The sequence below is a fragment of the Mesocricetus auratus genome, unplaced genomic scaffold, assembly GCF_017639785.1.
Source record: "Mesocricetus auratus isolate SY011 unplaced genomic scaffold, BCM_Maur_2.0 Super-Scaffold_6731, whole genome shotgun sequence".
In the NCBI taxonomy this organism is placed as follows: Eukaryota; Metazoa; Chordata; class Mammalia; order Rodentia; family Cricetidae; genus Mesocricetus; species Mesocricetus auratus.
Genome location: NW_024429185.1, coordinates 3,862,787 through 3,934,875, shown reverse-complemented (window position 1 = coordinate 3,934,875; position 72,089 = coordinate 3,862,787). Strand labels below are relative to the sequence as shown.

General features: G+C 39.9%; 1 protein-coding gene across 1 annotated transcript; it reads right to left on the bottom strand.

Moving 5' to 3' along the window:
* Window positions 1-33,502: 33,502 nt before the first annotated feature.
* On the bottom strand, window positions 33,503-49,797 carry LOC101825119 (zinc finger protein 239-like). Its single transcript, XM_040742280.1, has 5 exons — window positions 49,785-49,797; window positions 48,183-48,340; window positions 36,564-36,690; window positions 36,305-36,365; window positions 33,503-35,005 (listed from the first exon to the last, which is right to left on the bottom strand). The coding sequence occupies exons 1-5, from the start codon at window positions 49,795-49,797 to the stop codon at window positions 34,252-34,254; spliced, it is 1,113 nt and encodes a 370-aa protein (XP_040598214.1). The 3' UTR covers window positions 33,503-34,251.
* Window positions 49,798-72,089: the final 22,292 nt, after the last annotated feature.

The window sequence follows — 72,089 nt, the reverse complement described above, 5'->3', positions numbered from 1 at the left end:
ATGTAAATCAAAGGCTGAGAGAATATATCTAAATTATCAAAAACTAAAAGGAAATGGGATATATAACAACAGACATGGAGGAAATCCAGAGAATTTTAAGTACATATTTTAAAAACCTACACTAGACAAAATTTGAAAATCTAAGAAAAGTAATTAATTTTCTCAATAGATACTATATACCAAAGTTGAGTCAAGATCAGGCAGACAATTACAATATAAGCTCACAGGAAATAGAAGCAGTCAAATAAAGTCTCCACTCATGCCCCCCAAAAAACCAACTTTACTGCAGAGTTCTACCAGGATTTCAAAGAAGACCTATTACCAATACTTTGCAAATCATTCCACAAAATATAAACAGAAGGAACATTGCCAGTTCATCTCAGTTACTCTAATATTCAAGCCCCGTAAACACTTGACAAACATTACAATTACAGAACAATTTCCCTTATGAACATAGATGCAAAAATGCTTGCAAGCTGAATATAAGAAAACTTCAAAAATAACATAGATTACGATCAAGTAGGCTTCATCCCAGTGACACAGGTATGGTTCAATACATAAAAATAAATTGTAACCCACCATATAACTGACCTGAAAAATAGCATATAACAATTGAATTGCATTTTAAAAAGGCTTCTGAAAATAGTCAACACACAATTCATTATAAAAGTCCTAGAAAGAGTAGGGCTACAAGGAATATAACTAAATATAATGAAGGCCACATAATGAAAGCTATAACCAAGATCAAATTAAATGGAGAGAAACACATAGCAATTCTAGTAAAAATCAATAATGAAATGAAGTTGTCTACTCTCTCTGTGCGTATTCAATACAGTATTTAGGGCAGAGGACAGAGGTGAGCTCTGGATCCCCATCTTAGACCCGAATTCCTTCCACTCACCCTTTCTCGGATCCGCTGGCCTGGGGAATGCAGCCAGGTGAACTCACCACCGGATTGATGACTAAACGACCAGGATCCTGCAGAGAGTGCTGGTCCACTTCTGCCCACACTCAGGGCAAAGGAAAGACGTGAGCTCTGGGTCCCCATCTTAGACCCAATTCCTCCCACTCACCCTCTTTTGGATCCCCTAGCATGAGGACCACAGCCAGGTAGACGTGCCCCCAACATATGACCAAACAACTAGAAGCCTACACAGAGAGCAGGTCCACTCCTGCCTGCACTCAGAACAGAGGACAGAGGACAGAGAGCAGAGAGTAGAGAGCAGAGGTGAGAAGTATTGGATATGCTTACACCCACTGACAGGGAGCCCTGGTTGCCTACCCACCAGGTGAGGAAGAGGCTCTTTCTACACATACTGGAAGAAGTGATGAGAAAGAGGCAATATAAGAACACACTCAGCAGCAGAAAAACAAATATGACACCACCAGAGTCTAGAGATTCTACACCAGCAAGACCTGAACACCCAATATAGATGAAGCAGAAGGGAATGACCTTAAAAACACATTCATGAAAATGATAGAGGCCATCAAAGAGGATATGAGAAAATCCCTTAAAGAAATGGAAGAAACAACAAACCAAAAAGTTCAACAAATGCAAGAAAGGGAGGAAACCATGAGGCAAAAATTACAAGTAAACATTCAAAGAGTGCAGGGGTTGAGAGATAACATGGAGACAATAAAAAAAACGCAGTCTGAAGGAAAATGCTGGAAATAGAAAAACTGGGGAAATGGTCAGGTACTACAGATGCAAGCACATCCAACAGAATACAGGAGATGGAAGAGAGAATCTCAGGTGTTGCAGATACACTAGGAGAAATAGATTCATCAATCAAAGAAAACCTTAAGTCCAACAAATCCCTAACACAAAATTTCCAAGAAATATGAACACCGAGAAAAGACCAAACCTAAGAATAATAGGTATAGAAGAAGGTGAAGAAACACAACTCAAAAGTGCATAAAACATATTCAACAAAATAATAGAAGAAAACTTTCCCAACCTAAAGAAGGACATGCCAATGAATGTACAAGAAGCTTACAGAACACCATATAAAGTAGACCACAAAAGAAAGTCCTCTTGCAACATAATAATCAAGACCTCAAGCATACAGAATAAAGAAAGAATACTTAGAGCAGTTAAGGAAAACAGTCAAATAACATAGAAAGGCAAACCTATCAGAATCACACCTGACTTCTCCATGGAAACTCTGAAAGCCAGAAGGTACAGGATAGATATTCTATCAACACTAAGAGACAAGGATGCCAGCCCAGACTACTACTCAAGGCGATTCCACTAAAATCAGGAACAAGAAAAAGCTGTCCCATCTCCTCGCACCTCTTCAATATTATACTCAAAGTTCTAGCTAGAGCAATAAGACAACAAGAGGAGATCAACGGGATACAAATTGGAAAGGTAGAGGTAAAAATTTCACTATTTGCAGATGATATGATAGTTTACAAAGTGACCTAAAGAACTCTACCAGGGAAATCTTACAGCTGATTAACACCTTCAGCAAAGTGGCAGGATACAAGATCAATTCAAGAAAATCAGTAGCCCGAATATATACAGACGATAATAGGGCTGAAAAAGAAATCAGAGAAACATCACCCTTTACAATTGCTACACACAAGATAAAATACCTTGGGGTAACGCTAACCAAACAAGTGAAAGCCTGTATCACAAGAACTTTGAGTCTTTAAAGAAATAAATTAAAGAAGACACCAGAAAATGGAAAGATCTCCCATAATCTTGGATATACAGGATCAATGTAGTAAAAATGGCAATCCTGCCAAAAGCAATCTACAGACTCAATTCAATCCCTATCAAAATTCCAGCACAATTCTTCACAGACCTTGAAAGAACAATTGTCAATTTTATATGGAAAAACAAAAGACCCAGGATATCCAAAAAAACCTTACTCAACAAAGCAATATCTGGAGGCATCACCATCCCTGACTTCAAGCTCTATTATAGAGCTATAGTCCTAAAAACAGCTTGGTATTGGCACAAAAATAGACAGGTAGACCAATGGAATCGAATTGAACAATCTGGGATTAATACACAAACCTATGAACAGCTGATTTTTGACAAAGAATCTAAAATTATACAATGGAAAAAAGATAGCATCTTCAACAAATGGTGCTGGTATAACTGGATATTGGCATGTAGAAGACTGCAGATTGGTCCATGTCTATTGCCATGCACAAAACTTAAATCCAAATGGATCAAAGACCTCAACATAAATCCAGCCACACTGAACCTCTTACAAGAGAAAGTGGGAGGTACCCTTGAAAGAATTGGTACAGGAGACAGCTTCCTGAACATTGTTGGGGAAGTCCTGTGTATATGTCAATAAATTACTGCTGGCCAATAGGAATCTAGATAGGTGGGGCTAGGAGTCCAGGAGGATTCTGAGAAGGAGAAAGACAAGAGAGTCAACATGTGACGCCATGGGGGTAGGACGCCGGGAACTATTCTCCGGTAAGAAACATACTTAGATTAACAATTATGGGGTAATTACTTAAGGCAGAGCTAGCCAGTAAGAGACAAACAAGGCCAACAGCTTCATAATTAATATAGCCTCCTGTATGTTTATCTGAGACTGATGCGGATCTGGAACCAGGCTGGCGGGAAAGCGGCTCTGGAACCAGGCTGGCGGAAAGGCCTCTCTCAAAGAAAAAGCTTCTCTTAACAGAACATAACACCAGTAGCACAAACACTGAGATTGACAATTGATAAATGGGACCTCCTGAAACTGAGAAGCTTCTGTAAGGCAAAGGACACAGTCAGCAAGACCAAAAGGTGCCCCATAGAATGGGAAAAGATATTCAATCATCCCACATCTGACAGAGGGATGATTTCCAAAATTTACAAAGAGGTCAAGAAGCAAGTCTCCAAAGCACCAAAGGATCCAATTAAAGAGTGGGCTACAGAACTAAAAAGAGAATTCTCAATAGAGGAGACTAAAATGACTGAGAGACACTTAAGAAAGTGCTCAACATCTCTAGCAGTCAGGGAAATGCAAATCAAAACAACTCTGAGATACCATCTCACTCCTGTCAGAATGGCTAAAATCAAAAACACCAATGACAGTTTTTGCTGGAGAGGATGTGGAGAAAGAGGAACACTCCTCCACTGCTGGTGGGAGTGACAACTCGTATACCCACTATGGAAATCAGTATGGAGATTCCTCAGGAAAATGGGAATCAGTCTACCACAAGACCCAGAAATTCCACTGTTAGGCATATGCCCAAAAGATGCAAATTCATACAACAAGGACTTCTGCTCCACTGTGTTCATAGCAGCATTATTTGTAATAGCCAGAACCTGGAAGCAACCTAGATGCCCCTCAACTGAAGAGTGGACAGAGAAAATGTGGTACATTTATAAAACATAATAATATTCAACAGAAAAAACAATGGAAATTTATAATTTTCAGGCAAATGGATGGCACTAGAAGAAACCATAACCCAGTCACAAAAAAATGATATGTATTAACTAATATATGAATTTTATACATGAATCAGGGGAGTGCCAGTCTACAATACCACTGCCAGAGAGGAAGAAAACAGGAAGGACCCTTAGAGAGATATACATGATACCCCAGAAAAGATGGAATGAGGCAAGTTCTCCTGAGCATACTTGGAGCACAGGGTGGGGGATGGGAAAGGGAGCCAGGAAAAAGAGAGGGAGACAAGAGGAAGGAGGAGGAGGACATGGGGGAGCAGGAAAGCTGAGTTGGGGGAAGAAGAGAGGAGAGCAGGATGAGAGATACCATAATAGAGGGAGCCATTTTAGCTTTGTGAGGAGATCTAGCACTAGTGAGAACTCCAGAGATATACAAGAATGACACCAATTGGCAAATTAAGCAGTAGTAGGGAGACTACTTTAAATACCCCTCCCTAATAATGATTTTGATGACTGTCTTACATACCATCCTAGGACCTCCATCCAGTGACAGGTGGAAGCAGAGGCAGACACCAAAAGCTAAACACTAATGTGAACTCGGGGAACCCAGGGACAGAGAGGGAGGAGTGATAAGCAAAGGGGTTAAGATGGGGCTGGTGAATCACAGAGAAACAGCTGATCTGAATAAGGGGGAGATCTTGGACCCCAGACTGATGGCTGAGAGGCCAGCATGGGACTGATCCAGAACCCCTGAATGTGAGTGTCAGTGAGGAGACTCAGGCAATCTATGGAGTTTTGGGGTAGTAGATCAGTATTTATGCCTGGCACACAAATGGACTTTGGGGACCCATCCCAAAATAAGGAATGCTTTCTCAATCTGGACAATTTGCGGAGGGCCTGGGCCCTCCCCGAAATGAAATGACAGACTCTAGAGATCCTCCATGGAGGGCCTTACCCTCCATATGGAATAGAGTGGGGATTGGGTGGGGTACTGAGGGGCCTGGCAGGAGGGTGGGGCGAGGAGGGGAGGGAGAGAGAGCAGGGACTGACATGGGAAGCAAGCTTGTTTCTAATTTAATTATGTAAAAAAGGGGGGGGAAATAAATCAATATAGTACTTGAGGTCTTAGGAGGAGCATAAGACAACTGAATGACATTAAAGGAATAAAATTGGAAAGGAAGGAGTCAAATATTATTTAAATATTTTTAAAAACCAGCAAGAAACTCCTACAGCTGATAAACACTTTCAGAAGAGTGTCTGGATAAAGACGAATGAAAATAAGTAGATAGATTAGATAGATAGATAGAAAGACAGACAGCCTCCTATATACAAATGACAAATGGAGAGAAAGGAATCAGGGAAACAACTTATTTCAAAATTACTTCAAATAAAATAAAATATCTGATAAAAACCTAACCAAGCAAGGGAAAGACAGAGGGAATCATAGGATCAAATACAGATCAGGCACCAGAGCGACCTCGAGTGATCTAAAGGGATAACATCAATTGGCAAGCTAAGCAATAGTGGAGAAACCACCTCGAATGCCCATTCCTGATAATGAACTTGATGTCCATAACCATCCGGGAGCCTTCATCCTGTGACTGATGGAAGCAGAGGCAAACACACAATTAATCACTGAACTGAACCCAAGGAACCCAGTGACAGAGAGAGAGTAGTGATGAGCAAATTGGCAAAGAATGGGCTGGCAAAACCAGCAGAGACAGCTGATCTGAACAGGGCAGAGCTCTTGGACCCCAGACCGACAGTGGGGAGGCCAGCATGGGACTGATCTGGACCCCCCCCCAAATGTGAGTGTCAGTGAGAAGGCCTGGGCAACCTATGGGGCCCTGAGCTGTGGATCAGTGTCTATCCCTGGTATACAAACAGTCTTCGTGTGCCTATAGCACAAAGAGGGATGCTCTCTCAGCCTGGACTCTTAGGGGAGTGCCTGGACCCTACCCAGAGTAAAATGACAGACTCTAGATATCCCCTATGTGGAAGGATTTGGCAATAGGGTGGGAGGGTGGGGGGGGAAGGGGAGTGCGGGAGGAGGGGAGGGAGAGGGAACTGGAATTGACATGTAAAGCAAGCTATTTAAATTTTTTTAAAAATTTTTTAAAATGATAAAATAAAAAAAGAACAAAAAAACTTCAAAACTTTAAAGAAAGTAATTGAATCACATATCAGAAAATGAAAAGACACCCCATATTTATGGATTAGTAGAATTAATGTAATAAAAATGGCCTCTGTACCAAAAGCAATTTATAACTTCAAAAAATCCCCATTAAAATTCCAACACAATTTTCACATCTTAAAATGACAATTCAGAACTTCATATGAAAATAACAGAGTAAGAAAACAATCTTGAACTTGAAAATATGCTGGGTGTTCCAGCGTTCCTAAATGAGGAAAGAAAGTCTTCTGAAACTGCAAAGATGCTCCATGTTGTAACCCTGTGTTCCGTGCTAACAATATTGCATTAGAACTGTCGCTCTAGCATGTGAGCAGAAGCTACAGAGATTGCTACCTTCGACAATACTTCATAAAATTCACATAGGCAAAAACAGAATGCTGTGGTTCTGTCAAATTTATTCTTAAGCATTTACAAACTAGACTTCCTGCTGCAAAAGTGCATTGAGCATATTCAGTACCTGCAGAAATGAATGTGTCCAAGTAAAATAGAAATAACATATATCTAACAGATGCCTGCACTCTTTCTCCTTCTGAGATTGCTGTTTCAGATGCTGGGGAGATTGCATAGCATGAAACAATAGGGTAAATTTCACAGAAATGTATGTGGTCTCTATAGTATGAAATCTGTTCTTATACATGAAGAGAAGTAGCAGTGGCATCTCAAAAGAAATTGTAGGAATATCACAAGTGATTAAAGGGACATCATCATCTGTTGCATATGTGAGGATAGGAAATTTGTTGTGACCTCTCATAACAGATCTTATAAAACTGGCTCAGATTATGTTTTAATGTACATTACATAAGCCTATGCAATTACATCCTATACTAAGTAAGGATGGGAATATTGGAATAAGTTGAGAGCATTTACCCTTGAAAAGCAATTGGTGAGAAGACCTGTGAAAAATCTGCCCTTCCTTAATTTAAAAAACTAAAAAACTAATCAATAGTGAGAAAATGCATTAAGAACTGCTCTATGCATTGAGAAAGAATTTGGAGAAAGGGCTACAACAGGTATTGATGAATTCATGATCAGTTCCTGGATTCCCAGTACAGAGAAATGACCAAATGAAAGTACTCACATTTTGATAGTCTGATAATCACCCGTTGCTTTGAGTTGTCTGTACCAAATATAAATATAAAAAGGGAGCAGAGCTGTAATCACGACATCTCCATCTTGGAATGTATTTCTTTTTCAAAGCACAATTAATAGGATCATAACAGTGCAAAATCTGAGGAAATAGCAAGATGGGACAGATAAAAACCAACAGGAATATCATTAATAAGTTTTTAAATACCTAAGATTGTGAAGGAGGAGTTTTGGGCTTCAGCTTTGGAAAGATTTGTAAACCTGGTATGTTTTTATGAATATGTGAGCATATTTTATCTTGACTGGGAAGCCCATTTGAACTCCCCTTACAAAGTGTCTCTTCCTAGATTGTTTAAATCTCTAGAGAAGTGTGAACACTTTCTATCCTGGGGCTCAGCATCTGCGGACCTTGGTCTACAGAGAGACACAATTTGAAAAATATGATAGAGGATTGTCATTCTCATTCCCAGGTGTCATGCTATATTCAAGACCACATAGAATAAGGCTGAAGAAAACATCTCTCCTAATTAAGGCAATTCCTCTAAAACCAATCCAAAGACACTATGGCCTGAAAATATTTCAAGATGATTCTATATGAAGATGCCTGTTAGATAGTAAATGAAATAAAGAAATCAGGCCCTTGAATATTATCATTCAGCCAAAGTTATTACTGTATCCCATCTACTCGAGCCATTAAGTTAGTCATAAAGTGGAGCAGATACACTCAGTGTGCAGTGGAGGCAGGAAACTTTTGTTACAACAATTTCAAATCTGAGTACCAAACTCATACAAAATTATCAACAAGCAAGCATGTTTTGGTCTTGTCTGGGGAGTACATTCTGATTAGAAATGTACAAGTCAACTCCTATGTTTGTTTCCTGAAATTCGGCTTTTTGATTATGATTTCAATGTGGATTTTGCCTTCATTAATACAAGGATCAATATTTGTCATGATTGGTTTCTACAACCACATTAAATTGGCTCACTTTGTGTGATTTTCTTCTTTTCTTATATTGAAAAGAGATTTTTTTCATAAAATATATCGATTACAGATCACCTCAACTATCCTCAGATTTGTCTCACCTCTCTAAATCAACACCCTCCTTTTTCTCATATTAAAAAACACATATATCTTGGAAGTAATGATAAAACAAAACAAAATACAATAAGGTTTAACAAAAATGAACTAATCTGAATTGAACAAAACAAATAACAGAAAAAGTTTTTTTAAAACAACCCATATGGATACAGACGCAGTAGTTCTCACATTTAGGAATCCCATAAAAATTATACATACATACATACATACGTGAAAATAAACAAAATTGTCTATTAGTATCTACATTACCTCATTCTCAATTATTTTTTTCTAGCTTCATCAATTTAGCTTCAGATTTCATGATTATTTTAAACAGGTAAATAATAGTCAATTGGGCAAATGTAGTATTTGGTGGACAAGTAGGCTATTTCCATATATTTGGCTATTGCTAATAAAGAAATCAGGAAAGCAGACTAGGATTTTGCCCTTTTGTGACAGATACCGCATCTGGTGTACCATGTACTCTGTTTTTTCCAGTTTCAATCTTTTTTTAAAAATTTATATTTAAATTAGAAACATGCTTATTTCACATATCAGTCCTAAATCCTTCAACCTCCCCTACTTGCCAGCCCCCACCAGTCCCTCTTAGCCCTGTCCCAATTCCCACTCTGTTCCCCAGAGAGGGTGAGGTCTTCCATGGGGAATCTCCAGAGTCTGTCCTTTCATTCAGGGCAGGGCCGAGGCCCTCCCACAACTGGCCAGATTGAGAAAGCATCCCTCATTTTTTGTGTTTTTTTATACTTTCCTTTTTTATCACTTTAATTTCAAATAGCTTGCTTCACATGTCAATCCCAGTTCTCTCTCCCTCCCCTCCTCCCGTACCCCCCCCACCATCCGTTCCAGCCTCCCACCCTATTCCTAGAGTCTGTCATTTCACTCAGGGCAGGGTCCAGGCACTCCCCTAAGAGTCCAGGCTGAGAGAGCATCTCTCTTTGTGTTGTGGGCACACGAAGTCGAAGTCTGTTTGTATGCCAGGGATAAACACTGATCTACTGCCCAGGGCCCCATAGGTTGCCACACTTAAACACTGAACTGAACCCATGGAACCCAGTGACAGAGAGAGAGGAGCGATGAGCAAATTGGCAAAGAATGGGCTGGCAAAACCAGCAGAGACAGCTGATCTGAACAGGGGAGAGCTCTTGGACCCCAGACCGACAGCCGGGAGGCCAGCATGGGACTGATCCAGACCCCCCCGAATGTGAGTGTCACTGAGGAGGAAAGCATCCCTCCTTGTGGGATGGGCACGCAAAGTCCATTTGTGTGCCAGGGATAAATACCTCCATAGATTTCCTAGGCCTCCTCATTAACACCAACATTCAGGGGTTCTGGAATTGTTCTTTCAAAGTCTGTGAAGAATTGTGCTGGGATTTTAATGGCGATTGCATTGAATCTGTAGATTGGTTTTGGCAAGATTTCAATTTTTACTATGTTTATCTTACCTAGCCAAGAGCATGGGAGATCTTTCCATTTTCTTGTGTCTTTAACTTCTTTCTTTAAAGATTCAAAGTTCTTGCGATACAGGTCTTTCACTTGTTTGGTTAGCATTACCTCAAGGTATTTTATGTTGTTTGTGGCAACTGTAAAGTGTGATATTTCTCTGATTTCTTTCTCAGCCCTTTTATCATCTGTATATAGTAGGGCTACTGATTTCCTTGAGTTCATCTTATATCCTGACACTTTGCTGAAGGTACTTATCAGCTGGAAGAGTTTCCAGTTAGAGTTTCTCGGTTCACTTATGTAAACTATTTTATCATTACAAATAGTTAAACTTTGACCTTTCCTTTCCAATTTGTATCCCCTTGATATCCTTTTGTTGTCTTATTGCTCTGGCTAGAACTTCAAGTACAATATTGAAGAGATACGGAGAGAGTAAACAGCCTTGTGTTGTTCCTGATTTCAGAGGAATTACTTTGTTTTCTCTCCATTTACTTTGATGTTGACTGTTGGTTTGCGGTATATAACTTTTATTATGTTTAGTTATTTTCCTGCTATCCCAGATCTCTCCAAGATCTTTATCATGAAGAGGTGTTGGATTTTGTCAAAGGCTTTTTCAGCATCCAGTGAGATGATCATGTGATTTTTGTTTCTGAACTTGCATATATGGTGGATTACATTGATGGATTTTTGTATGTTGAACCATCCATGCATTCCTGGGATGAAACCTACTACTTGATCATGGTGGATTATTTTTCTGATGTGTTCTTGGATCTGATTTGCCAGTATTTTATTGAGTATTTTTGGGTCAATGTTCATGAATGATATTGGTCTGAAATTCTCTTTCTTAGTTGTGCCTTTGGTGGCTTGGGTATCAAGGTTATTGAAGCCTTGTAAAAAGAGTTTGGTGAAGACCCTTCTGCTACTATTGCATTGAATACTTTGAGGAGAATTGGTATAAGCTGATCTTTGAATTTTTGGTAGAATTCTGCACTGAGGCCATCTAAACCTGGGCTTTTTCTTGTTGGGAGACTTTTGATGACTGTATTTTCTTAGGGGTTATACATCTACTTAAATTCCTTATCTGTTCTTGATTTAATTTTGGCAGGTGATATCTATCCAGAAAAGTGTCCATTTCCTCTAAATTTTTGAATTTTGTGGAGTATAGATTTTCAAAGTATGACCTGATGAATCTCTGGAATTCCTCGGAGTCTGTTTTTGTCCCCCTTTGCATTTTTTTTAATGAGACAGGGTTTCTCTGTATTGTTTTGGAAGCTGTCAGTCCAACCCGGCCTCGAACTCACAGAGATCCGCCTGCCTCTGCCTCCCGAGTGCTGGGATTAAAGGCGTGCAGCACCACCGCCCGGCCCCCTTTGCATTTCTTATTTTGATAATTTGCATGTTAATTCTGCTGTTTGGTAAGTTTGGAATCAGGACTGTCTATCTTGTTGATTTACTCAAACATACTCTTCTTTACATTGGTTCTTTATATTGATTTCCTAGTTTCTGCTTTAATGAGTTCAACCCTCAATTTGATTATTTCCTGGTGTCTACTCCTCCAGGTTAAGTTTGCTTCTTTTTGTTCTAAAGATTTTATTTGTGTTGATAATTCTCTAGTGTGACTATTCTCCAGTTTCATCATGTGGGCACATAGTACTATGAACTTTTCTCTTAGCACTGCTTTCAAGTGTCCCACAATTTTGGGTATGTTCTGTCTTTATTCTCTTTGAATTCTAGGAAGTCTTTAATTTCTGTTTTTATTTCTTCTTTGACCTAGGAATGGTGCAATTGTGCATTATTTAATTTTCATGAGTTTGTAGGGTTTCTGCAATTGTTCTTTTTGAATTCTAACTTTAAAGCATGGAGGTATGATATGATACATAGAGTTATTGCAATTTTTTGTACCTGTTGAGGTTTGTTACTTTGCCAAGTATATGGTCAATTTTTAAGAAGGTTCCAAATGGCGCCAAGAAGAAGGTATATTCATTTGTGTTTGGATGGAATGTTCTATAGATGACTATTAAACCCAATTGGGTCATAACTTCTAATAATTCCTTTGTTTCTTTGTTAAGTTTCTGTCTGGTAGTCCTGTCTAGTGGTGAGAGTGGGGTGTGGATGCCTCCCACTATGTGTGCCATTTGAGTTTAGTAATGTTTCTTTTATGAAAGTGGATCCCTTTGTGTTTGGTGCATAGATGTTCAGAATTGAGACTTCATCTTGCTGGATTTCTCCTGTGCTGAGTATGGAATGACCTACTTCATCTCTTTTGATTTATTTCAGTTTAAAGTCTAGTTTGTTAGCTATTAGGATTGCTATACCTCCTTGTTTCTTGGGTCCTTTTGGTTGGAAAATCTTTTCCCAACCCTTAACTCTGAGGTAACATTTGTCTTTGAAGCTGAGGTGTGTTTCTTGTATGCCACAGAGGGATGGATTCTTTCTTCGAATCCATTCTGTTAGCCTGTGCCTTTTTATGGGTGAGTTAAGACCATTAATATTGAGGGATATTAATGATCATTGATTGCTCATTCTTGTTTGTATTGGAATGGTTGGTGATGGTGGAACTGTAGATGGATTTCCACCCCTTGTGCTTTTGGCTTTTGGTAAAGTGGGATTATTGCTTGCCTATATATTTCTGGTTGAAGTTAACTTCCTTGGACTGGAGTTTTCCTTCCAGAATTTTCTTAGTGCTGGGTTAATGGATATGTATTGTTTGAACCTGGTTTTGTTTGAATCTATACTGATTGAAAGCTTTGCTGGGTATAGTAGTCTTGGCTGGAATCCATGGTCTCTTTGTGTTGATAGAATATCCAGGACAGAATCCCTCTCTACCAACAGCCAAAAGAACAAAGGGGTGAAATTCCACCCATAATTCCACCAACAACAACCATCGCAAATCGAAGAAGGATGAGCAATCAATGGTCATTAATATCCCTCAAAATTAACGGCCTTAACTCACCCATAAAAAGACACAGACTAGCAGAATGGATTCGAAGACAGAACCCTTCCTTCTGCTGCATACAAGAAACACACCTCACCCTCAAAGACAGACATTACTTGAGAGTTAAAGGTTGAGAAAAAATTTTTCAATCAAATGGATCCAAGAAACAAGCAGGGGTAGCAATCCTAATATCTAACAAACTAGACTTTAAAATAAAATCAATCAAAAGAGATGAAGGAGGTCATTACATACTCATCACAGGTGAAACCCACCAAGATGAAGTGTCTATCCTGAACATCTATGCCCCAATACAAAGGCATCCACATTCGTTAAAGAAACATTATTAGAACTTAAATCTCATCTAAAGCCCCACACAGTTATAGTGGGAGATTTCAACACACCACTCTCACCACTAGACAAGAATACCAGACAGAAACTCAACAAAGAAGCAAAGGGTCTAATAGAAGTAATGACCCAACTGGGATTAACAGATATCTATAGAACATTTCATCCACATAAAAAAGAATATACCTTCTTCTCACCACCACATGGAACCTTCTCAAAAATCGACCACATACTTGTCAACATATCAAACCTCAGCAGCTACAAAAAAATTGGAATAACTCCATGCATCTTATCAAACCACCATGCCTTAAAATTAGAATTCAACAACAACACAAATTGCAGAAAACCTACAAACTCATGGAAATTGAATAATGCTCAACTGCACCATCCCTGGGTCAAAGAGGAAATAAAAAAGAAATTAAAGACTTCCTCGAATTCAATGAGAATGAAGACACAACATACCCAAACCTATGGGACACTTTGAAAGCAGTGCTACGGGGGAAGTTCATAGCACTAAGTGCTCACATGAAGACACAGGAAAACAGTTATACCAGAGAATTAACATCACAGCTAAAAGCTCTAGAACACAAAGAAGCAAACTCCCCAGGAGGAGTAGACGCCAGGAAATAATCAAATTGAGGGCTGAAATCAACAAAGTAGAAACCAGGAAAACAATACAAGGAATCAATGCAACGAAGAGTTGGTTCTTTGAGAAAATCAACAAGATAGACAAACCTTTGTCCAAACTTACCAAACAGCAGAGAGTGAACACGCAAATTAACAAAATCAGAAATGAAAAGGGGGACATAACAACAGACTCTGAGGAAATCCAGAGAATCATTAGGTCATACTTTGAAAACCTGTACTCCACAAAATTCGAAAATTTAAAGGAAATGGATGACTTCCTGGACAGCTATCATTTGCCAAAACTAAATCAAGAACAGATAAGCAATTTAAATAGACCTATAACCCCTATGGAAATAGAAGCTGTCATCAAAAGTCTCCCAACCAAAAAAAGTCCAGGTCCAGATGGCCTCAGTGCAGAATTCTACCACAAATTCAAAGAACAGCTTATACCAATTCTTCTCAAAGTGTTCCACACAATAGAAGCAGAAGGGTCTTTGCCAAACTCTTTCTATGAGGCTTCAATAACCTTGATCCCCAAGCCACACAAAGATACAACCAAGAAAGAGAACTTCAGACCAATATCCCTCATGAACATTGATGCAAAAATACTCAATAAAATACTGGCAAATCGGATCCAAGAACACATCAAAACAATCATTCACCACGATCAAGTAGGTTTCATCCCAGGGATGCAGGGATGGTTCAACATACGAAAATCCATCAACGTAATCCACCATATAAACAAGCTGAAAAACAAAAATCACATGATCATCTCACTAGATGCTGAAAAAGCCTTTGACAAAATCCAACACCCCTTCATGATAAAGGTCTTGGAGAGATCTGGGATAACAGGGACATACTTAAACATAATAAAAGCCATATACAGTAAACCAACAGCCAACATCAAACTAAATGGACAGAAACTCAACGCAATTCCTCTAAAATCAGGAACAAAACAAGGCTGTCCACTCTCTCCATACCTTTTCAACATGGTACTTGAAGTTCTAGCTATTGCCATACGACAACAAAGGGGGATCAAGGGGATACAAATTGGGAAGGAAGAAGTCAAACTTTCACTGTTTGCAGACGATATGATAGTTTCCATCAATGACCCAAAGAACTCTACCAGGGAACTCTTACAGCTGATTAACACCTTCAGCAAAGTGGCAGGTTACAAGATCAACTCAAGAAAGTCAGTATCCCTACTATATACAGATGATAAAAGGGCTGAAAGAGAAATCAGAGAAACATCACCCTTTACAATTGCCACAAACAACATAAAATACCTTGGGGTAATGCTAACCAAACAAGTGAAAGACCTGCATCGTAAGAACTTTGAATCTTTAAAGAAAGAAATTAAAGAAGCCCTCAGAAAATGGAAAGATCTCCCATGCTCTTGGATAGGTAGGATCAATGTAGTAAAAATGGCAATCCTGCCAAAAGCAATCTACAGATTCAATGCAATCCCCATTAAAATCCCAGCACAATTCTTCACAGACCTTGAAAGAACAATAATCAATTTTGTATGGAAAAACAAAAGACCCAGGATAGCCAAAACAACCCTGTTCAACAAGGCAACGTCCGGAGGCATCACTATCCCTGACCTCAAGCTCTATTATAGAGCTATAGTCCTGAAAACAGCTTGGTATTGGCACAAAAATAGACAGGCAGACCAATGGAATCGAATTGAAAATCCGGGTATTAACCCACACACGTACGAACATCTGATCTTTGACAAAGAAGCTAAAAATATACAATGGAATAAAGAAAGCATCTTCAACAAATGGTGCTGGCATAATTGGAGACTGGCATGTAGAAGAATGCGGATCGATCCATGTTTATCGCCATGCACAAAACTTAAGTCCAAATGGATCAAAGACCTCAACATAAATCCAGCCACACTGAACCTCTTAGAAGAGAAAGTGGGTGGTACCCTTGAACGAATTGGTACAGGAGACAGCTTCCTGAACATAACACCAGTAGCACAGACAGTGAGATCAACAATTAATAAATGGGACCTACTGAAACTGAGAAGCTTCTGTAAGGCAAAGGACACAGTCAGCAAGACAAAAAGGCAGCCCACAGAATGGGAAAAAATATTCACTAATCCCACATCTGACAGAGAGTTGATCTCCAAAATTTACAAAGAACTCAAGAAGCAAGTCTCCAAAACAGCAAAGGACCCAATTAAGAAGTGGGCTGCAGAACTAAATAGAGAGTTTTCAATAGAGGAGTCTAAAATGGCTAAGAGGCACTTGAGAAAGTGCTCAACATCCTTAGCCATCCGGGAAATGCAAATCAAAGCAACTCTGAGATACCATCTCACTCCTGTCAGAATGGCTAAAATCAAAAACACCAATGACAATTTATGCTGGAAAGGATGTGGTGAAAGGGGGACACTCCTCCATTGCTGGTGGGAGTGCCAACTGGTTCAGCCACTTTGGAAAGCAGTATGGAGATTCCTCAGAAAAATGGGAATAAACCTACCACAAGACCCAGCAACTGCACTCTTAGGCATATATCCAAAAGATGCCCATTCATATAACAAAGATGTCTGTTCCACTATGTTCATAGCAGCTTTATTTGTAATAGCCAGAACTTGGAAGCAACCTAGATGTCCCTCACCCGAAGAGTGGATAGAGAAAATGTGGTACATCTACGCAATGGAGTACTATTCAGCAGAAAAAAATAATGGAATCATGAGATTCGCAGGCAAATGGGTGACACTAGAAGAAACCATCCTGAGTGAGGTAACCCAGTCACAAAAAGAGAAACATGGCATGTACTCTCTCATATATGGATTTTAGACATAGATCTGGGGAGTGCCAGCCTACAATCCTATGGCCAGAGAGTCTGGGAAACAGAAACTTCATTTACTGGCTGGTTAAGTACTGAGCTGAACTCAAGAAAGCCAGTATCAGAGAGGGAGGACTGGTGATCAAAGGGATTAAGACTGGGCTGGTTGAACCCCCCAGAAACAGCTGACCAGACAAAGGTTAACTCTTGAATCCCAGGCATCAGCCTGGGAATCCAGCATGGGACTGATCAAGACCCCCTGAATCTGGGTGTCAGTGAGGAGGCCTAGGTAATCTATTGAGCCTTGGACAGCAGATCAGTACCCATCCCAAGTATACACACGGTCTCTGGACTCCCATAGAACAATGTGAGGGGCACTCTCACCCTGAACTCTTGGGGAAGGGTCTAGGCCCTGCCCTATATGAAATGACAGACTATGGACACCCCCATGGAGGTCCTCACCCTCCCTGGGGGAATGAGGGGATAACGGGGGGATGGGGGAGGGCACGGGAGGAGGGGAGGGAAAGGGAGAGGGACCTCGTACTGACTTGTGAAGCAACCTTGTTTCTTATCTAAATTTAAAATGGAAAAAAAAATATTAATAAAAAAAAACTTTCCCAGAAAAAAAAAAAGAATATCCAGGACATTCTGGGTTTCAGAGTTTCCATGGAGAAGTCAGGTGTAATTCTGCTATGTTTGCCTTTGTATGTTATTTGATATTTTTCCTTAACTGCTCTAAGTATTCTTTCTTTATTCTGTATGCTTGCAGTCTTGATTATTATGTGGCGAGGGGACTTTTTTGTTGTCCACTCTCTTTGGTGTTCTGTAAGCTTCTTGTACCTTCATTGGCATGTCTTTCTTTAGGTTGGAAAAGTTTTCTTCTATGATTTTGTTGAATATGTTTTCTGCCCCTTTGAGATGGGTTTCTTCACCTGCTTCTATACCTATTATTCTTAAGTTTGGTCTTTTCTCGGTGTCCCATATTTCCTGGATGTTTTGTGTTAGGGATTTGTTGGACTTAAGATTTTCTTTGGTCAAATAATCAATATTTCCTGGTGTCTCAACACCTGAGATTCTCTCTTCCATCTCTTGTATTCTGTGGGTTACGCTTTTATCTATAGTTCCTGACTTTTTCCCCTGTTTTTCTATTTACAGCATTCCTTCAGACTGTTTTTTAATGTCTCTATTTCAGCTTTCAACTGTTGCACTGTTTAAATTGTTTCTTGTAATTTTTGTTTTGTATTTTCCTCCCTTTCTTGCATTTGTTGGATTTTTTGGTTTGATTTTTCTGCCATTTCGTCCAATTTTTGGTTTGTTTTTTCTTCCATTTCTTGATTTTTTTGGTTTGTTTTATCTGCCATTTCTTTAAGGGATTTTTCTCAAATCCTCTTTGATGGCCTCTATCATTTTCATGAAGGGTTTTTTCTACATCTTTTGTGGTATTGTAGTGTCATTTTTCCTTTTTATTTAACTTCTTACACATGTCACTCTCAGTTCCCTCTCCTCCACTCCTCCCCCAACCTCCCAGTCCTCCCAGCACCCCCCAGTCCATCACCCCCTCCACACCCCAGGGAGGGCAAAGGCTTCCATGAGGCATTATCAGAGTCTGTCATATCATCCCGGGTAGGGCCTAAGTCCTCCCCAATGTGTCCAGGCTGAGAGAATGTGGAAAGGGTTTCCAGAGACCGTTTGTATGCCAGGAATAAATACTGCTCAACTCTCCAAGGTCCCACAGATTGCTGAGGCCACTTCTCTAACACCCAGTTTGGTGGGGGGTTGTATGGATCAGTCCCATGCTGGCCTCTCAGTCATCAGTCTGGGGTCCATGCATTCCTCCTTGTTTAGGTCAGCTGCCTCTGTGGGTTTTGCCAGCTTGATCATGATTCCTATGCTCATCACTTTTCTTTGCAACTGGGTTCCAGGAGTTCAATTCAGTTTCTAGCTGTAGGTGTCTGCCTCTGCCTCCACCAGCCACTGGATGAGGATCCTCGGACGGCACATAAGGTAGTCATCATTTTCATTATCATGGAAGGCCATTTAAGGTAGCCTTAAGGAAAGTTGGTGAGATTCTTGTAGATTTGTGAAGATCTCACTAGTGCCAGATCTCTCCTCCAACTTATAATGGCTCCCTCTAGTATGGTATCTCTCATTCTTCTCTCCTCTGTTCTTACCTGGCTCAACCTTCCTGCTCTCCCATGTCCTCCTCTCCCCTCCACTTTTCACCCTCTCTTTCTCCCATCTCCTTCTGCCCTCTCATTATTCCACTCCCTTCCCCCCACTCCCAATTCAATTAGGAGATCTACTCCCATAACCCTTCACTGAGTTACAATGCATATCTCTCTTAGGGTCCTCCCTGCATCCCAGACTCTTTGGTGATGGGATTGAAGACTGGCAATGACCTGATCCACGTATAAAATCCATATATGAGTGAGTACATACAATTTTTGTCTTTTTGTGACTGGGTTACCTCACTCAGGATGGTTTCTTCTAGTGCCATCCATTTGCCTGCAAATTTCAAGATTCCATTTTCTTTTCTGCTGAGTAGTACTCCATTGTGTAGATGTACCACATTTTCTCTATTCACTCTTCTGTTGAGGGGCATCTAGGTTGGTGTTTTTAAGGTCATTCCCTTCAGCCTCATCTGTATTAGGTTGTTCATGACTTGCTGGTGTAGAATCTCTAGCTTCTGATGGTGTCATATTTGTTTTTCTGTTGCTGAGTGTGTTCTTATATTGTCTATTTCCCATCACTTCTGCACTTTCCCAGTGGGTGCAGAAATAGCCTCGTCCTCTCCTGATGGGTATGCAAACAGGGTTCCCTTTTGGTGGGTGCAAGCAAATCCAATACTCTCTGTCCTCCATTCTCTGTCCTCTTCCCTTTGTGCTGAGTGGGATCAGGAGTATACTGGCTCTCTCTACAGGATCCTAGTCACATTTTCATCGGGGGTGAGTCAACCTGGCTGTGGACACCAGGCCAGGAGATCCGAGAGGGAGAGTGGGAGGAATTCGGATCAAAATGGGAGCCTGGAGCTCACCTTTGCCCTCTGCCCTCTGCCCTCTGCCCTCTGCCTTCTGCCCTCTGCCCTCTGCCCTCTGCCCTGAGTTTGGGCAGGAATAGACTGGTCTCTCTACAGGCTCCTGGTCACTTTGTCCTCCAGGGGCAAGTCACCCTGGCTGTAGTCCCTACACAAGGAGATCTAAGAAAGGGCAAGAGGGAGGAATTTTGATCCAAGATGGAGCATGGAGCTCACTTCTGCCCTCTGCTCATCTTTATTTTTTATTTGCAGTTACTAATTGTTGATAGTTACTCTAATGTATACTCAATACTGCTGATCTGTTTGTGTGTATCTATATCGATGTTATTTGGCATATTTCTTGCAATGCCATATCCTACACCATGGGCCAAAATGACATTTATCTTCTTTTCTCTTTATTGCTACACTGATTGTTTTTCTCACCAGACAACATGTTAAATTTGTTTTGCCCCAGTTGTTGCTCTTTTTCCTTATGGACCTGCATGTGTCATCAGTAGTAACTGTGTCACAGATAACTGTTCTCTCTAAGAAATCAGCTCATTGGTTTTAATTAAGCACTCCTCCACCCTAATTCGTAAGGACATAGCAGAATGCACAAATCTTTATTTGCCAAAATATTACACAATTTAACTGTTTATATTTTACTACTGTGAAGAGACAGTATGACCAAGGTGATTTTTATCATGGTAGACTCAAGTAAGGCTTACTTACACATTTCAGAGGATTTATTCATTATCATCCTAGCAGGAAATTTGGCAATAGGCAAGCATGTAGTTTTCATCCTGATCCTCAGGCAGGCAGAGACACTGGATCTGATATGTGCTTTTGAAACCTCAAAGCCCACCCCCAGTGACACACCTCCCCCATCAATGGTACCTATTTGGGTACTAAGTATTCACATGTATAACAAAGGATATGTGGGCCATGTTCATTCAGACCGCCACATGTTCACTGACCTAATTTTTCAGGGAGTCTATTTCTCACTGATTACTCATGACTTTGAGTTCTACAATCTTCCTCCTCTTAACATTCTCATCTGCCAAGTCCTTCTGGAATGGATCGTTAAGCTATGTGCACAGCTTTTAATGGCTTTGGCTATCCAGAGTCCTGATATTCTCCAAATTCCTCAAAACAACAGTACTCACTGGCACTTAAGGCAAGAATCTCATATAAGGGTTACCTATTTTTGTTCTTGCTTCTCTGTTGCTGTGAATAAATGTGTCTATTTGGCTGATACTGCCAGGTCATATTCAATCTTTAAGAGAACATAGGGAGGAAAATTCAGGCTACCGACTAAATTTGAAAACCATGGTGGAGCATTGCCTGTTGGTGCATTTTCTTGCTGGGATTAAAGGCTTGTGCCACCACTGCCCAGCTTAAGAAAAGCAGTTTTTCAAGCCATATGGAAAGCAGAAAAGGTAAGAATGTTCAACAAGATTATGGTTATGGCGATTTGTGGGATTCTGCAGAGATTTTTTTCTGATAGTGGATGGGCTCACTTACCCATAGGGCTGAGCTAACCTTGAGAAAAGGGGGACCATGTGATTTGATCCCATCTGGATGGGGATCTCATCACATTGGAAGCAGCAATGTGAATTAGCAATCTTCTTTGCTAATAGTTCCCTTAAAAATATAAATACCATATGACTTCTTGTTTACTGTGACACAAAACAAAATGAAGACATCCACAAACTTCAGGCTGCTGCTGATTCCTCGGGGAATCTGCAAATTTATGGTGAGGAGGTGACACCAGGCTTCCATGTTTGTGTTTGCTTTGTTCATTTTGACACACTGTTTTTTCACTTGATATTTTTAATGCCATTCAGAGGGTAGGGAGAATTTTCTCAGTCACATCTCCAAAACAGCCAGGTATCAAAGGAATGTGACAATCATCAGCCTAGAAGCAGTCTTGAGAAAGCACATGCCCTACCAGAATCAAAAGAATAGAACATTAGGTGATACAAAAGCTCTTCGAGCAGACAGTCAACACAACTGCATGCTGGAGATGGTAGCTATTCTGGGCCTAATGCCTAGTGCATGCTTACCACCTAGAATCTCTAGGACTGTCTCTAAGGAATCCTCTGGTCCATGTTTGCTGTCCACTTTTTCCCCAATCATACAATGAAAGTTTTGTTTTCATTTTCTAATCTCTACCCAGGTGTCAGGGATGCAGAATAAATTCCAGTACAGACAAGTCCATTGACATGCCTGCAAATTCCTGGTTGCTCCTTAAGAAACTCCATGAGGGGTACACATGACTGGTGTCCCCACAGGCTCACACTGAGCACCGACCACGTTTGAGACACACTCGGTCTTGCAGCGTGCACCATGTGATCAGACACTTTAGCACTTCCATTGTCAGAATCTTCTGATCATTCCTTCCACTCTTCCCTCATTTTGAGGAGATTGGGGCACAGGAATTTCTTGAATCACCAAGTCTAAGTTGATTTCTGATGCTATCAATCTTATATTTTTCTGGGTTATGAGGGCTGAAGTAAATATGAACTTAAAATGACTACTTACATCTTACTGCTATTAATGCCATGTATACAGGGTTGAATAGGTAGCTCATCAGCTAATAACAATGGCTTCTCTGCCACAGTGCCAGACTTAGATTTTCAGCACCCACAAGACAGCTCACAACTGTCACTCCAGTCATGGCAGATCTGACACCCTCTTCTGGCCTCCATTGGTAACTGGAATGCAATTGGTATACACACTTGCAAAACTTACAAACCAAAATTAAATTAATTTCTATTTAACAGCAGCATATACATGGGTGTTGACACTGCCTTCACACCAAAAAAGGTGTCTTCCTCCCCATGCTAGAGTACCCTATGTCCTTGGCCCTAATTGCCAGGGGAATATTGCACTCCCCTCCCCTGCCTGGGGGAACCTCCCATCCAGCACACAATTGGTCTAAAGTTTGGCCCCACCCAAACTGAGAGAGAAAAAGTGAGTACTGAAGCCATAGGCCCCATCTTACACCGACTGGAAAGAAACCACTGAATCAAAGGCCCCAGTTACATTCACTGGAGGAAAAGATGGGAAGATAACAGTACAAGAACACATTCAGCAACATAAAGAGGAACATGATAACCCCAGAGTGTAGGAGTTCTTTACCTGCAAGACCTGAACATCCCAATGCTGATGGAGAAGAAAACAACCTTAAAAATAACTTTATGAAGATGATAGAGTCCCTTAAAGAGGAAATGAAAAATTCCCTTATAGAAATGAGGGAAAAGACAAACAAAGCAATGAAAGAAATCTCTTCAAGAAATCAAGGAAAGTCAAGCAGAAACAATGAAACAAGTGAAGACAAAAGTTCAAGACTTGAAGACTGAAATGGAGGCAATAAATAAAACACAAACTGAGGGGATTCTGGAAATGGAAAATCTGGGTAAATGATCAGAAACTGCAGATGCAAGCATAACCAACACAATATAGGAGATGGAAGAGAGAACCTCAGGTATTGAGGCTACATTACAGGAAATAGATTCATCAACCAAAGAGAATGTTAATCTCACCAAATTCTTAAGACAAAATACTCAGGAAATCTGGGACACCATGAAAGACCAAACCTAAGAATAGTAGGTATAGAAAAAATTGAAGAAGTCCATCTCAAATATGCAGAAACCATATTCAACAAAATCATAGACAAAAACTTTCCCAACCAAGAGAAAGTCATACCTATGAAAGTACTAGAAGCTAACAGAACACTAAACAAACTGGAACAAAAAAACCTACCTTCACCACATAATAATCAAAACACAGAATAAAAAAGGAATATTAAGAGCTGCAAAGGAAAAAGAACAAGTAACATATAAAAGCAGACTTTTCAATGGAAACTCTGAAAGCCAGAAGGCTCTGGATAGATGTTATACAGACACTAACAGATTGTGAATGTGAGCCCAGATGGCTAAACTCAAAATTTTTCTGTCACTGTAGACAGAGAAAACAACGTATTCCATGACAAAACCAGATTTAAACAATAGATATCCAAATATCTAGCCCTATAAAAAGTTCTACTAGGGAAAACTCCAACCTAAGGAAGTTAGCTACACTCAAAAACATAGGCAATAGTTAATCCCACATTACCCAAAACCAAAAATGGGGAAACACACACACAATACCATCACCACCACCAAATCCAAAAACAACCAGAATCAACAATTAGTGGTCATGAATATCTCTTATCAATGCTCTCAATTCACCTATAAAAAGACACAGGCTAACATAATGAATATGAAACCAAAATCCATCCTTCTGCTGCATATAAGAAACACACCTCAACTTCAGAAACAGACATTACCTCAGAGTAAAGGCTTGGGAAAATATTTTTCCATTCAAATAGACCTAAGAAACAAGCTAGTGTAGCTAACCTAATAGCTAACAAAATTAATCAAAAGTGATGAGGAAGGTCATTTCATACTAGTCACAGCAAAAATCCATCAAGATACAGTCTCAATTCTGAACATCTATGCCCCAAATACAAGGGCACTGAAAGAACCCTACCCAGGGCCCCCTAGGAAAAGAAAAACAAGGCCAGGCTGTTACCTAATGGAAAAACCCAGACCAGGTGCCTCGCCCAGCTGGCGCTTCAAACAGGATGTCTGTGGTCACCAGAGCAGTCATGGGACCCAGATAATAATTGCCCAAGCGTGCCGGGGTCTTTCATGAGGTAATACCAGGAAACTTAGTCCGTGGGAACTACTCCTGCCCCCAAGATGAGCCAATGAAATGCCTATTGCTATGCTGATACTTATGTAACCATTAAAACTCTATAAATATTGTACTCCTTGCAAGCCCAGTATGCTCTGCACCCATGTTGCAGTAGCATCCGCAGGTGCCTGTGTACTCAATAAATCACCTCTTGCTTTTGCATCCAGTGGTCTGGCCCCGGTTCTTGGGCAGAGGGTTCGGTTCGGTGCCCGGCGCTTTGATGCCAAGGTCTTTCAGGCCCGTACATTTATAATTGAAACACTACTAAATTTAAATCACAAATCAACACCCCACTCTCACAGTGAGACAGGACTACCATACACGAACTTAACAGAGAAATAAAGGGACTAACAGAAGTTATGATGCAATAGGTTATAACAGTTATCTATAAAACATTCCATCCAAACACAAAAGAATATACCTTCTTCCAAACACCCCATGGAAACAAAGCAAACCTCAACAGATACAAAAACAATTGGAATAACTCCCTGTATTTTATCAGAGTACCATGGTTTAAAGTTAGAATTCAACAACAACACAAATTGCAGAAAGTCGACAAAGTCATGAAAATTGACTTTAAAGATCATGATTGCAAAACATACCCACATTATGGAACACTTTGGAAGCTGTGCTAAAAGGGAAGTTCACACATCTAAGTGGCTACATGAAGAAATTGGAGAACTCTCACAATAGTGACTTAACACGACACCTGTAAGCTCTAGAAACATAAAGTAAATTACCCAGGAGCAGTAGATGCCAAGAAATAGTCAACTTGAGGGCTGGAATCAATAAAAAAGAAACAAAAAAATCAATGAAACAAAGAATTGGTACACAAACCTGTATCCAAACTAACTAAAAGACAGAGAGAGTATATACCAATTAACAAAATCAGAAATGACACAACAACAGACACTAATCCAGAGAATCATTAGGTCATACTTCAAAAACCTGTACTCCACAAAATAGAAAAATTTAAAGTAAATTTACAATATTCTGATTAGGTATCACATGCCAAAACTAAATAAAAAACAGATAAATGATTTAAATAGAAGTATAAATCCTAATGAAATACAAGCAGTCATCAAAAGTCTCCTAACCAAAAAGAGCCCAGGTCCAGATGGTTTTAGTACAAAATTCTATCAGAAATTCAAAGAAGAGCTAATATCAATGCATCTCAACTTGTTCCAAAAATAGAAGCAGAAGGGTCATTGCCACACAATTTTTATGAGGCTACAATTACCTTGATATACAAACAACACAAAAATAAATAAGAAAGAGAATTACAGACCAATCTCCCTCATGACTATTGATGCAAAGATACTCAATAAAACCCTGGCAAACAGAATCCAAGAACACTTCAGAAAAATCATCCACCATGATTTAGTAGTCTTCATCCCAGAGATGCAGGGATGGTTCAACATATGAGATTCTATCAATATAATCCAACATATAAACAAGCTGAAAAACAAACCCACATGACCATTCCATTGCATGCTGAAAAAGCCTTTGACAAAATCTAACACCCCTTCAGGATAAAGGTCTTGGAGAGAACAGGGGTAAAAGGAACATACCGAAACATGAAAAAAGGGAATACGCGACAGGCCAAGAGTCAACATCAAAATAAATGGAGAGAAACTCAATGTTATTCCTATAAAATCAGAAACAAGACAAGGCTGTTCACTCTGTATATATTCAATGTTGTACTTGAACTTCTAGCTACAGAAGTCAGACAACAAAAGGAGATCAAGGGAATACAAAATTGAAAAGAAGTCAAACGTTCACTATTTGCAGATGGTATGGTAGTTTACATAACTGACCTGAAATATTCTACCATGAAAATGCCTACAACTAATAAACACCTTTAGTAAAGTGGCAGGATACATGGTTAATTCAAAAAAAGTCAGTGGTCTTCCATTATAAAGTTGATAAATGAGCTGAGAAAAAAATGACAGAAGCATCACCCTTTACAATAGCCACAAACAACATAAAATATCTTGGGTTACCTCTAATCAAACAAATGAAAGAACTGTATAACAAGAACTGTATGTCTCTAAAGAAAGAAACTGAAGAAGATAGCAGAAAATGAAAAGATCTCCCATGCTCTTGGATAGGTAGGATCAACAAAGTGAAAATGACAATCTTACCAAAAGTAATCTAGAGATTCAATGCAATTCCCATCAAAATTCCAGCTCAATTCTTCACAGACTTTGAAAGCAAAATACTCAAATTCATATGGAAAAACATAAAACCCAGGAGACCCAAAATAATCCTGAACAATAAAGGAATTTCTGGAGGCATCACCATCCCCGACTTCAAGCTCTACTATATAGCTATAGTAGTGAAAACAGCTTGGTATTAGCATAAAAACAGACAGGTGGGCAAATGCAATTAATCCACATACCTGTAAACACCTGATTTTTGACAAAGAAGCTAAAACTATAAAATGGAAAACAGAAAGTATCTTCAACAAATAGTGCTGACAACACTGGATGTTGACAATATGGAAGACTGCAGATAGATCCATATCTATCACCATGCACAAAACTTAAAAGCCCAAATGAATTGAAAACCTCAACATAAATCCAGCCATAGTGAACCTCTTAGAAGAGAAGGTGTGAAGTACCCATAAATGCATTGGCACAAGAGGCAAATTACTCAACATACCATCAATAGCATAGACACTGAGATCAACAATTAATAAGTGGGACCTCCTGAAACTGAGAAGCTTCTGTAAGGCAAAGGACACAGTCAACAAGACCAAATGACAACCTAGAGAATAGGAAAAGATCATCACCAACCCCACATCTGACAGAGGGATAAACTCCAAAATATACAAAGAACCAAAGAAACCGGATACCAAAATATCGAACAACACAATTTTTTAAATGGGGTACAGATCTAAATACAGAATTCTCAACAACAGAATCTCAATCAAACAGCACTTAAGGAATTGCTCAACAACCTTAGTCAGCGGGAAAAAGCAAATCAAAACAACTCAAAATACCATCTTACACCTGTGAAAATGGCTAAAATCAAGAACATTAATGAAATCTTGTGCTGAAGAAGATGTAAAGGGAGCACTCCTCCATTGCTGGTGGAAATGTAAACTTGTTCAGACAATTTGGAAATCAGTATGGCAGTTTCCCAGAAGATTGGGAATTGATATACCTCAAGATCCAGCAATATCACTCTTGTGCATGTGCCCAATGGATGCACACTCATACCACAAGAACGTCGGTTCAACTACGACCATAGAAGCATTACTTTCAATAGCCAGAAGCTGGAAGCAACCTAAATGACCTTCAACTGAAGGATGGATGAAGAAAATGTGGTACATATACACAGGGTACATATACCACTCAGGGTAAAAACAATGACATCTTGAAACTCACAAGCAAATGGATGGAACTAGAAGAAACCATCCTGAAGGAGGTAACCCAGACCCAGAAAGACATCGGTTGGGAGACATCATTCTGTAAACATGTGTTTGATTGATTTGAATAAAGCATTGTTGGTCAATAGGGAAACAATATAGGTGATACTAGGAGTCTAAGAGGATTCTGGGAATTGTAGTGAAGAGAACTCTTGCCATATGATCTCCCAGGAGCAATGAGCACTCAGGAGTGTGTCCTCAAAAAGATAAGTTCTTATAAAATATGGGTTAATAATATTTTATAAGTAATTATGGGTTAATAATCAAATCAGAGCTAGCCAATAAGAAACCAAGTAAATTGGCCAACAGCTTAATAATTAATATAGCATCCTGTGTGTTATTTGGGGGTTCAGACAACTCAGCAGAGCCTGGGCACAGGCAGTAAAGACTACACATTACATATGGTTGTCAGGAGTGGGATCATGAATTTCCACATAAAATGACAAAACTTTAAAAGGGATATTAAAAACAAAAGAACAGAGAGAAGTAAGGCTTCTTGGCAGCAGCATTTTTCTCAGGTGGGCTCTTATTTTGCCAGAGACAAGCAGAGACTCATGCAGTTCACTTAAGGGAGTCTTCCTAACTCAGCATAAGCAGCAAAAAAATATATATATATGGCAAGGTTCTTTTAAGAGGTTCTGCTAACAATTGAATGGTGTGTACAAACATCTGGAAGTGGCAGTGACCACTTCTCCAAGCCGACACCATGCTGCTGAATGTCAGCATAGACTGAGGTGATGAGCTGGAATCAAACTTCTACCCGCCATGTTGAAAAGCCAGCGACTGTTTCCACTTTAATTTTAGCAATGTTCTTTAGCCTATATAAGACACGTAGCCAGAAAAACATAAAGTTTTACAGTAAAGTCAGATTCAGATGAAGAAAAATGTAGGTAGACTTGCAAGAGTAAAAGAAACAAGATATTGAAAAAATAAAAATAAAGACAGTAGCTGGGTGTGGTGGCACAAGCCTTTAATCCCAGCACTGGGGAGGAAAATATGAACAAAGAGAGTATCTGGGTGTAGTGTCCCACGCCTTTAAACCCAGCACTCCAGCTGCAGAGGCAGGTAGATTTCCAAGGAGATACCCTGTCTCAGAACAAAAATAAGTAAAAGCAAAAGAAATAGAGTAATATAAGCCACGCAAATATGGAAAATACACAGAAAGTCTGGATACTGTATGCTATTACATTTTTCAGCTGTTCAGTGGCTAAAGAAGGAACAACTGCTGAAATATACTTGATTATAAATGCTGCTGAATTAATCCAATTTATACATTTCAAAAATGTTTTGACTTCTAACTTTAAATATAAGGATGTGTTACTTGGGAAAAGAGTTTTTGTTTCTGTTTCCACAAAAAATGGAAAGCTGTGGATTTCTTCCAGGCTTCCGTGGTTTGATGAAACAAGATCCCCAGAAGCAGTGGCCCAAGTGATCCAACATCTAAAACAGCTGAGATGATGCAGCCTTGCAGACTACAAAAACAAGGACTTGGCCAGGTTTCTGAGTTTTGTCATGATCCCCATGGTATGGACAGCGCCCACTATCAGCAGGAAACAGTTTGGAATGGGCAACATCCAAATTCCCAAATTGTTTATAAATTTTTATTTTCATTTAAATGGGGTTGCTTATAATTGGTTAATGATCACAACCGATCTCTTTTTAAAGGTAAAAGGAGTCTATGGTATGGAAATGAATACTTTGTATTGGAATGGTTTTTCATTTATTGATACAAATTTAAGGTCAATTATGTGATATGTATATTTCTCCTCTTGTTTAGGTATTGTGTTTGTATAACACATTTAATATGCAATGTATAATTAAATACAGATAATAGATAGTTACCTATAATAATTAGAACTTATGGTTAGGTAAGTTAGGTTTTCTAGATGTACAGAGATATATTTGAGATAGATAGTCTTCAAACCTTTCAAAGACCTTCAGAAAATGGCATTTAAAATGGTTTAGGGTTTTTTCTTGACAATGAGAAATGTCTGCTCCTGGCACATAAATTACCTCTGATAGGAAGATGGGCATTGAAGAAACTCGTTATGAAGTTTGCTTTCAACATGGCAAGATTAGCCATTTGGGCAAGAAATTGCTCTTGCCTAGACTGTTTGACTGTTGTTATAAATCTGGACATGCAGGACCAACAGAAAAGTGACTACTGAACTTCAACAGTCCTAAAGGTTTCCTGCTTCATGAGTCTGCCGGACTTTCTGCAGGACACAGAAAAATGACTGACAGACTGTCAATGCAGATAGACACTTTAAAATTTCCTGCTTTGCTGAGAAGTCTGACAGACACACTGTGGCCTATGGGCTGAAGATGGATGCCCCAACGTTACAGAGGAACTTCGGGTGACTGTCCAGGTAGTGAGATATCTCTGTCAATTCTAGTGTTTACATATTATCCTTCTGTGGTCTTTGATGGCGTTGCAGACAGATAGCTATAATTATAGTTTTCCTTAGTTATGATAAAAGATAAGCTACACATATGACTTTAGACTCACAAAGATAGGATAGATAATATTTCTTTAAATCTTACTAAATGTGAATGGACAAAATATTGTAATTATAGTTCTTACTTGATAACTGTTCTGTTACATATAATTTGACTATGTTAAAGTTAAAACTGTTCTTTTTATTAAGACAAAAAAGAGGAGATGATGGGAGATGTCATTCTGTAAATCTGTCTTATTGGTTGTTGAATAAAGCACTGTTGGACAATAGTAAAGCAAGATAGGTTGGACTAGGAGGTGAGGAGGATTCTGGGAAAGGGAGGCACAGACAGTCACAAAGTAGAAAGCCAGAGGAATAAGAGGTCCAGACCCTGTTCTCTGGTAAGCGAAGACCACATGGAAATACTATTTGCAATTATGGGTTAACAATGGAATGAAAGCTAGCTAGTAAGAAACAAAGCAAACAGCCAACAACTTAATAATAAAGTGTCCTGTGTGTTATTTGGGGGTTCAGATAGCTTGGCAGAGCCCAGGCATCAAGCAGGGAAGACTACACATTACAGACATCACATGTATCACAAATAAGTGGATATTAGATATAGAGAAAAGATAACCAACCTACATCCACAACCGTAAAGAAGCTAGCTAAGAAGGACCCTAAGAGAGTCATACATGTAGCCCCCAAGAAGGGGAAAGGCACAAGATCTCCTGAGTAAATTCAGAGCATGGGAGGAAGGAGGCAGGAGAGAGAGGAGGGAATAAGTGGAGGTGGAAGAACATGAGGGATCAGAAAGGTTGAGTTGGGGGAAGGACAGAGGAGAACAAGGACACATATACAGATATATTCATAGAGGGAGCCATTATGGGGTTAACAAGAAAACTAGAACTAGGGAAATTCCCAGGAATCCACAAGGATGACCCCAACTAAGAATCTAAGCAAAGGCTTTAATGCTAATACAGTAAAATTATATGGAATAAAAACAGTTACATTTGCAATGTTTACTCAATTTATTTTTGGTAATTTTGGAGGAAATACTCTATTATCTATCCTATCTTAGTTGAGAACAAAGTTTTATACATAATTCATTTTCTATCATAACAAAGGAAAACTGACTAAAATTATTAGTCTTCAACCCTTCCAAAGACCTGAGAAGGATATAATATTACCTGAGCTGTGCGGTAATGGTGCACGCCTTTAATCCCAGCACTCGGGAGGCAGAGGCAGGCGGATCTCTGTGAGTTCGAGGCCGGGCTGGACCAACAGCATCCAAAACAATACAGATAAACCCTGTCTCGTAAAACCAAATATGTATGTATGTATGTATGTATGTATTACCTGAATAAGCAGAAAGTACAAAGGAAGCAACTTCCAAAATGATAAGAAATGACAAAAACACCTAGCTGCCTGGATAGTTGCCCAAGTTTCCTCTGCAATGTTTGGGCATCCACATTCAGTCAACAGGCCTAGAATTTCTGACAGACTTTTCTGTGAACCAGGAATTTTACAGGACTGCCCCACCTTGTCTTGGCAAACTCCAGCAGTTGTAATCTTTGGTGTTCTGTTTGTTCAATTTCATAAGCATACTGTGAGCAGTCAAGCAAAGGTCAGTTTCTTTGCCCAGTGACTAACTTTTGCCACAAAGAAAGCAAGTTCCATATGGAGGCTCTTTGATGCTTAGCCTCTTTCTTTTAAGTAAAATGTGTTGTCAGAAGTAGATGTGTCTCACTGATATAAAAAAAACCTTGTTATTAAAACATTTCAAATGTCATATTCTTTTAGTGTTTGAAGATCATCTATTTATTTAAAATACACCTGTTTGACCTTGAAAATATATGAAACATGACTATAAGTTTGATTGTTATAGATGACTAACTCCTAAACTTTATTCCTTTATTATCCTAAAGAGCTTTTAAGGACTAGAAATTTACATTACATTGGTAAATGAGGTGCATAGGTACAATACCTCAAGAGTAAAAACGTATACAGTATAACCAAAATAACTTCAGATTTGTATCAATATACAAAAATCCATACCAGCTTAAAATATTTGATGTTAATAGTTACTTTTAGCTAAATGTAAACTCAATAATCTACCTTTTTATCCTATAACTCCTATGCCCCCTCTTCTTCTTTTTCTTCTTCTTCTTCTTCCTCCTCCTCCTCCTCTTCCTCTTCCTCCTCCTCGTCCTCCTCTTTTTCTTCTTCTTTGGTTTAAAGACAGGTTTTCTCTGTGTACCTGCATTAGCTGTCCTGAAACTAGCTCTGTAGACCAGCCTGGCCTTGAACTCACAAAGATTCACCTGCCTCTGCACCTCTGAGCCTCTGTGCCAATGCCTCTACCTCAAGTGCTGGGATTACAGGCATGCACCACCATCACCCAGCCGGCCCTATATGCTACCTTTCTTTTCACAAAGAGATCCTCCCTTGTTTAGTTTCTTTCATTACCATGACCAATGATAATTTGCAACCAACCACTTTGGCTAGAGTAGTCTGTGAGACTGGACCATCTCAGCCAGTAGCCTTGAACCTGGTCTGGATGTATAAACTGTTCACCATATTGTTTGCATGAACAGCATTTTTCCCATGTGTTAATTCTTGCCTATATCCTAATATCAAGCTGATATATAAAGGTTTTTAAAATATTTATAGGGCTCAAGACAGTGCCAAGCAATTAAGATAAGTTCATACCCAGAATCCAGGAGAGATTTTTGACAATTTCCTATAATTCCTGATAGAAATCCAGGATGACTACAGGGTTCATCCTTCTTGAAGACCATCAAGCATGTACATATATCCAAAAACACACTGATATAACCAAATAAAAATCAAACTGAATCATTAAACAAACATTTTCACTCAAGGCTATTTTTATTGAGTAAGCATTCATTTTTATAATCCAGAGGTTGAGGCATCGAAAGGCTTACCTACAGAATTTTTCTATTTTGTGAATTGTTTCATATAACAGAAAATAAGCATGTGAGCTCTAAAGTCATAGAATCAATACTTCTCAGTTGCTGGTATCACTTGGAAAAGTTGAGAAAAGCCACCCTGTAGAGGAAATCATGGTGGGTTTTGAGACTTTAAATCCTGACACCATATCAGTTCCCATTCTCTGTTCCATGCTTTGGGTTGAGGATGTCATCTTTGAGCTTCCTGATTTAGCTGTCATGTCTATCACTTGATGCCTGTTTCACTCTGGAACCATGAGTCAAACTAAGCTCTTTTAAAAGTTGCCTTAGACACTGTGTTTTATTGTGGGAAGAGAAAAAACACCAGTACACATCCATAATGTTTTACTCTGAATGATTTACTTCATGTAATTGAAGAGAAGTATAATAACTAAAAGGTTTGCCTTACATGGGGCCTTTATCCATAAGGTTGTAGTTGCAAACAAAATACAGAGGGACATTACAATGCTTGAATAGATTATTGAAAGTGTCAGGATTTTCTTCACAACAACCTTGCGTAATTAAACATAAAAGTTTGTTGACTAAAGATCATACAAAATCCTTTATATTCATATATTCCTCTACAGTCTCACTTCTTTCATGTCCTCAATGACTACTATGACATAAGGCTTTAACAAACTTACTACACACTATAGGTTTTACTCTTGGATGAATGCTTTCATGGATTCAAAGGCCAGGTTGATATGCAAAGTCTTTATAACAGTGATAAAAATCATAGATTTATTCTCCAATATGAATTTTGCATGCCTTTAAAGATAACTATGGCATGTAAAGGCTTTACCACAATGATTACATTCATAGGGTTTCTCTCCTGGATAAGTTGTTTTATGAACTTGGAGAAGAGTCATTTGGGAAAAGGCTTTCTTACATCGATTGCATTCATAGCATTGTACTTCAGTATGAGTTATTTTATGCCTTTGAAGATTAGCATGACGTGCAAAAGCTTTCCCACATTGATTACAAACATGAGGCTTCACTCCAGAATGAGTTGTTTTATGAACCTGAAGATGACTGTATTGTGAAAAGGCTTTGCCACAGTGTGTACATTCATAGGGTTTCTCTCCAGTATGGGCTCTCTTATGTATTTGGAGATTACTTTGACATGCAAAGGCTTTACTGCATTGATCACAATCATAAGGCTTCTCCCCAGTATGAATTCTTTTATGTATTTGAACATGACTGTAACGTGCAAAGGCTTTCCCACACTGACTACATTCATAGGGTTTCTCTCCAGTATGAGTTCTTTTATGTAGTTGGAGACTACTGTGGTGTGAAAAAGGTTTTCCACAGTGATTACATTCATAGGGTTTCTCGCCAATATGGATTCTTTTATGTATTTTAAGACTACTATTGTGCGAAAAGGCTTTCCCACATTGATTACATTTGTAGGGTTTTTCTCCAGTATGAGTTCTTCTATGTATTTGGAGACTACTGTGATTTGCAAAGGCTTTACCACATTGATTACATTCATAGGCTTTTTCTCCAGTATGACTTCCTTCATGCCTGTGAAGATAATTGGCACATGTAAATGCTATAAGAAATCCATTTGCCTGATGAATGCTTTTATCTGTATGACTTAGTTTTACAGTTTGTTCTAATGGCAAATAAGAGTCAGATATTAAGGTTTTACCATGTTGTTTCCATTCATAGGTTCCTCATCATTATTGGCTCTTTGGTGTGTTTGAGAATACCTGTGATTGTTAGAGCCTTTAGTCCATGGATCACTTTGATAGCATCCACTTTATGGGCTGGAGAGATGGCTCAGCCGTTAAATGCTAGGCTCACAACCAAAAATATAGGCATCCATTTTCATGAGATGTTTTAATATAACTGAAGAGAACTAGAAGAACTCAGGGGTTTATCACACAGATTACGTTCATAACATTTTCCTATACTGTGAGTCACTACATTTGCAAAGTGAATCAGGAAAAACAGAAGAATTTATACATTGTTTTGTACTTAAAGGGCTTCTCTGTGGAGTGACTTTGTTGATGTATTTCCAATGTGGTTTGAAAAATAATTCTAAACTTACATCAGAATCAGAAAGTATTCAAAGGGAGACAAATAAATATCTTCCAATCATTTTGGTTAAGAGGAGGTACATTACATCTGGTCATTTATGTACACATGACCAGTTTTCAGAGTGACATATGATAATACCATCAAAGAAAGAATAACAAATTAAAGGTTTCCATGTTGCATTCACACATTACATTCTTTTGTTCCTCATAGAGATATGGTGCAGGTATTGAGGTTTCTCCACAATAAAGTTCTTAATTATCATAAACTGACCCTATCACTAAACTTTTATTACTCACCACAAGTCCATTAGTAACACTAGCTTGTTACTACTGGAGTATTTGCTTATTAGATGATTTTGGACAATGCTTATCCACTAATTAACAGGTATTCCTTTTGCTATACCTGAGTGGTATGAAACGAAAAAGATTGACAATTCCACTGGCTAGCTCTCATGAAGCCATGATTAAAATGGTGATATCTGTTAAGACATTGTTTCATCGTCATCTTTATTTGAGGAATACCTTGCAAACACAGATCAGCTACCTGACATTGAAGTATATGATGTTGTGAGAATTTACTAATCATCAATACACTTAAAACTGTGTTTATTTACACTGTTAATTTTCCTTGAAGCTTCTATTTTCTGGAGTTCAAGGCGAGCCTGATCTACAAAGCAAGTTCCAGAACTGCAACAAGTGTTGTACAGAGAAATCCTGTTTCAAAAATCAAAACAAAAAATCTTCCGTGGGAAATTTGTATTACCTTGCACATGAAAATTACCTTCCATGCCTTCTAGATCTTTGGCAATGTACTTTAAAATTGTGATCTTCCCATTTGTAGCCTGAAATATAGTACAAGGAAATATGTATTATTGGAAATAATGCAAAATTAAAGCTACCATATCCAATGAACTTAAAAACTATGTCTGACTTGTTCACCACATTCTTCCCTTTATCAATCCAAATTATAGGAAAGCATCAAAAGTAAAGAAATAGTTGTCCCCTTATTCTATAAGTTAAAGGGAAATTCACAACCTTACCTATAGCAATGAGGTTTCTGTAGGTCTCCCGCATCACGTCTTTGTAGAGACTCTTCTGGGAAGGATCCAGCAAAGCCCACTCATCCTGAGTGAAGTTGACATGCACATCCTCACAGGTCACTGAACTCTAGATTACCCCATACATGTGTACAACAGAAAGAGTGATACTGATCAGAATGGAAATGTACATTAAAAGGAGATTGAAAAGGAGGTTTGTACGTGCCATTTCTTGGCCCTTTGAATAGGATTTATCCTCCCAAGAGAAATGACTATTAACAGACATAGAGAGATAAACAAACAAATCAACAGTATTAAATATGTGTCAGAGAAATTGTATGAACAATTACCAACTGCAAAAAAGGTGAGAAATCTGGGACTATTGTCTCATGGCTTTAATCCTAGCAGTCAGGAGTCAGACACAGGTGAATCTCATTCAGTTTGAGGCCAACCTGATCTATGAAATGAGGTCAGATTATCCAGAGATTCATATTTGGACCTCTCCACCTTCACCCCCCCCAAAAAAAACACTAACCAACCAAAGAAATCAAAAGGAGTATCTCACTGAAGTTCCTACAAAATGATAAACATTCATTCCAGTTCTGTATTCATCTCCCAGGAACCTGAAGTGTCACAGTTTACAGTGTAAGATTAGATCTTATTAAAAAGGACCACATATTTAACATGTTAGAGATACACAGAGAAAAATGTGAACATCTTTAATATAGATCATTAAAAAAAACAGGGCTGGAGAAATGACTTCAAAACATGATAAAAGTAAGGGAGAATGTCACACACATGCAACCTAATGACACATGACCTTCAGACATTATTCATGTCATAAATGTATGTCATCCAAGGAGGAAAAAAGATACATTATGCCAAAATTTAAAAGTCGAGATACACAGCACAACAGCACAAGCTTGGCATATACAAAAACCTTTACAGGTCCATCAGTCAATAGTATAAAAATAAAAAACCTCGGAATATTCACCCAAAATTGTAATATCAAAACCTGAAGGCAGAGTTAGGCAGATCTCTGAGCCTAAGGCCAGTCTGGTCCCAAGAACAATTTTCAGGACAGCCAGCACTAGGCCAAAACACCATTTCTTCGAAAACAAAATGACAAAATAAAGAAAATTTTTGAAAAGGTGACCAAATGGCTTTTCGAGAAAAAACACTTGCTTCCGTTGTTATTCAGGGATAGAGTTTCAAGTGGTGGTGAATCCATGACAGCATGAGAAGAAAGCTGGCTGAGCAACTTCACCAAGTAGACACAAAACCAGGAAACAGGTGAGTCGATACACAATCAAACCAACTTCCCAACAAGAAACGTCCTCTAGAAAGTGCCCTTCTACTGAAGATTCCATAAGCACCTCAAAGAGAGCAATCAGTTAGAGCTAAGTGTTCAGACATATTATCTATATAGGAGGGTTATACTTAATCCATCACATTCTGTTCCAGATTATTATAAGCCTATTCCATGATGAAAATGAATTTACTCCATCCATCTCCCCAGAGCCCTTTTTGTTAGCTTCTCTGAATCTGTGGATTGTAGTATGATTATCCTTTACTAAACAGCTAACATCCACTTATTAGTGAGTATATATCATGTTAGTCTTTCTGTATCAGAGTTGTCCATCTCAGGATGAGTTTTGTCTAGTTCTATCCATTGCCTGTATATTTCATGATATCATTTTTTAAAAGCTGAGTAATACTTCGTTGTGTAAATATACCCTATTTTAAATCAATTCTTCCAGCGAAGGAACCAAGGTTGTTTCCAGTTTCTAGCTATTGTGAATAAAACCTCTGTGAACATAGTTGATCAGGTTTCCTTGTGGTAGGGTGGAGCAGGTTTTAGGTATATGCCTGAGAGGTATAACTGTGTCTGGACCTAGATCAATGGTTATTTTTCTGAGGAATCCCATATTGATTTTTACAGTGGCTGTACAAGTTTGTATTCTCACCAGAAATAGAGTGTTTCCCTTGTTCAACCACCTGGGCAGCATGAGTTTCACTGGTGTTACTGATCTTATCCATTCTGATAGGTATAAGATGAAATTGCAAAGTAGTTTTGATTTTCACTTCCCTGATAGTTAAGGATGTTGAACATATCTTTAAGTGTTTCTCGGTCATTTGAAATTCCTCCATTGTGAATATTCTGTTTAGATTTGTACCCCATTTTTAATTTGATTGTTCAGTTTATTGATGTCTGGTGTCTTGAGTGTCACCATCCTGGGTGAGGCAATCAGGAAGCTGATATACATACTTGGTATGTACTTATTTATAAGTGGATATTGTAAGCAGTCAGGCACACTGACCCACCCCTTGGAGACTTGGCAGAGTACGTCTTCCCTGCCACTTGCCAGTACTCAGGCAGTTGTCAGGGTCCTGACAACATCGTCAACTATGTTGCTACAGCTACACCCTCTTAAAAAGTCAGAACCTGCCTTCTCTCTCTCTCTCTCTCTCTCTCTCTCTCTCTCTCTCTCTCTCTCTCTCTCTCTCTCTCTCTGTCTCCCTACTTACCTACCTCCCTCCTCATCCCTCCTTTCCTCAGGTCCTCTGCCTCTCTCTGCACTTCTCTCTTTCTTCTTCCTACAAGGCCCCTCTGTGCTCCCTTTCTCTCTCCCTTCTCTCCTTCCCCCCAGTAAAACTCTCCAAATGAGTACACTGTGATCATTCTGTGAACCCGAGTTTGCATTTATATTGGCTAAATAAAATTAATCTGGATCAGAAGACTGAGTCAGCAACTTATTGACAGGAAGTAATAGGGAAGGGCTGAGCATAACATGGATTCTTTTCCTTGAGAAAGATGAAGAATGCACTTTTAGAGGTGCCAGTAAGGACAGGGGCTTAGGTAGCTGCTACTTGACCTCTCTGAGATAGGTTTTAACCCCAGCCTTCAAATCTCAAGTCTTATTTACAGACAGAACAAGAGATATTCAGTTAAAGCTGCATTTGATAAAAGTATTGGGGGGAGAGGGAACCAGGAAAAAGAGAGAGAGACAAGGGGGAACAGGAAGGTTGAGTTGGGGTAAGAATAGAGAACAGGATGAGATATACCACAATAGTTGGAGTCATTATAGCTTTGAGGAGAGAGCTGACACCAGTGAGATTTCCAGAGATCTACAAGGAAAACACCAACTGGAAAACTAAGTAATAGCAGAGAGACTACATTAATAGCCCCTACCTAATGATAACATTGATGACTTCCTTATATGAAGTCATCATATAAGGAACCTTCATCCAGTGACTGATGGAAGCAGAGACAGATACTCACAGCTAAACACTGAACTGACCCCCTGGAACCCAGTGACAGAGATGGAGGAGTGATGAGCAAATTGGTCAAGACTGCGCTGGTGAAACCTACAAAGACAGCTGACTGGACAAGGGGGCGCTCTTGAACCCCAAACTGATGGCCAAGAGGCCAAAAAGGAGACTAATCCAAACTCCATAAATGTAGTGTCAGAGAGGAGGCCTCGGAAATCTCTGGGGCCTTGGGTAGTAGATTAGTGTTCACCATGGCATACAAATGAACTTTAGGAGGCCATTCCACATGGAGAGATGCTCTCTCAGCCTGGACACATGAGGAAGGGCCTAGGTCCAGCCCTGGATGAAATGACAGACTCTGGGGATCCCCCCAAGGAGGGCCTCACCCTCCCTGGGGAAAGATGTGGGGATTGGGCTGGGAATGGGGAGGTGGACGTGGGGCTGGGACGGAGAAGGGGGAGCTGGGATTGACATTGGAGCATGCATGTTTCTAATTTAAATTAAAAAAGGAAAAAAGTAAACAATGCTTTTACTTACAAAAGAAAGAAAGAAAGAAAGAAAACGGCCTCAAAATGGCAGAAAATATTCAAAAATTATACAAGAAAAATATCCCACTCTAAAGAAAGACATGCCAATGAAGTTACAAGAAGCTTACACAACACCACATAGAGAAGACCACAAAAAAAAATTCCCTTGCCACATAATAATCAAGACACCAAACACACAGAATAAAGAAAGAATATTAAGAGCAGCTAAGGAAAAAGGTCAAGTAACACATTAAGGCAAACCTATCAGAATTATACCTGAACTCTCCATGGAAAATCTGAAAGCCAGAAGGGACTGGATAGATATTCTACCAACACAAAGAGACCATGGATGCCAGCCCAGACTACTATACTAATCAAACCTTTCAGTCACTATAGATGGAGAAAATAATATATTCCATAAAAAACAGATTTAAACAATACATAATCACTAACACAGCCCTATAAAAAGTTCTGGAAGGAAAACTCCAACCCAAGGAACTTAACTACAACCAGAAAAATATAGGCGATAGATAATCCCACTTTACCAACAGCCAAAGAAAAAAGGGGTGGAAATCCACATACAATTCTACCATCAACAATCATTCCAAAACAAACAAGAATAAGCAATCAATGGTCACTAATATGCCTCAATATTAATAGTCTTAACTCGCCCATAAAAAGACAGAGGCTAACAGAATGGATTCGAAGAATCCATCCTTCTGCTGCATACAAGAAACACACCTCAGCTTTAAATACAGATGTTACCTCAGAGTTAAGGGTTGAGAAAAGATTTTCTAATCACATGAACCCAAGAAACAAGCAAGGGTAGCAATTCTAATATCTAACAAACTAGACTTTAAACTGAAATCAACAAAAAGAGATGAAGGAGGTCATTTCATGTTCATCACAGGAGAAATCCACCAAGATGAAGTCTCAATTCTGTACATCTATGCCCCAAACACAAAGGCACCCACATTTGTAAAAGAAACATTACTAAAACTCAAACCACACATAAAACCTGACACACTTATGGTGGGAGACTTCAACACCCTACTGTCACCATTAGTCAGGACTACCAGACAGAAACTTAACAAAGAAACAAAGGAACTAATAGAAGTTATGACACATTGGGTTTGACAGACATCTACAGAACATTCCATCCAAACACAAAAGAATATATCTTCTTCTCAGCACCACATGGAACCTTCTCAAAAACTGACCACATACTTGGCAACATATCAAACCTCAACAGGCACAAAAAAATTGGAATAACTCCATGTATCTTATCAGACCACCATGCTTTAAAGCCAGAATGCAACAACAACACAAACTGCAGAAACCATACAAACTCATGGAAATTGAATAATACTCAATTGCACCATTCCTGGGTCAAAGAATAAATAACAAAGAAATTAAAGACTTCCTAGAATTCAATGAGAATGAAGAACATACCCAAACTTATGGGACACTGTGAAAGCAGTGCTAAGAGGAAAGTTCATAGCACTAAGTGCCCACATGAAGAAACTGGAGAATAGTCACACTAGAGAATTAACAGCACAACTGAAAGCTCTAGAACAAAAGGAAGCAAACTCACCGCAGAGGAGCAGATGCCAAAAAAGAATTAAATTGAGGGCTGAAATCAATAAAGTAGAAACTAGGAAAGTGATACAAAGAATCAATGTAACAAAGAGTTGGTTCTTCAAGAAAATCAACAAGATAGACAAACCTTTATCAAACTTACCAAATGACAGAGTGTGAACATGCAAATTAACAAAATTAGAAATGAAAAGGGGGATATAACCACAGACATTAAGGAAATCCAGAGAATCATCAGGTCATACTTTGAAAACCTGTACTCCACAAAATTTGAAAATGTAAAGAAAATGGACAATTTTCTGGATAGATATCACTTAACAAAATTAAATCAAGAACAGACAAGCAATTTAAATAGGCAGATAACCACTAAGGAAATAGAAGCAGTCATCAAAAGTCTCCCAACCAAAAAAAGCCCAGGTCCGGACGGCCTCAGTGCAGAATTCTACAGAACTTCAAATTATAAAAGTTCTCCTCAAAGTATTTCACAAAATAGAAACAGAAGGGTATTTGCCAAACTCTTTTAACGAGGCTTCAATAACCCTGATACCCAGACCACACAAAGACACAACTAAGAAAGAGAACTTCAGACCAATATCTCTCATGAACATTGATGCAAAAACACTCAAAAAATACTGGCAAATCGGATCCAAAAAACACATCAGAAAAATCATCCATCATGATCAAATAGGCTTCATCCCAGGCATGCAGGGATGGTTCAACACACGAAAATCCATCAGTGTAGTCTACCATATAAACAAGCTGAGAAACAAAAATCATATGATCATCTCACTAGATGCTGAAAAAGCCTTTGACAAAATATAACACCTCTTCATAATGAAGGTCTTACAGAGGTCCAGGATAACAGGAACATCCCTGAACATATTAAAAGCTATATACAGCAAACTAACAGCCAACATCAAACAAAATCGGGTGAAACTCAAAGCAATTCCTCTAAAATCTCTCAATACATCTTCAATATTTTACTTGAAGTTCTACCTAGAGCAATCAGACAACAAAAGGAGATCAGGGGGATACAAATTTGAAAGTAAGAAGTCAAACTTTTACTATTTGCAGATTATATGACAGTTTACATAAATGACTCAAAAAAAACTCTACCAGGGTAATCCTACAGCTGATAAATACCTTCAGCAAAGTGGCAGGATACAAGATCAACTCAAGAAAATCAGTAGCCCTACAATGTACAGATGATAAAAGGGCTGCAAAAGAAATCAGAGAAACATCACCCTTTACAATTGCCACAAACAACATAAAATACCTTGGGGTAACACTAAACAAACAAGTAAAAGACCTATATCACAAGAACTTTGAGTCCTTAAAGAAAGAAATTAAAGAAGACACGAGAAAATGGAAAGATCTCCCATGCTCTTGGATAGATAGGAACAATGTAGTAAAAATGGCAATCTTGTCAAAAGCAAACTACAGTTTCAATGCAATCCCCATTAAAATCCCAGCATGATTCTTCACAGACCTTGAAAGAACAATTCTCAACTTTACATGGAAAAACAGAAGACCGAGAATAACCCTGTTCAACAAAGCAACGTCTGAAGGCATCACTATCTCTGACTTCAAATTCTATTATAGAGTTATAATCCTGAAAACAACTTGGTATTGGCATAAAAATGGACAAGTAGGCCAACTGAAACAAATTGAACACCTTGATATTAACCCATACAGGTATGTACACCTGATCTGACAAAAAAAGCTAAAGTTATACAATGCAAAAAAGAAAGCATCTTCAACAAATGGTGCTGGCATAACTGGATGCTGGCATGTAGAAGATTGCAGATAGATCCATGTCTATCACCATGCACAAAACTTAAATCCAAGTGGACCAATGACCTCAATATAAATCCAGCCTCACTGAACCTCTTGGAAGAGAAAGTGGGAGGTACCCTTGAACGAATTGGTATAGGAGACTGCTTTGTGAACATAACACATGTAGCACAGACACTGAGATCGACAATTAATACACGGGGCCTCTTGAAACTGAGAAGCTTCTGTAAGACAAAGGACACAGTCAACAAGACAAAAAGGCAGCCTACAGAATGGGAAAAGATATTCACTAACCCTACATCTGACAGAGAACTCAAGAAGCAAGTCTCCAAAACACCAAAGGATCCAATTAAAAAGTAGGCTACAGAACTACATAGAAAATTCTCAACAGGAGTCTAAAATGACTGAGAGACACTTAAGAAACTGCTTAACATCCCTAGTCATCAAGGAAGTGCAAATCAAAACACTGTGAGTTACCACCTTACTCCTGTCAGAATGGCTAAAATCAAAAACACCAATGACAGTTTATGCTGGAGAGGATGTGGAGAAAGGGGAACACTCCTCTACTTCTGGTGAGAGTGCCAACTTGTATCTCCACTTTGGAAATCAGTATGGAAATTCCTCAGGAAAATGGGACTCAGTCTACCACATGACCCAGCCATTCCACTCTTAGGCATATACCCAAAAGATGCACATTCATACAACAAGGATGTCTGCTCCACTATGTTCATCGCAGCATTATTCGTAATGGTCAGAACCTGGAAGCAATGTAGATGCCCCTCAACTGAAGAGTGGATAGATAAAATGTGGTGCATTTACACAATAGAGTACTACTCAGTGGAAAAAAAACAATGGAATCTTGAAATTTTCAGGCAAATGGATGGCACCAGAAGAAACCATCCTGAGTGAGGTAACTCAGTGACAAAAAGATAAACATGGTATGTACTCACTCGTATGGATTTTAGACATGGATCAGGGGAGTGCTAGCCTACAATCCCACTACCAGAGAGTCTGGGAAACAGGAAGGCCCCTAACAAAGATATGCATGGTACCCCAGAGAAGGGGGATGAGGCAAGATCTCCTGAGTAGATTGGGAGCATGGGGAGGAGAGAGGGGACCGGGAAAAAGAGAGAGAGAGAAGAGGAGGGGAGAGAAGGACATGGGGGAGCAGGAAGGTTGAGTCAAGGGAAGAATAGAGGAGAGAAAGAAAAGAAATATCATAATAGAGGGAGCCATTATAGCTTTGAAGAGAAATCTGGCACTACGGAAATGTTCGGGTATCTACAAGGATGACCCCAGCTAACAATCTAGCAACAGTGGAGACACTACCTTAAATGTTGTTCCCCTATAATGAGATTGGTGACTACCTTAAATGCCATCCTAGACCCTTCATCCAGTAGCTGATGAAAGCAGAAGCAGACACCCACAGCTAAACACTGAATGATTTTCACTATGTGCTTTGGGATTTCCCTTATGCCTTTTCTTTTTGAATGTTTTGTGCAGGTTTTGGAAGACATAAATATATACAATGGTCATCTCCTTAAACAAGACAATTCTTTGGAAAAGCTCTGTGCAACCATGGAACCATATAGCATGATGACTGCATACAAGACACTCCTAATTGCACCAAGAACAGGAAAGCTAGAGATTTACTAACTGGACACATCTGACCTCAAGGATAAAAACACACAATCTAGATCCAGAGCCTGTGGCCATTAAGGGCAAGAGTTCAGTTAATAAGTACAGAGAAATCAGAATTGTGTGGTATAATGGAAAAGAGTAAGATATCAGGGGCTTCTCTTTTGGGGAGCACATGAGGGGAAACAGCCCGTATATTAAGGCTAAGACACAAAGAATGCAATTAGGGAATAGCTCAGTGCTTATACTGCATCAAGCTTTTGGGGGAATGAAAATTGCTCTTAAATTTTAGTGGAGTGTCCGTTCCCTAAGAAACTTCATTTCCCAACATCAGACATTTGAATAAGGGCCTCCATTCCCTCATGTGCTTGAGGAAAATTCCTGCTTGATGAAAGCAGTCATTGTCCTTATCTCCAGCAGAAAGAATTTTTGGGCCTTCCACTGATGTAAGAGAGTGTCTGGTGGAGTTATTACATCTTTGAGGACATGAGCATTTAGATACTTGCTCAGTGATGAACTGGAGCTGCTCACAGGCAGAATCCTTTGTAGACTTAGCCAAGGAAGAAACGGCATCACAGTGGGAAGGTACCTATCGGAATTCCTTCATAAGCAGGATGTGGTAGAAAAGCAGTCTGCTTTCTTGAACTGAGGAAATAGCTCAATTGCCTATAGTCTCCATCCCTCACCCCTCATTACCCCCACCCCTCACCCCTCACCCCTCACCCAAAAAAGGCATCTATTGGACAGTGGGGACGAACAGAATGGTTGTGGCATTTGGCTAACAAATGGTTTACTGATGACTCATGGGACCTAAACCAATGGAAAGCAGCAGTCTACAGACAGGGGATGGGATGGCTGTTACTGGGGTAGGAACCACTAACCCAGGACAACCTGCTGAGGTATTAGCAACACTGAGAGCATGAGACAAACAGCTAAGGAAGGCAAAAGGAAATTTGGTATCTTGTTCGGTTCATGAAGTTTGCAATGGCATAGCCATCTCATCATCAAAATGGAAAACACTAACTGTCAGATAAATGACAAAGACAGAAATGTCAAAGCATAGCAAAGACAGCAGAATTAGCAGAAGCCACATTAAGGCACACACAGGAAAGACAGACAAGACATCTAAAAATACAATAAAATAGCAGACGCATTAGCATCATGTTCAATTAAGATCAGAATGTTAAAACTTCCTAAGGAACAAATTCAGAATAAATTATCAAGGATGATATATCACACAGTTGGTAAACTTGAAAGTTTACTCCTAGCAATAAAAAAGAGGCAAATTGTGACCCAAATTAAATCAGGAAAACCTGTGAGAGTAACTATTAAAAGGAAACCAGACTGGACAATTAAGAAATCTGAGAATGTCAGCATAATTAGTAAAGAAGAAATCCTAAGATTACATAAAACACTGAGACATGTAGGTACTCATGCTTTGTTCCAATGACATGATCAAGTGAATTTCAAGGCAAACTGGCAGACCCTTAGAGACTGCCACCTATATCCAATATTAAAACTTTATTCAGACATCAAATTCCAGCTGTAAATAATTTCATTAGAAACTACAAATAGATTTCATTGGACGCTTGAATACTCATAGGGGCCTGTATGCAGGGACCCTAGTAGATGTAAGCACAAGGCTTGGATTAGCTGGAGAAAGTCATAGATCAGACCAGTTGCCAATAAAATTCACACTCTGATGAAGGATGGCCAATTATGGCTGCCCAATAATTATTGATTCACATCAAGGAACACATTTTACAGGTCCTAAATTTCAGAGGTGGTTCCATACTATGGACACATAGTGAGTCTTCCATTTAGCATCTAACACAACTGCAGCTGACAATACAGAAGGAGGGAATGGGGTGCTTAAAAACAAGCTATTATAACTCAAAGATATCCTCTGAAAAAAAGCTACTGAAATCGCATGCTATTAGTTAAATATTAGACAAAGTTTGAATAGAGCTTCTCTCTTAGAAGAAGCTATTAAGACAGACTTGGAACAATCACCAGATATTTCTTGACCAGGCAGAATAATTCCCACAAATCTGTTTACAGGTACAGACATACTCGAGACTTAAAGGAAACAGAAGGCATGGCATCTGGAACAGGCAGTATAATCTGGACCACAGATGAGAAGGGAAATCTGAACCTTAGAAAATTAGATGACATGCAAGTATAATATAGCTACCCATTATATTGGGATTTGTACTTTCATAGGTGTCTGAGTTTTGATTTTTTATTGCTGTTAAGAGACAACATGACCACGTCAACTCTTATATAGACAATACTTAACCGAGGGGGCTCACTTACAGTTTCATGGTTCACACAATTATTCACACGGCAGGGAGCATGGCAGTGTGCCAGAAGAGGTAGTGCTGGAGCTGAGACTGCTATTTCTTGCGGGCAACAGGAAATCAGCTAACACACTGGGCTGTCTCCTGAGCACATGAACCCTCAAAGCCCACCCCACAGTGATGCACTTCTATAACAAGACCATACCCACTCCAACAAAGCCACACCTCCAAAGAGTACCACTGTCTATGAGATTATGGGGGCCATATACATTCAAACAACCTCAGTGATAGTAATAGTTCTAGGATTACTTTACTCAACACTGGTGCTTAACTGGACATTACACCTTCTACACAGAGAGGGAAATAGAACACGGTAAAGCAGGGCCCTAAGAAATTACACCCTATGTCTCAGAAACTTTAACAAGAAAAATAAAAGAGAACACAAGATGGAACAAAACCAAGTTATCAATCCGCTAGGCCCAGGAACCCAGAACATTGTTCTTGGGACTCTTGCTGTTGAATTCTGTAAGTTTAACATTACCCAATGAGTCAAGCTCAGGCTCTACAACAGCGCTATTGTTCGCTTCACCATCCCCAACACTACTGAGATGGTCAAAGTCAGTGACATCATCACCTTCATCAACAACCATATCTAAAGCAAAAGGAACAAAGAAACAACCACAATACCAACAGAAATAACAACTATAATCCAATAACAAAGAGTAAACTATGATATTGGTGATTTACCCTGCTACACCTTGGATAGATTCCTACCAGAATAGTAGAACCATGTACACTTCATCCTAAACCTCGCATACACCAGGAATGCAGGCAATGTTCAATATGCTCACTGTAAAGCTATTGGGAATACAGTTAGGAATAGCTATTGTGATGAATGAGAAAGACTAATGCCCATATTGCACCAAGTTTGACAGCCATAGTCACCAGTGATAAAGAATACACTAAAAACGCCAATTTTAAAGAAAGAAACCTATCTAAATGTTATTTAACACAGATTTGTAGAAATATCACAGCACCATCAGCCATCTACAACGTCTCTGGAGATAAATAACTCTTAAATCATCCTTTCAACTTCCAATGAAGAACAAAGGAAGAATAAGATTTGAGATGCCAAACGTGGAAACAGCAGCAAACACAAAATTCCTCTCAGCATTTTTGGCCTCATACATATGGTAAACCAACTGTGTGTCTGGCTATCAGTACAATAAACTTAGAACGATTATAAATAAAAATGTATACAATTATCTGAATTGGAACCAAAATAAGGAGCCATATTAATTGACTGAGGAGACCTCAACATCAACCACAGTGAACCCATGTGACCCCATGATTTGACGGAACTGAACCTTTAACCCAGACACTGATAGGAAAACATGATGGGATACAATACCACTAATATATGGATTCAAATGCCCAATTCACTTTGAACTATACCCGCAACAGAACAAGACAAACATGACTATAGTGCTTGTGGCCAAGTTTCTCATCCTACCCTATGGTAAGATGGACATATGGAGTAACCACCTGATAGGAAAGGCAGAAAATGATTCATTTCTACCTATTAATGACGGTCTGGAAATTGAAGAATTGGGCCCACAACTTTTACAGATTTCCACTGGTCTTGATGCTCTGCCACAACACTTCACATCTTATGACATTGACCCCACCACCTGAGGAGAACCCATGCAGACACACAAATACTTTGGGTCTGGGAGAGATTCTATAAGACTCAATATATCTTAGCACTGTTAGCCATATTTTGTACAGACATGGTCTATATACCACAATTTTTAATGGCGGCCTCATCCCCCATAATAGAATCTTTGGAATGGGTACCAACTGATGAAAACAGAACTAATGCACTGACAAATGTCACTTCTTGTCTATGGGATGAGCTCTCAATGCAGTCATGCAATTCACACTGAACTTGTGAGGGGAAATTTGTTCAAATTGCCTTGCAGTCCACAAATAACTCCAACTTCAACTGGACCACCATTACATAAGGTTTAATACACCACCAACAAAACAACAAACCTAAGGGGTGGAAGAGACGTGAACTAACTTAACTGACCTACCAGTCTCTTTCATGCACACTCTCAAAAGATTTACAACTTGACAACTATATTTACTGACACATTTTTTAAGGAAAATTAAGAACCCAAAGGAAATGGAATCCAATAATTATCAATTATACACTGGAATCCATCTTTAGAACCAAAAAAAAAGGAAGAAAGAAATCTGCTTGCCAAATACAAAGAACTTTCGTAGCTGTGATACTAGGCGTTTATTCCATAACAATGAAAGAACAGACTTCCACATGCATCTGGATATACATGGCAGGAATATCACACACTTCTTTCCTCCCCAAATATGGGACATTATTTTCCAGACTGTTGAAATTCTAGCTGGGACTTATACTGGCTAACAAACTGATTACATCAACCCAAGAGTAGATATGATGCAATTTGCAACCAGAGCATGCCTTAGATCCTATTATTCCATTGTGGCAAGATATCACATTTAAAAAAAGGCAGACAATAGTAACTTACCAAACTGGTACCCAGAAAATACACACATCCAGGACTTTCCTATTATTTCTGCATGATTCTTCTACCACCTCTGCTCAAGGAATGGGGCATTGGAGACTGTGTAGTCCATAAGCCTATACTCAAAATATCACATTCAGGAACTCTGCACAAAGGACCCCAATTTGATAAGAGATATGTCTTTACCATAGTGGGGAAATTCTGTGAAATCAAAGAAGGCAGCCTAACACCAGGCATTATTGATACAGGAGGATGGGATGAGAAAAACTAATTCTTCATAAGGCATCATCTGCCAATCTTCCTCCTTCCCCACCAATAGTTACTGGGGAGCCCATTGTGATGCCTGACCTTAGTTCACCTACAAGATACAATTATACCTAGGCCCAGAAGACCTCACATACCTTCAACCTCAAGCCATGGCTCCCAACTAAAGAACTCTGCTCTGAGCCTGATTTTAGGAGAACACTGGTCTTCTCCTACTCCTCAGGAAATAGGTTTGCTGCAAGAGAACCCCTACAATTTATGGTTGCTGGAGATATGTTTATTGGCTCCTTACTCAGAGCTGGCATAGCATCTGGTTTTTTTTTTTGAGGGGGCATCAATGCAGATACCATAGCCATCAGAAATCTTACTAAAGAACAAACATTGACTATTAACACTGTATTTGATGAACTACCTACTACTCATGAACTGACCACAGGCCTTCCTCTGGAACTAAATGTATTATTAGAGCATTCGTTGGCAGAGTCTAACAAGTATACAGTTGAAAATTTGAAGAGACTAGCTGTCGCCAACCAGATCTCTCAAAAATATCAGAGGCACAGGCAAATGGATGTGTCCAAGCAATGTATCAAGCAACACCAACCTTTCAATGAGCACACAGACCTATCTCAGTCCTTTTCTATGGGATTTGAAACAAAAACAGCAATTTATGAGTCTCTCCTGGACACAAGGCAAACTTCTTTGTGTGAACATGGATTCTGCAAAACACATTTACTCTTAAGTCTATACAAACAATGCAGTACCAGCTTATCACACAGACCCATTACCTAGCAAACACAGGGATGGATTTGTTGCACCCATTCATTATTTCCTATGGACTAGTTAGACTAATACAGAGGGTATGTGCTGCCCAGAGAAGCATACCATCTCACTTGGGGCCAACATCTTTGTGACCAACCACCCTCTACCCAATGAGCTCCAAATGTCAGAAATGGCACCTAGGCGTGTACAAACCAACTCACAGACCTTGGCAGTGGAGTCTTTACTGCATGCTCGATGGAAGCCTTCACCCTTACAACTGATAGCTAGAACATCACCAGGGATACCTTGGACTCCACTTTTTATTCCACAAAACCTGCTCGTCTGACAATATACAATGCTACCAGACTTATAGTTAGCATATCTATAGCTAGTATACCTATAGGATAGGTAAGTCCAAGACCTCCAGCCTAGTGCTAGAGTAGTAGCGTTATTTTGATTCAGGTACCCTATATAACAATGAAATCAAAGATGACTTGTGGGAAAGGCTAGGAAAGCCGTTAATGAAATTTTTACTGTTCTATTCTTTAACATGCCACAATCACAGTCAATGGATTATGAGATTGCTAGGGATACTCAGACCCTAGGAGGACACATAGACAGAGTCCAACATCAGCTGTACTCAAAGCAGACACTATTGCGTATGCCCATAAAGTAAGCAAGCTTAAAAATTGCTCTTATAAAACTAGCAATAGTGGAAAGGGTGGCTGAACTAACTGGCCATCTCCTGTAATCAGAATAGGTGACTGCCCTAATTGTCATCAGAGAATCTTCATCCAGTAACTGAGGAAAACAGATGCAGAGATCCACAGCCAAATACTGGACCAAGCCCCAGGAATCCTGTTGAAAAGAGGGAGGAAGTATTTAAAAAACGCTCTGTATTTGATGTGACTAGTAGGATACTTATATTTGACTATACTTGCTTCCCCACGCAGATATTATTCCACTGGATGAAGCAGTGCTTTTGACTTCTTGTAAACTTCATATTGGCCCCTTTGGAACATAAATCCCTTATTATCTTGTGCTTATTTAATAAACTTCATTTTAGGAGAAACTATGATAATGAACTCCAGAGACTACTATCACCCAGAAGGAACAAAGCAGCTAAACTGTTATTTTAAAAAAATTTCTTTAGGAAATGTTTCATCTCCACGATGACACATCAGGTCATGAATATTGTATTCTTGGTTCTGCTTTATTACATCACTGTCATTCTTTGCCAAAAGAGCACTCTATATTCATTTGTTATAAATCATAGATGGATTCCTTAGGAGAGTCGTCAGCTTTATATTCATCATTGGCTTTCTCATAAAATTAATACAAAATACTGAGAAACAACACTGGAAGCTGATTATGAAGCTTGCTAGATTCCTACTCACTCTTTTCCTTAATAAAGAGATACCTGGTCCATGGCCACTGTCCACCTACTCCTGCTTGACAGTGATCGAGTTAATATGATGCTCTACTCCAATTCTGCTTACTTAAGAGTCCTGCAGCTCAAACCCTGCTATGCCCTCCTTTGCAAATTTGAAAATGATTGCATTTCCTTTTATTTCTGAATGGATTTTCAAGTTGGTGCATACCAAACCTAGAGAAAATATAATTTTGGGAAAATATGTATCTTCCAGAGGGATCACAGCAATATCCTATGATCTATATTACTTTGTCCATTCTGCTTAATAATTGTGTTTTCATGTCTGAGATTTATTTTCCTGAATTTATTTGTCTACTGGTAATTGGAATATTTACTGCATAACTAAAGGACAAGGAAATAGAATGGAATGAGCGTAGAAAAAGGAAGAAAGGAAGAAAGGAAAGAAGAAAAGGAAACCAGCATGTTAGATATATAAAAATAGATTCTTCATGAACCCCACTATAACCAAGACTGTACCTGATAGCCAGAACCCAGTGACATCACTTACTCTAGATAACCCAACACAGTCCTATAATCCTATGACACCGCTGGACAGTATATAAGCAGAGAACAAGAGAAATGCTCTACTCTGCACATCTGGGGAGACAACACCTTGATCTGCCTAGCACTAGAGCATCTCCCCCAGGATCCTGAACCTTGAACTGGAGATATCTGTTAGAAACTGGACGTGACCTTCAGCTAAGATACGTGACACAGATGAGTAGCCTTGAGGAGACAGGCTTAGAACCTTAGTTAGGAATTTAGAGTGGGAACCTTGTGTGATGACCATCAGCATAGTGAATATAACTTTTGTTATATTAACTATGCATAGCTATCTTCATGCTTATTAAAGTTAGGATCACTTAGAAAACATCTTATTTCCTATGATTGATGATTGGATGTTAAGTCAGTATTAGAATGAGGCAAGGAAAACTTTCTCAAACCAAATGCAAGATCACAGATTTTTACAGAAACCATGTATGATTTTTATTATGTAACCAAAGCAACTTTTTTGCATGTACCACCACCACCCAGCTTATCTCCATTTGTGTGTGTGTGTGTGTATGTTTGTGTGTTCAGGAGAATGTCTTCCATGTGTGTACAGGTGATAAACCAGAAAAGATGGTATCAGATCCCCTGTACCTGGATACGCAGGTGGCTATGTGCCTCCTAACTTAGGTGCTTAGATCTGAACTCAGGTCATGCCCAAGGAGAATATGTGTTGACACACTGGCCAAGACCTTTGTTCTCTTTTATCCAATACACTAAAAGCCTTTCCCAGATTAACAACAATAAAATCTGAGCATATAAAGTAAATGCATGATCCTTGGGAACACGATGCATCAGTACTAAGAGGTTGTATTTGGTCAGTTTGCCCAAGAATTCACAACAGAAAAGCTGATTCTAAAGCTACATGAAAAGTAGAAACGCTTAGAATGCTCAATAGGATTATGAAAAAGCAGTACACACATTGATCCAATGAAACTTCTGTATTTACCACAAAGCTACAATAATCAAGAATGTACACAATATTTGTGAAAGAATAAAGGGGATAGAGAGAAAAAGCCAAGAACAAATGCAGGAAATATCGTCAAATTTTAAGTAAAAGACCAAAGGAAATTCAGCCAGGAAAACTGTGACCCTGACTCATGTTAACCAGCCACCTAAGATTCTACGTGCAGAGAAATTAAATCACCACACCCTTCAAAACTCCCACAAAATTAATTCAAGGTGACCCTTAAACTGCTATGTTTCCGAGAGTGGCCCCATGCTCTGGAGCTTTCTCTGCAAATGGCTCTGCAGCCTGCGATGCTCCCTTGTGGTTTCAGGAAAACCCGGTACCAGTGATGCCCAATCACAAAGCAATGTAGAAGAACAATGTAACATCTGCTTCCTGCCACATGGTTATGTCACATAATATGCCCTGTGCAACAGCCCAACACCGTGCTGTAGGAGTGAGCCCACAAAACTATTAGCCTCCCTTATCACCGTGCAAACTTGAGATGTCTCTGCGGTTCACACCCTCCTTCTATCCCCTGGAACTGAACTTCACTGATCACACCATGGGAGCTGGCAGTAGCAGAAAGGTAAAAGCAGTCTAATCACGTACCCCCATCACCCCATGTCTAACTTTTTCTAAACTCAATGTAACATTTATAAGACAAACCTTACACTGGAATGTGACATTCAGAACTTCCAGAAAACGGGCCTTCATTTTCCAATTAGTCTTCCTACTGCACACCAAAAGCAATGCCTGTGTGTGCACACTGGACAGTGATATCACAAGAATCATAGCCTCCCATGCCAGGGCTGCAGAGACTCCCCCTCTCCTGGGAATTGACACTCCATGTGGCTCAGAGGACCAGGGCCACTGCCTAGGTCACCACAGGAACCAATAGAACCACAGTCTGGCGGTTTGTCCATCCCAGTCCCAGCTGCTCAGACTCTGACAATTCAGCCTAATTGATCTTCCTGATCTGGGGACAGTGTCCCCACACACTCACCAAGACATGGTTTGTCATCTTCCTCACATCTCCCTACAGCAGAACCAGAGGAGAAACCTGGCAAGAACCTGTGAACTACCTCCCGCTGTTGCTCCTGATGCTAAGCCTTGCAGAGACCCTCATTAGCTAGGGCCACCCAGCTGGGGCTCAGGACAGCAGAGGTTACCCTACTGGGTGAGCAGAGATCAAATGACCCACAGAGCACAGGCCTTCCCGGCACTGCCCTCCACCCTGTGTTCAGACGGGGCCCTAGACTGGGAGGTCTGTAGTTTAGTAGAATCCTCCAGTCTCCCGTATTACTTAACGCTCCTCTTCCAATGCTCAGGGTCCTCTGTGTGCACATTCCATTAACACTCAATGTCCAGTGCAGCCAACCCTTTGCTTCTTAGTGGGGAAGTACTGTAGCCAGACGCAGGTCACCTACCCACGGTAACCCTTGTTAAATGAAAAGAAGCCAGGGATTAGAAAATAATGAAGGGCCTATGGGAGGACTTGTAGGCAGGAAAGAAATGATGTAATTATAATCCCAAAAGATTATGTTAAAAAGTTCAACTAGGCTTTATGACCATGTGCTTCAGAGACTAGGGGTTTGCATTAGAGCACAGCAAGTGTTACTGACACCACTGTTCTCACGGTGTACATCTTAAACCTTCAAAACAGTCATGTTAAGCAAGAAGACACCATTTCATCCAGTTCTTTTATTTTGGTTGAAGTAGTACAACTACAGTAATTTGGTTTTACGAAAGTTCAGTTCTTTATCCAGATTCTTGATTACCTGTTCTGTGAAACTGAGGAATGGCCAGTCAAAACATTTATCAATAGTCTAAAATTGATTCCCTGACTACTCATAGCTAATGTCAACTACTGTCACAGCAGGACAGCTTTCAGCCTCCTTCTGCCCCTCCCCACCTGTGTTGTGACTACACCTGCTTAACAAATGAACTCAGTTCTTACAGAGGTCCTCTTCATTTGCAGGTCCCCAATAAAATCCTGAGAGACTGGAGGACACTCATTCGCTGGTCTACTTTTCCTTCTCACAGACATTCAAGGCCCAGCCTGGAAGGGTGGCAGGACTGTCTTCGAAACGCTGGGCCGCAGAGAGGATTACATGTTCAAGGCAATTCTCAATTACATCCTGTGAGGCAAGCCTGAGCGACAGGACACATTGATCTACTGCTTCTCAACCTTCTTACCGTTCTGACTGCTTAATACAGTTCCTCATGATTGATGGCCCTCCGCAACTATAAAATTATTTTCACTGCCGCAACTATAAAATTATTTTCACTGCTGCTTCATAACTAATTTTGCTACTGTTATGAATTGTAATATAAATATCTATAGATTCTGATTGTCTTAGGCCACTCCTGTGATAGGGTCATTTGATTCCCCTTAAAGGGAGCCTTGACCCCTCAGGTTGAGAACCACTACTCTAAGCTGATTGTAAAAAAAATAAATAAATAACACCAAAGAAGATAGTGGGATGAAATTCTTGATGACTGGGAAACATTGGAAAACAGAAACAGAGTTTATATCATTAATACATTTAAATAAAATAATTTTTAAAATATGAATAACTGACTTTTTAAAATTATAAGACTCAGAAGAACACTTAGTTATACTGACTTTCAAACACTGTAGGAAATTCCCTGGTAGAGAGAATGATATTAATAAGACATTGTATGATTTTGTTCATGTAAAATGTTAGCTACTGAGTGCTGTAAACTGTCACAAATTTACAGTCTGTGGCCTGTGTCTCAAACCTCTCAGCTGACTTAACTGTGTCACCCAGGACTACACATATCTGCATAGGAGAGTTCCCTAATTGGAAACTGAATGCTCAGTGGTTTAAGCTGCCCTCCACAAATTGCACACCTACCCATTCTATCTGTCTCTATTCACACGGAAAGATTTAATACATGCTGGGAAATTACAGTCACCCTGCCCCATCAGGTCCTTCTTTGTAATGGGGACCCCTGCAGCTCACTGCCTTAGCCTTCAGTCTGTGATCTAGCTATTGCCTAGTCTCTTTCCCCTGCGGTGTACACGGTAACTATTCCTCCTCTTCTGCTCTGAAGGGAAAAACCACGCTCCACACACAAACCCTTTTCCTGTTACTGCAATGGATGGTCCACTGGGTGACTCAAACTGGTCATTTTAGAATTCTGTGGGGCTAGGGCAAGGGCAATGCCCTGTGGGGCTACAGACAGGGTTCAAGTTCACCTCAATCAACATCAGAGACCTCAGCTCAAAACAAATTTTCAAAAAGACTAGAGATACGGCTGTTCTAGAATTAATATACCTGCACACCAGGACTTAAAGTTGTTTGTGACTCTGTAATGGCCCCTTGAACAGCATGTTCTTTTTGGGAGGGGGGAGGCTTTGACTGGTTGTAAAATAGGGCTGTCTCCTTTGTTATGGAAATGTGGTTTAATGACCGGTTAATCCTGGCCAACATTCACTTCTTACCATACTAATCTCCAACAGGCATGGTTAGCATACTACTTGTCTTTAGGGTATTTGGGAGGCAGCCCTCCCTTAGCTAAATTCTCCTTTGTGTGACTTAATGTCCCCTAAGAATTGGTAAATCCTTGTACCATCAATTCTATTGCCATCAATTCCACTCTTCCACATCACAGTTTGTCAGTGGAGTGCTACTCTACACAGAAGATAACCACTTACAAGCCTCACAAAATTAACTCCAGACGGATCCTAAACCTAAATGTTAACGTTAAAGGTGCATAACTTCAGTTAAATATTAGAGAGACCAGGAGGGCTCTCCGAGTTTTCCAAATCAGCCTTCCATAGTGACAATACAAGCACTACAGGCGCCGGCATCTCACGGTGAAGTTAACAACAAGCACAGTCCCGCTCCCAATGTCCTGCACAGAACCAGTCGGAGGAGTGAAGTATTCAAAGGCTGCCGCCCAGACCAAGAAGCTGCATGGACCACGCAGGGCACGCTGAACTCTTGTCTGGCCGCTGGCTCCCACCCAGGCAGGGGAAGAGCCACCGCACCCGTTCCCAAGGCTCAGCCGGTGCTCCACCCACTCTGGGGACAGTGGCCACTCACTCCCTATGGCAAGCTACGCCTCCCCATCTGGGGACAGAAGCCGCCTCTCACTCTCCATGGTGAGGCTATATGCTCTCTGCAGTGCAGGCGCTTCACGGGACCCAACTTCCGACTTCAGCAGCATAGGATCAGAGATAGAAGCCTTGCTGCCGGAAGAACCCTCCTATCTGACTGGCCGGTCCTCTGGAAGCTCTGATTGGCTAGTGAGACCTGAGTGACAGGTTTAGTTCGCTTGGGGACAGACCTAGTAAGTTGAAGGGAAACAGCACATGGGTGCTCGCACTGGCTCTCACCAGAAACACAGTCCTATCCCAAATTGGTTGGAGATTTATGCCAAATTAAGCAGCAGGTCTCCTTGCTGTAATTCAACGTGTTCACTTTTGAAAGAAAGTATACTCAGAAGGAGGCTAATCAGAAAATCTTATGCAAGAGGAAAGCAGGGTATCTCAAGAACTTTACAAATGAAGTCCACAGTGGTGTTGGGACTGATAACCACAACCACATGTGCAGAAAAAGTTGGTTTCTCAGGATCTGAAACAATACTTCCCCAAAGGCCCTGGTCACAGATTTTCACCAACTCTCCCAAGCTTATTCCTGGTTTTAGAGAAGACGCTCTGGTTTATTCTCCATACATCAGGCCTTCAGGGATAGCTTCCAAGACCTAGACAGGTCGCCAAACTGGCAGAAGGCTAGTTCTCAAGTGTCTTCTAGAAGTTCTGCACTTCACATTTGACATTTAGGTGTGAGATCCATTTGGAGTTAGTTTTGTGGAGGTTGTAAATGGCACAAGCAGCACTCCACTACCACGCTGTGATATAGAAGAATGGAATCGGTACAATAAAGGCTTTACCAATGTTTAGGAGATAGTAAATCCCACAAAGTAGAATTTAGCTAAGGGAAGGCTTGCCCAAAGACAAGTAGTATGTTAACCTGGCCTGTTAAAAATTAGGATGCTAGGATGTAAATGTTTGTTTACCTTTATGTGTACTTTTATTGGTCACAGGTCTGTGGTAAATACAGTCAATGGGATGCCCATCCATGAAGAGAACAGAGAGAACCTCTATGTAAAGATATGCTGCAGCATCATTGTTTTAAGAGGGCTTTCTTCGCTGTTTTGTACTGAATGCTGTAAATGTCAGTTTGATGATGCTTTGTTATGTATTTGCTACATCTTTGTATCACCTACAAATACCCGTGGTTATAGTAAGGATGCCATGTATGATAAGACTGTCTTGTGTTTTCTCTAAGCTTTAGTTTAGCAGACTGAACCCAGGAAATTTTTGTCTATTACATTATCTTATCCACAGTTTCTCTTCAGCTTTCTACTATTTAATTGATGTTGCTCAGCACTATCATAAGGCAAACAATTGGTATCGTCCTATGATCAGCTGTGCCTGCTCACATGGGATGGCTACAACCAGGTTTGCTGACTGTTGATATTCCACCATAGATGGAGGTGTCCCCTCCTTCTGAATATGCAGCCTCTTCCCCAGGCAACATTAAGCAATTCAGTCCCAATGACATGTGTGTGATCTTGTGGTTTGGGGGATGAGCTAGAGTATGTAGTCTGGGAAAGACTTGGGAGGAGGTGGATTCTGCATTTGCACCCATGAGAGTCATATTACAAGTGGGGATTTACCTTGAGTGCTCTCAGGCTTGCGTCCTGTGTACGCTGAGGAGTGTAATGTCATGCTGGAGTATGCGGACAGTGGAAGAGCAGGGAGAAGCTGAGCTCCACATATGCAGCTACGGGAGAGCCTTTGTGCACACTGGGTGGAGACATGCCTGTGTGACTGTATTTGGGTATCTGCCTTGTCAGAGTTTTTATTGTTGTGAAGAAACACCATGACGGTAGCAACTCTTATAAAGGAAAGTATTTCATTGGGGCTTGCTTACAGTTTCTGAGGGTTTAGTCAGTTTTCATCATGGCATGGTAGTGTGCAGGCAGACACAGTGCTGTAGAAAAAGCTGAGAATTCTACATCCAGATCAGCAGGCAGCAGAAAGTGACTAGGACATACTTTCTCCAACAAGGACACACCTACTCTAACAAGGACAAATTTCCTAACAGTGTCTCTCCTTTAAGGAATATGGGGGCCTTTTTGATTCAAAGCACCATAGTATCTGAACCCCTTTAAGTAGTTCCTCAACCATGTTCCATAAATAAGCTCAATAAACTCATTGGTTCCCCAGGGTGGACTTGAGTTAAATTGTTCTTTCATTGTCATTGAGACTTATGAGGATGATAGAGACATTGCTTTGTCCCCCTCCACCAAGGAGAAAATTCCCACAATAGATCATAAATGTATTTGTTAATGTTCCTATGTCCCATGGTATTAAAAAAGGAAGCAGTACATAAAAGAACTTGTTAGAAGAGTTTAAATATGGAAATAGCCTTATAGTAAAGAATATGATAATTGCTGTTGACTACAGAAGAAAAATAAACTAGAAAGCTTTTACAAGTTATAAGGTATTAGTAAGTTGTTTAAGGTACATAAAAGATGAAATTTAGAGACCATTACTGTATTACAGTTGATATGAAAAGATTTCTTTAGCCACTTATTTAAAAACAAAACACATGCACCAATATTAAAGAAAAAGAAACCTGATGCAAATCCCAAGCAGCCATGAAAACACTCCCCTCACCTTGCTTCCCGATATGACTCTAAAGAGCCTCTCAGCCTTCTGACCTCAGGGTCACTCTCCCCTATTCCAAGGCTTGCTGATCCTTCATGGCCAGCTGAATAGATGCTGCCTCTCGGACTAAAAGTTCTTTTCAATTGGATAATGGACTGGAGACATAAACAAAATTTCCAAAACATTGACAAGGTCAGATGTCAACTATTTCAAGGACTGGCTAAAATATATAACAAACAAAATTTTAATTGTGGCCACCTGCATGAACTTCAGCATCAGCAGGAACATTTAACAAAGACTAAGAACTGATAACAACCCAAGGGATCACACTCCACACACATTGCACGTGAGTCTACATGAAATGTTATTTGGACAGCCAATCCCACTTATATTTTCTTCTTCACACAAAGATGTTACCCAGATGTGAGACATCAGACCTTTGCTATCTGAGCTCCTGCCAACAGCCTAATAAGACAGGCCCAGGTTGGTTTTAACCCCAACATTAAATGATGGCTCAATGCCTCTTCTCTCCCTATCCAGAAGCCACATGGGAAGGGCATCATGCTGACTTTTGGTTGATGAAACAGTTATGAAAGTGTGGGAAAGATTATTGTGAGTCCATCACTCTGGAGACCAACCCTAGAGGTCAAAAGAAAATGTCTAATAGATGGGGGCTACTGTGAGCCCATCATGAATGTCTTACGGACTTTGGAGAGTTGAGTCCTTCCCACACAAGTAAAGACATTTCTTTCCTGCCTGTATCTGACAGTTTGGTCTTTGCAACAAGCACTCTAGAAGGGTTATTCAATGCTGCTACCTGATACCCCAAAACTGACCTGGAAGAATCCAGATTGGTCATCACCCCAATTCCATAATGGCAATTACAATTACTTCTTCAGAGGGAAGTGGGGTAAGAACTGGAGCTAGAAGTCGACTAGAGAGTTTAGGGTAAAAAGACCCCAAAGAAAAGTAACCAGTTGCTTTCTCAACTAAAAGCCAAAAGTGTCACTGGGACTCTATTCCTCCTTGCCAGGGGTCAATTGCCAAATGTGTTCTGGGAGCTCTGATCTCTGATGCTAAGTGATTCTGGGCCCATTGAAAGAAGGAAACATAAAAGTAGTCATGAAGGCCAGTTAAGAGAAAAATACCCTTGGTCAAGAGAATATGATCTCTGTCCTGAGTGCAGACCTAATATTTCAGTGTGGACAGGTCAATCTCTTAGCTGAAGAACCTGTTCTGTGGAGCCCAAGAAAAGACCACTTAAGACATATATAGATTACCTATAATTGAATAGCTGGTTGCCTATTGTAAATTTAAACTGCAGAAAAAGCTGTAAAACTAAAATTCAACTAGGACTAGACTGGCTGCCAGTGCTTGGGGTCTACTGCTGTGTCTTCCATCCCAGCGGCAGGGGCCAATGCTCCCTAGTCTACTGCCCCACCCATGGGTCCAGGTAAACCAGGGCCCATTCCCGGACCGCCTGCCTGGGCCTGGGCTCTGCCACTGAGGCTTCCATCCCAGCAGAGGCGGCAGGAGCCAAGGTACCAGAGTTTCCTGCTCCACCCATGGAATTAGGACTAGACTGGCTTGGGAACTACCCCAGAGGCTTCCATCCCAGAGGCAGGAGCAAACTCACCCTAGCATCCTAGTCTCCTGCTCCACCCACATGACAAAGACTATCAGGGCCTGTCTCCAGACTACACTCCTGTGCCTGGGGTATACGATTGGGGCTCCCAGCCATCCCAGTGGGAACCAAAGCACCCCAACATCCTAGTCCATTTTTCCACACACAAGACCAGGAAGTGGAGAGCTACCAGAACAGTGGACTTGCCAACACCCAACAGAAGGGAACCCTGACCCCACACCCATCTGTAGAGGAAAAGGCACCCTCTGGAACCCACTGCAAGAATGCATGGGAAGGAGACAATATAAAAACACAAAGAGCAACAGAAAAACCAATATGACACTGCCAGAGTCTAGAGACCCTACACCAACAAGACTGGAACACCCCATCACAAATGAACTAGAAGAGAATAATATAAAAAACAACTTCATGGAAATGATAGAGCTCTCAAAGAGAATATGAGAAAAATCCCTTAAAGAGAAGGAAGAAAACACAATCCAAAAAATGCAAGAAATGGAGCAAAAGACAAAACAAAAATTGCAAGAAAAAATTCAAACAGTGCAAGGGCTGAAATCTGAAATAGAAACAATAAAAAAAACACAGTCTGAAGGAATGGTGGAAATAGAAAAGCTGGGAAAATGGTCAGGTACTATAGATGCAAGCATAACCAACAGAATACAAGAAATGGAAGAGAGAATCTCAGGTGCTGAAGATACACTAGGAGAATTAAATTCATCAACCAAGGAAAATTTTAAGTCCAACAAATCCCTAACAGAAAATATCCAGGAAATATGGGATACCATGAAAAGGCCAAACTTAAGAATAATAAGTATAGAAGAAGGTGAAGAAATCCACCTCAAAGGGCCAGAAAACATATTCAACAAAATAATAGAAGAAAATTTTCCCAACATAAAGGCATGCCAATGAAGGTACAAGAAGCTTACAGAACACCAAATAGAGTGGACCACAAAAAAAATCATCCCCTTGACACATAATAATCAAGACCCCAAACATACAGAATAAAGAAAGAATATTGAGAGCAGCTTAGAAAAAGGCCAAGTTACATATAAAGGCAAACCTATCAAAATTATACCTGACTTCTCCATGGAAACTACGAAAGCCAGAAGGTTCTGGATAGAAATTCTACCACCATTAAGGTCCACGGATGCCAACCAAGACTGCTATACCCAGCAAAGCTTTCAATCAATATAGATGGAGAAAACAAGATATTTCATGACAAAACCACATTTAAACAATACATATCCACTAACCCAAGCCTACAGAAAATAGTGGAAGGAAAACTCCAACCCAAGGAAGTTAAGTACTACCAGAAAAACATAGGTAATAGATAATCCCACTTTACAAACAGCCAAAGGAGAAAAGGGGTGTAAATCCCCATAATATTATACCAACAACTATTCCAAAACAAACAATAATGAACTATCAATGGTCATTAATTTCCCTCAATATTAATGGTCTTAACTCGCCCAAAAAAAGACACAGGTTAACAGAATGGATTTGAAGACAGAATACATCCTTCTGCTGCATACAAGAAACACACCTCAGCTTCAAAGACAGATGTTATTTCAGAGTAAAGGGTTGGGAAAAGATATTCCAGTCAAATGGACCCAAGAAACAAGCGGAGGTAGCAATTCTAATATCTAACAAATTAGACTTTAAACTAAAATCAATCAAAAGAGATGAAGGAGGTCACTTCATACTCACTACAGGAGAAATCAACCAAGATGAAGTCTCAATTCTGAACATTTATGCCCCAAATACAAAGCCATCCACGTTCGTAAAAGAAACATTACTAAAACTCAAAGCACATATAAAACCTCACACACTTGTAGTGGGAAACTTCAACACCCGACTCTTACCACTAGACAGGACCACAAGCAGAAACTTAACAAGGATACAAAGGACCTAATGGATGTTATGACCCAATTGGGTTTAATAGGCATCTATAGAACACTCCATCCAAACACAAAAGATTATACCTTTTCTCAGCTCCACATGGAACCTTCTGAAAAATCCACCACACACTTGGCAGCATAGCAAGCCTCAACAGGTACAAAAAAAATCAAATAATTCCATGTATCTTATCAGGCCATCATGCCTTAAAGTTAGAATTCAACAACAACACAAATTGCTGAAACCCTGCAAACTCATGGAAATTGAATAATACACTATTGCATCATTCCTGGGTCAAAGAAGAAATAAAAATAGAAATTAAATAATTCCTAGAATTCAGTGAGAATGAAGACACAACATACCCAAACTTATGGCACACTTTGAAAGCAGTGCTAAGAGTTTCAAAAGTTCATAGCACTAAGTGCCCACATGAAGAAACTGGCATATAGTCACACAAGAGAATTAACAGCACAACTGAAAGCTCTAGAACAAAAGGAAGCAAACTCACCCCAGAGGAGCAAAGGCCAAGAAATAATTAAATTGAGGGCTGAAATCAATAAAGTAGAAACTAGGAAAAATGATACAAAGAATAAATGTAACAAAGAGTTGGTTCTTCGAGAAAATCAACAAGATAGACAAACCTTTATCCGAACTTACCAAAAGGCAGAGTATGAACATGCAAATTAACAAAATGAGAAATGAAAAGGGAGACATAACAACGGACACTGAGGAAATCCAGAGAATCATTAGGTCATATTTTGAAAACCTATACTCCACAAAATTTGAAAATTTAAAGGAAATGGACAATTTTCTGGATAGATATCACTTACCAAAATTAAATCAAGAACAGATAAGCAATTTAAGTAGTCCTATAATACCTAAGGAAATAGAAGCAGTCATCAAAAGTCTCCCAACCAAAACAAGCCCAGGGCCAGATGGCTTCAGTGCAGAATTTTACCAGAAATTCAAAGAACAGGTTATACCAATTCTCCTCAAAGTATTCCAAGCAATAGAAGCAGAAGGGTTTTACCAAACTCTTTTTATGAGGCTTCAATAACATTGATACCCAAGCCACACAAAGACACAACTAAGAGAACATCAAACCAGTATCCCTCATGAACATTGATTCAAAAATACTCAATAAAATAATGGCAAATCAAATCCAAGAACACATCAGAAACTTCATCCACCATGATCAAGTAGGCTTCATTCCAGGGATGCAGGGATGGTTCAACATACGAAAATCCATCAATGTAAACATATAAATAATCCACCATATAAACAAACTGAGAAACAAAAATCACATGATCATCTAACTAGATGCTGAAAAAGCCTTTGATAAAATCCAACAACCATTCGTGATAAAGGTCTTGGAGAGATCTGGGATAACAGGTACATGCCTAAACATCTTAAAATCTATGTACAGCAAACCAATAGCCAACATCAAACTGAATGGAAAGAAACTCAATGCAATTCTTCTAAGATCAGGAACAAGGCAAGGTTGTTCCCTCTCCCCATATCTCTTCAGTATTGTACTGGAAGTTCCAGCTAGAGCAATAAGACAACAAAAGGAGACCAAGGGGATACAAATTGGAAAGGAAGAGGTAAAACTTTCACTATTTGCAGATGATATAATAGTTTACACAAGTGACCCAAAAAACTCTACCACGAAACTCTTGAAGCTGACAAACACCTTCAGCAACGTGGCAGGATACAAGATCAACTCAAGAAAATCAGTAGCCCTACTATATACAGACGATAAAAGGGCTGAGAAAGGAATCAGAGAAACATCACCCTTTACAATTGCCACAAACAACATAAAATACCTGGAGGTAACACGAACCAAACAAGTGAAAGACCTGTATCACAAGAACTTTGAGTCTTTAAAGAAAGAAATTAAAGAAGACACCAGGAAAGGGAAAGATCTCCCATGCTCTTGGATAGGTAGAATCAATGTAGTAAAAACGGCAATCCTGCCAAGAGCAATCTACAGACTATATGCAATCCCCATCAAAATCTCAGCACAATTCTTCACAGACCTTGAAAGAACAATTCTCAACTTTATATGGAAAAACAAAAACCCAGGATAGCCAAGACAACCCTGTACAATGAAGCAATGTCCACAGGCATCACCATTCCTGACTTCAAGCTCTATTACAGAGCTATAGTCCTGAAAACAGCTTGGTATTGGCACAAAACTAGACAGGTAGACCAATGGAATCGAATTGAAAACCCTGAGATTAATCCACAAACCTATGAACAGCTGATTTTGGACAAAGAAGCTAAAATTATACAATGGAAAAAAGATAGCATCTTCAACAAACAGTCCTGGCATAACTGGATATTGGCATGTAGAAGACTGCAGATCGATCTATGTCTATCGCCATGCACAAAACTTAAGTCTAAATGGATCAAAGACCTCAAAATAAATCCAGCTACACTGAACCTCTTAGAAGAGAAAGTGGGAGGTACCCTTGAACGAATTGGTACAGGAGACAGCTTCCTGAACATAACACCAGTAGCACACACACTGAGGTTGACAATTAATAAATGGGATCTCCTGAAACTGAGAAGCTTCTATAAGGCAAAGGACGCAGTCAGCAAGAAAAAAGACACCCCACAGATTGGGAAAAAATATTCACTAACCCCATATCTGACAGAGAACTGATCTCCAAAATTTACAAAGAACTCAAGAAGCAAGTCTCCAAAACACCAAAGGATCCAATTGAAAAGTGGGGGACTGAACTAAATAGAGAATTCTCAATTGAGGAGTATAAAATGGCTGAGAGACACTTGAGGAAGTGCTCAACATCACTAGTCATTAGGGAAATGCAAATCAAAACAACTCTGAGATATCATCTTACTCCTGTCAGAATGGTGAAAATCAAAAACACCAATGACAGTTTGTGCTGGAGAGGATGTGGTAAAGGGGGAACACTCCTCCACTGCTGGTGGGAGTGCCAACTAGTAGAGCCACTATGGAAATCAGTATGGAGAATCCTCAGGAAAATGGGAATCAATCTACAACAAGACCCAGCAATTCCACTCTTAGGCATACACCCAAAAGAGGCCCGTTCACACAACAAGAATGTCTGTTCCACTATGTTCATAGCAGCATTATATGTAATAGCTAGATCCTGGAAGCAACCTAGGTGCCCCACAACTGAAGAGTGGATAGAGAAAACGTGGTACATTTACACAATGGAGTACTACTCAGTAGAAAAAAAATGGAATCCTGATATTTGCAGGCAAATGAATGGCACTATAAGAAACCATCCTGAATGAGGTAACCCAGACACCAAAATTCAAACATGGTATGTACTCACTCGTATATGGATTTTAGATATGGATCAGGGGAGTGTCAGCCCACAATCCCAGTGACAGTGAGTCTGGGAAACAAGGAGGCTCCCAAGAGAGACGCGTGATACCCCAGAGAAGTGGAATGAAGCAAGATCTCCTGAGCAGACTGGGAACATCGGGGGAGGGGAGAGGGAATGAAGAAAATGAGAGGGGGATAAGAGGAGGGGAGAAGAAGGCATGGCGGAGCAGGAAGGTTGAGTCTAGGTAAGATTAGAGGATAGCAGAATGAGAGATACCATAATAGATCGAGTCATTATAGGCTTGAGGAGTGAGCTGACACTATTGAGATTTCCAGAGATCTACAAGGATGACACCAACTGGCAAACTAAACAATAGTGGAGAGACTACACTAATAGCCCCTCCTTGATGATAGGGTTGATGACTATCCTATATGCAATCCTAGAACCTTCATCCAGGGACTGATGGAAGCAGAGACAGATACCCACAGATAAACACTGAACTGAACTCCTGGAACCTAGTGACAGTGATGGAGGAGTTATGAGCAAAAAGGTCAAGACCATGATAATGAAACCCACAAAAACAGCTGACCAGATAAGGGGGAGCTCTTGAATCCCAGACTGATGGCTGAAAGGCCAACAGGGAACTGATCCAGACTCTGTGAATGTAGTGCCAGGGAAGAGGCCACAGAAATCACTGGGGCCTGGGTAGTAGATCAGTGTTTACCATGGTTTATGAATGAGCTTTGGGAGCCCATTCCAAATAGAGGGATGCCCTCTCAGCCTGAACACATGGGGAAGGGCCTAGGTCCTGCCAGGATGAAATGACAGACTTCAGAGATCCCCCCAAGGAGGGCCTCACCCTCCCTGGGGAATGATGTGGGGATTGGGTGGGGGGCTGGGAGGCATGTGGAGGGACAAGGCAAGAGGGGTGAGAGAGGGAACTGGCATGTGAAACATTCACGTTTCTAATTTAAATAAAAACATAAAAAACTAAAATTCATTCCTTCCCCTCCCCTTCTGTACTGTGACCATAACAGCTTGTAATGTGTGGACAATGAATTCCCATTCTTACACAGGTGCCTCGGCACCGCCACTCCCCAGTAAAATCTGGGCTGCATTAGGACACTCATTCCCTGTCTCTTTTCTCTTCTTGCAGACCAGTCAAGGCCCAGCCTGGAATTACTGACACGTGAGCTTGGAGGCAGGGAAGAGATGGTGCAAATGATGTCATTATAATCCCAAAAATTATGCTAACATGTTTAAGCAGGCTTTATGACCATGCGATCCCGAGAATAGGGATTTTATGAGGGGACAGCAAGTATTACTCATGCCTTTTTTCTCAGACCATACATCTTAAACCTGGAAAATAACAGTCCTGTTAGGCAGGGTCACACCATTTTATCCAGGTCTTCTATTTTGGTTGACATAGAGTAACTATAGTAATTTGGTTTCACAATAAGTTCAGTTCTTTAACCAGATTATTGCCTGCTCTGTGGCCAGTCATCACAGTTATTGATCATCTAAAATTGATTCCCTCATTACTCTTTGTTAATGGCAACCACTGTCACAGCAGGACAGCTTTCACCCTCCTTCTTGCCAGCCCTTTCTGTGCTATGACTACACCCGCTTGACAGCTCGTCAGTGAACTCAATTATTGCCCAGGTCCATCTTCATGTGTAGATTCCCAGTAAAGGCCACAGAGATTGGAAGACACTCACTCTGGTCTAGTTTTCCTTCTCATTGGCCAGTCAAGCCCCAGGCTGGGAGGAGTAGCAGGACTGTCTTCCCAGCACTGGGCAGCAGAGTCAGGGTTAGGTGTTCAAAAAATTCTCAGTGATATAAAGTGATGTAAGCCTGATCTACAGGAGACACTGCTCTGAACAGAGACAAATACTCAACAACACCTGAGAAAAATGGAGAGAAATTCTTAATGACTGGGCAACACTGCAGAATAAAAACAAGTAAGAGATTAGAGCAGTGATGCATTTAGAGAAAATTAAATTTAAAAAGTGCAATCCAAAAAAAGAGAGAGAAAAGTGACTTTTTAAAAAGATAAATATAATGGGGGAAAACATATTGTTACACTGACTTTTGGAAGAGAGCAGGCCTTCTCCTGGTAGATGAAATGGCATTAATAACGTACTGCTTGACCTTGCTCCTTATGTACAATGTTAGCTGTTGAGAACTGTAACAGGACACACAGCTACAGCCAATGGCCTGTGTTCCAACCCTCTGAGGTGACTTGACTGTGCCAACCAGGATTTCACATATCAACAAAGGAGAGCTCCCTGTTTGGGAATTCAATATTCATTGGCTCAAGCTAACCTCACCAAACTGTACACCCACCAATCTGGTCTGTGTTGACTCACATGATACATGCTCAGAAATTACAAAATCACGCCCCCCCCACACACACACAAACAGGTCCTTTTCATAATGGTGACTCCAGCAGCTGAATACCTACCATGTTTCCCCCTTCAGTGAACACAATAAACTGCTCCTCCTCTTCTGGTCTGAAGGCAGAAGCCATGCTAACATGGCTTTTCCTATTAATGCAACGGACAGTTGACTACATGACTCAAATGGGTGACTTTAAAACTGGGTCATGGAAGAGCCCTTTAATTTAAGAATGTGTGTGGTTTAGTCAAAAGGACAGAAAGATGATTGTGCTAGGGAGCAACAGACTGTAACCAAGGCTACGTAAGTCAACACAGCAGAGCTTGCTTCAGAAACACTTTTCAAAAAGGCTTAACATGCAGTTGCTCTGGAATTAATTAATATGCCTTCTCAGGGAGAAATCACTTTAAACACTTAAAAAGTTTTTCAAAATCTCTTAGATAACTGCAAGCATCCAGCTCTGGCCAATGCTAAACAAGGAACCAGCCTGCAACACATTTTGCATTCCACATATGCTGTCTCTTTTAGGCGCCAGGGTATACTTGGAAAAACTTAAATAGGGAAAAGAGACTGCAAGTCTAACCCCTTAGATAGATGAAGATTTACAGAAGAAGTCTACCTTTAGAACATAGAGTAAGATCTACATTTAAAAGATGTATCATTGCCTTTAATTCCCACACACACAAAGGGCAGAGAACACAAGTAGAAAACAGCAAGGCCGAATCATCTATTAGCCCTGTGGATGTTGTTCTTGAATGTACAGTCCTGCTGAGCTATTCCAACCTCAGGATAAGGTTCATTTGTCCCTGAGCATGCTGGCTAAGAGGATGCTTCCATGAAAGACAAGGAGTTCATTTTAACTGCTTGCTTTCTGTCTCAGGACTGTGACATCACTGTAGAGAATTCCTTTTTTGAGATTTATTTTTGTTTCATGTAGCTGGCCTTAAAGTGTCTGTGCACAGTACCTGCAGAGGCCAGAAGAGGGCATCAGATACCTGGGAACTGGAGTTACAGGAGATGATTAGCTACCAGGTGGTTTAAGGAATGGAATCTGTGTCCTCGCTAACAACATCCAGTGCTCTTAGCTGCTAAGCTGTCTCTCCAGCCACTATTCAACTTTAAATTTATTTAAATTTACTAAAATGTATTGCACCACTTTCCCTCTTCCTTGTCCTCTCTCCATATCATCCCAAAATTTTATCTTCCATTTTCTTCCTTGTTCAGTATGTGTGATTTAAGTATACACAGATACATGAATAAAACCTGCTGAGTCCATTTCTGTTGTTTGTGTGTGTATGGTTTCAGGACTGAACACACTGAACTGGATAAACAGTTATGGATCTCATCCCTGCCTGAGGCTAATTCTCCCACCTGCAGGAGAATTCCCCATTTAATGAGCAACAAGAGTCTAACCTTGAAGTGACCTAGGCTGCCTTTGACAGGAAGCATTATCAAGAATAGAAAACTTGGAGTGGTAAATGCCTCAGCTAACAGTTGCTGGTGTCGTGGCCCTGAAGGAGCTGCAGGGAAGACTATGGACACTGTTCTGAGCCAATCAGACTCTCTCTTGACAGCAAGAAACAATGAAAGAGAGGGGGGGGAAGGAAGGAAGGAAGGAAGGGAAAGTTAGCAAAAGAAAATTATTAATCAAAATATGGTATTTATGCAGCTTGACTAATTTGGAACAGTGATGAAAATATAATGTAACTTGTCCATCCTTGAGGTCCTAATAAGTTTAGATAGAAGGCAAAAGATATGTAAACTTAAATAATTTAATGAAGCCATTTATTGAATTTTTCCCATCTCTAAAAGCCTACCCCTATATACATGATATATTATTGGAAATTGTGCAATATTTACATTAATATTTTCATTGAACCATGTCTAGTTTATTCACCTCATTCTTCCTCTTTT

Coding starts and splice junctions, on each gene's coding strand:
- LOC101825119 (XM_040742280.1), bottom strand. Junction 36,691..48,182: donor GCAAGAGTCCCAAGAACAAT/GTTCTGGGTTCC, acceptor GGGGTAATCTAG/AGTTCAGTGACCTGTGAGGA. Junction 36,366..36,563: donor CAGAAACCTCATTGCTATAG/GTAAGGTTGTGA, acceptor ACTATATTTCAG/GCTACAAATGGGAAGATCAC.